The sequence below is a fragment of the Pinus tabuliformis genome, chromosome X (genome assembly GCF_031772625.1).
Source record: "Pinus tabuliformis cultivar Carrire ecotype Pingquan chromosome X, CPIR1, whole genome shotgun sequence".
In the NCBI taxonomy this organism is placed as follows: Eukaryota; Viridiplantae; Streptophyta; class Pinopsida; order Pinales; family Pinaceae; genus Pinus; species Pinus tabuliformis.
The window spans coordinates 832,195,697-832,267,785 of NC_142308.1; the positions used below are offsets into that span (position 1 = coordinate 832,195,697).

The window sequence follows — 72,089 nt, forward strand, 5'->3', positions numbered from 1 at the left end:
AGAATCAATCAAGATGATGATGGACAATTACTGAAGATTGTCAAAGAAGAAGATGAGGGTGATGCTGAAATTAATTTATAGCATGTTGATGAAATACTTGAACCTGAGGAAGAAGCTGTAGGTGATGAGCCAAAGAATGTTGCAGAGGGACAGGAAGTTTGGGAGGCAGCAACATCTGTGAAGGTAGCTGAAGCAACATTAATGGTGACAGCTGAGACAAAATGGAGAGCAGCAAAAGAGGCATTGAAGCCTTATGGTTTTTATTCTAACAATTATTTTGTGAGTACAGGTTTTATTGAAGATGCTGCAGAAAATCTATTGGACATAGAAATTGAAGAAATATGGCAGCTGATGATGCAGCAATCCAAATGGAGGAAAATAGAAATAGCAACAAGCAAGATCAATCAGAAGTTGAACCTGATTGACAAGAAGAAAAAAATGAAGACAAGGACAGATTGTGAAAGTGCAGCCAGTGGAGCAAGACAGCATAAGATATGGAGACCTGGAGAAATGAAGCAAACATCAGATGATGACTTGTAAAACAAAGTGTGGGAACCAGGAAGACCAAGACCAGCAGACACATGATCAGGAGATCATGAATTTTTTCTACCTTAGGAGTCTGATGCAGGAGCATTCAGCCCAAGGGAAATCATTGTAAATAATAGACATAGGGGGTCAAGAATTTTTAGAATTATTTTCCTAAGTTACAAGTCAGTTTAATATTTAGGCTTTTAAATGTGATTAATTAGATATTCTCAAAATAAATAAATGAGAACATAGGGAGAGCTTTTAGGCATAAAAGCAATGAATATGGACCATTAAGGGACAAGGAGGCTTTCTGTTTTAAAACAGAGAAAAGAGGGAATAAAGCCTCAAGAGGCTTTTGTCATGTATGCATGCATGTAGAAGATTTATGCTTTTGTGAGAGGATTGATCGGACCTTCAAGGATCCGATTCAATATATATTTATGTAAGCCTATGGGCAGAAGGGAGGCCACGAGTGTTGAGAATTTGGCTTGTGAGAGAGAGGCCCTAGTGTTGAGAATTGGCCCAGGAAGAGAGGCCATCAGAGAGAAAGATCTGACCTGTGAGTGTGTGTATGTATGAGACCGAAGTCTCTCAATGTAAATTCATGCCTTCACATTAATATAAACAGAGTTTCCTGACTATGTCAGAACATGGGTAATGCGTACCTGTGATTGGAGAGAAAGGAGGACTGACTGAAAGCATTGTTCTTGAAATCTTTTCCATATGTGTATCTACAGTAATGTTTTTTGTTAATTTAGAATATGTTTGCATGTATCGGATCGTTGGTTTATTGTGAGTTGAATGTTAATGGATATCACCTTAATTTTCCCGTATGATGCTTGATTTATGCAGTCAGGGTAGGCTCCCTTTCACTACTGCTTCTGCCGGCCTTTCTGAGTCTTTTTATGAAGCTAGTATATAATTTTGTATGCACAGAGGAATTACAGTATTTTCCTCAAAGTGGAGCGTTGAGGCGGACGTGAAATATTATTGAGATTGGTCCAGACCCATATCAGGTCCGAACCCCATATCGCATCGGAGGAGAGGCTTTGAGACTACCGAAGTGTAAGCTCCGACAGTCCGGAGCCGAAAACCATTATAAAACAGGATATAAAGAACGTCGGGTTCGAAAAGGGCCTTTGGTACGGCAAAAGGGGAGAGCTCCGATATCCGGAGCCGAAATGTTATAGATTGCAACCTAAAAGGTGTCGGGTCCACAAAAGCGTCGTACTACATGCTCCATAAATGAACCCGAAATATTATAGAGAGCAGTTTAATGGGTTGTCAGGTTCACAGACCCATTACATTATAACAGCCGACAGCAACCGCCAATATTCATCGGATCCGAAATTAATATATGGAAGAGATGTAAGGGGCGACGGGTCCATCGCATCGGAAGAAAGGAGGGGAGGCTATTGTTTATAGCGCCGATAAACGGGATCGCCGATATTTATAAAGGCGTGATTATAATCTTTGAAGCCCGCGTATGTTGACTGGAGCGGGATTTACACAGTTTCCCGTGTATTAATATATATGTAAAGGCGGTTTTAAAAAGGGGTGTTTTATGATACATTCCCATTTATTTATATGTCTGGTGCGGGGCTTTAAAAAGCCTAACACTAATGTTAATAAAGTGAATATGAACGCCAATATTTGATGGAGCGGTTATGTGGTGGCTTCTGATAGATATAAAGGTGCCGATAGTTATATTGGGAAAGGATTTTAATGTAAGTCCATGGTTTGGAGGTTTATAGCCTAGAACGCATCCGGTAAGGCTTTGTGGGTCTTAACCCACAGGTTCAAGGTTTGGAATATTTATAAGAAAGAGGATTTTGGCCTATAACCAGAATCTCTATTCATCATGATCACAGAAAGATTTGGTGTTTCTTCAGAGGTAAGTTCTGATTGAATGGAGTTATGTAAATGTCTATCAAGGTGAGAAGTAACTACTTCAAGCTGTAAATTTTCAAGGAATATGGGATCATGAACTATGTGTGCTAATCCAGATTCCGAAAAGGCTACAAATAAATTGGTTTCAAACCACTCATCAAAAGGTTCTTTGTGAAGGTGAATCCACTTCACAGGACAAGATGTGGATCTGTATAGAGGCCAAGAACTAGCTGAACTGTCCTGGCTCTCTTGTCTCCTAAGAATCCTCGGGATCAGATTAGGATTTTCAAACACTGGTGGTGGATTAGGATCAGGATTAGATTTGGTGTAACGAGTCCTTTCTGAAGCCAGGTGTAGTGACCAACCTAGGGTGCTAGATTAGGCTAAATTTATTATCGACCAGGGTAAGTAAACTTCGAGGCATGCGTCTAAAATCTATAGACATAAAGGATTTCTAACTAAGTGTTCATTGTGGTAGGTTACATTACTTCTTTACAGAAGGTTAAGATATGTTCCCTATCACCTTGACACTCAGGTCACGCAACTCATCTAATTGTCCTAAAGACACTGTGTATTACTAGACCGAGATTTTAATCCCCTTACAAGGATGCTGTGCACAAAAGCTCTGTCTAGTTAACACTCAGCATTCATGAAAGAATCAAAAGCATACTACAAATTTAAATACATGTAAATAGAGTTTATGAGGATGCTTTAAAAATATAACGATGGATCAGATCTCTTACAAGATATGGTTCAATGATCTTAACGATAAATCCTTTAAGCTATCACCATAAACATCATTCGTAAAGATTGCTAATTAAATCAACAAAATTATAAGCATAACTCTAATCACTATGCATGCTATTCAATATTCAAAAGCTGCTAATGAAATGAAAATGACAGTATACCCGTCCACGCAGGGCCCGTCCGCGTTTCAATGGTACACTTGAATACGCTCAAGCAACTAAGGTATTAACGCATGAACAATGTTATAATAAAACCGTGACTGTAATCGAGTTCTGGTATTAAGTTCTGAAGATCATACAAAAGCTTTGTTCTTAAAACGATATACAGAGATCACCAACCATGTAATTGTAACTATATCCGTGTTTTAAAAACAACTAATACATGACTTTCATTTGGATTGAATGTACATTCACTATGCAGTTGTTTCTGCTTTTACTATGGAATGATTTTTGGGTCATTTCCATTCTAAATCGATTTCCAAAAAGAAACAAAATGAAAACGGTTTGGGAAACCTATGGCTGTTGCCGCCTTTGTCACCAAAAGCCTGGGGCTTTGACCAGCGTTGACCGCATAACCAGGAGTGTTTGATTTGCTGTAAGATCGATGTTTCTCTATGCTTGTACATTCTAGTTTTCATTCCTATCCCTTGCTTTAGCTTGCCTGTCATGCCACGTGTCAGATGATGAACCATTTACAGGATGTTGTGACTTCCTGTAACCTTTTTATTAAAAATTCCTAATTTCTAACATAAAAACTCATAAATTAACTTTAATGCAAACTAACAACTATAATACTGTTAACTAATCAATTTCAAGGAATATAAGGGATCTATGGAGGAAAAAGGTAGACAAATGATGATGTTTTTAAAAGGAAAATATGGTCATGGAATGGTACCAACATCTCCCCCAGGCTTAATGAATTAGCATGCCCTCATGCTAATCTTGATGTGCTGCCTCTAAAATCTGTCCCTGCCTGCACCTCTGCTGCTTTCAACAATGCATCCATGTTCTTCTTAGCTTGGGCATCTTTCTGACTGTGGAGCTCATGCTTTAAACTCTTGTACTTCTCCTTGAGGGCTTTCTTTTGGTTATACCATTTGGTTGCCCACTTGCAAATGTCAGTTTGTTCAGCCTCGAGTTCCTTGATCTGCTCCCTCAACTTCTCATTTTTCTGTTGAGTCTCATTACTCTATGCTCTTAGCATTTCATTCTCTTTCTTGATGACTTTTTCCAGCATGTTGGCCTCCATCAATTCTTCTTTTAACTTTTCAATTTGCTTTTCTAGCCTCCTCTGTTTCTTAATGGCGGGTGGTGACTCTTTTTCTTCTCTATTGTTGCTCTCAACCTCCATCTCAGCTTCTAGTCCAGGTTGTGAGTGAGCACTACTCTCAATGTCCATCGGTGCAGGTGCATTCGATTCTGGTTGGTCTTCTTGTGGCTGGGTCGTTTGTGCTCTCCTAGATCTTCTTGTATAGGTAGTAAAAATTTTATCTTGCTCCACTTTCTGGGCATCCTCTTTTCTCATTTTCCTCATCCTCACACTTCTAATGGGTGGAAGTACATTGCTTGATTTGTGCACGGGAATCTCTTCATCAATGTCATGCATAAATCCTGAGTGCTCCTTTTGTTCTTACTCATCCTCTTCATCTTTGATTTGGTTGGCAGCCAAGAATTCCTTCCACGTTTTTCCCCTTCTCTATAATTCATACTCAATAAGAATTTTAATTAGCCCGAAATGATATAAGCTCTTGCCCTCGTTACCTTTTTGCTTTTGGATGGTTTTCGACATTTTGGTTAGGCTCTGCAAGAGGAAATATGGTAAGCTAATACTGCACTTCCCTTTCAAATGTAACAGTAGTTTGATGTGGTATAAATAAACGATGTTGTAGCGGCCCTCACAAGTAACAAATTTTTGGATGATATACACCATTTTGTCCCATGGATGCATCAGCCAGCTCCTAGGGACACCTTTCTTCCAGTTAACGGATGAAACCCTCGATCTGGACATGAATTGGGTCCATGACTTTTCTTTGAATTGTTTTGTCTTGAAGTATTTCTCCCCTTCTGGACTAATCCCTAAGGACTGTGCTATGGTGTCTTCTGAGACCCTGAATGAAAACTTACCTATCAAGGCTTTCTCCCCATTGAATGTAAAGGCAAATTGTTTAGTGACTTCCTCATTGCTTCCATTAAACTTCTCCAAGAAGGGTAGCCATTGTTTTTCTTTTAAAATTGCAATGCAGTCATCGTGGTACTGAGAACTGCCAAATGTGCTTGGCTCTACCCTATTAGTCATTTTGACAGAGAAATTTTGCTCTAACCCTCTTCATTTGTTCTTACGAATTTAACAAAGGTATTTTGGTCTGTTACCTTTGTCTTTCGCTACACACTGCTGACCTGGTGGCGCCCTCTGTTCTTCAAAACTAGCTCCTTCAATGACTTAAGCAATGGCCAGATGATTGTCTTGTAATTATGGTGGAGGTCGAAACTTGTAAACCCAAATGACTGTGTTTTCCTTTTGTAGCACTTGCTACTCTCAGCCTTTACTATTGAAATCATAGAAGTCTAATTGCTAATATAGAACAACTGAGAATGAAATGAATTTTTTTTTTTAATAACCAACTCGACCCAATTCATAGCATATTCATATTTTATGACAGAGGAGTAGTTGTACTGGGTCTTATAAATACCATCATGAGAACGCTGGAGGCATGTATGGAGTGCTGGAGTATGATATCAGATAGCTGTTTGCATCATTAGACTTCGTCGGGTGGTTATGTTATAATTTGGCCGATTCAAACATAATGAACAAAACCGTATAATATTTGGCTTTCAAACAGTTCACCACATGTCCCTCGTTCATTGGTACCCGGCCGAATAGGGAGATGTTGGACCGGCAGTAGGGTTTGATTGGCCGATAAAGAGTTAATAACAAAGGCTGGAAGGGTGATATAAGAGGGGATTGAGAAATCGTATGGAGAGTATGGGGATTTTAAAAATCGTATAAATATGGGATAGGCTAGAGTGTTGGGAGATGATAGGGATTAAGAATATGATAAGGGGCGATAGGTATGTAGGTGTTTTTGAAATTGATCGTAGCAGTCATAGTCATCACATTTAACATTAAAAATAATCTAAGAATTTAAATGTTAAAAATAAAGAATACATTACACTTTTATTGGTTGATCAAGCATTGAATTGGCATGCTAGGTAGGACTAGTCTTTCTTGACTAATATTTTTTGTTCATGACAGGTCCCTCTGAGATGAATTTGAATGCAACAGGTCCCTCTGAGATCTGGAAAATGTTTATGCAGCTTCTTTGAAATCTGGAAAAGAATTATATGTGTGCAGGTTCCTTGATCTTTGGTGTTTGATGAAGCCTCGGTGACAAGCAACCTTTGAATCTCTGTTGAAACTTTGTTGAAGCTTTGCTGAAGTAAATTGAGATAACAGTCTCTTAACAGGTCCCTTTTATGTATGTTGAACAGGTCCCACTACTGTTGGTGCTGGTAACATGGTCTTCTGAACAAAACAGGTCCCACTGCATAGTGTTTTTAAATAGGTCCCTCTGATTAGAACAAAGACAAAAACAACTTCTTTATTGAAATCTGGAGTGCTGAAACAAACTCTTTGGAAATTTACAGTGAGGAGATGAGATGATAAATCTTTGAGAATTTACAATGAGGAGATGAGATAAGAAAACAAAATGCTGATGCTTCTCCCCCACTAAAGCGTTGACTTGTCCTCAAGTCATTATTCAATTGATGAATCAAACAGGAAACAAAAAGAAAAGGAATTCTTACCAGCCAAAGAATTGGTTTTCAAGTAAGAATTTTGGGTTAGAGTGTGCCAGAGTCTGGTTTTCACATCTAACCCATTTTAATTATTATTATGTTTCTTTTTTCTTCCTTTTTTTTTAATTTTTTTTTTTTTTTAATTTCTTTTGAATTTCTGAATTGAAATGAAATGAACTAAGGTAGAGATACTACAGCTGAAGGCTGCAATATCTCAACCTCTCTCTGATGAGATACAGTTTGAAGAAAATTTTGCTTGCTGATGGGATTATTGTAAAGTTTCAAGCGATGACCATTGACAGTAAAGGAGTGGCCTTCTCCATCAATAGTAATGAGCTTGACTGATCCATTGTCATAAACTTGAATGATTTCGTATGGACCCATCCAATGTGTGGTAAACTTGGCTTTATGATCTCTGAATTTAGAATCAAAGAGTAAAGCCCAGTCTCCTTCTTTGAACTGCTTCTTCTTGATATGTGCATCATGCCACCGCTTCCTTTATTTTTGCATGAAGATTGTTGTTTCCTCTGCTTGCTGCCTCATTTCATCCAGCTGGTTCAAATGCTAGATTCTCTCTTGTTGTGCTTCATTTAGATCAATTTCCAAATCTGCAGCCATCTTAAAAGTATGTATTTGAAACTCAATAGGAAGCATTACCTCTTTGCCTTACACCAACTGATATGGTGTAAATCTTGTAGTATTCTTCCACGTGATTCTATAAGCCCAGAGTGCATCTTTGAGCTTCTCTTCCCAATTCTTTCTGTTCATTTCCACAGTCTTAGTGATAATTCCTTCCAAAGTTTTATTTGTGGATTCCACCTTGCCATTGGCCTTTGGATGGTAAGGTGTACTTCTTCTGTGCTTGATTTGATATTTTTCTGTGATGTCCTTAACTAACTTTGAAGTAAACTGAGTACCTTGATCAGTCACTATCTCCCTTGGTACTCCATACCTTACAAAGATCTCTTCAAAAAGGAAGTTTACCACTGTTTGTTCAGTTGCTCGAACTAGTGCTTTTTCTTCAGCCCATTTTGTTACATAATCAGTACATACTAAGATGTACTTCTTGCCATTGGAGGTTGGATTAATGGGTCCTATGAAATCTAGAGCCCATTTTTCAAATGGCTCTAGGTGCACTTGGGGCTGAAGTGGCATCTCATCTGTAGCTGTTGGCCTACCCATTCTTTGGTAGCTATCACAACTCTTCACGTACTTTTTGGAATCCTTAAAAATAGGTGGCCAGTAGTATCCAAGACTAAGAATCTTGAATGTTGTTCGCTTAGCTGCAAAATGCCCACCACACGGTTCATCATGGAAAGATTTTAAAATATCAATTATCTCATTATTTCTTACACATTGTCTAATAATCATATCATAACCAGTGTAAAATAAATCGCCATTAATCCATGAGTATTGAGCACTTTGTTTGACTAGCCTCTTCTTTTCGTTTGGAGTAAAGTATGGAGGTGTTCTTCCTGTAGGAAAATAATTGGCCAAGTCAGCATACCAAGGATTCACTATTGAAATTGCAAATAGATTTTCATCTGGAAAAGAATCTTCAACCGGAACAACCTCACCTTGATTTTGCAGTCTAGAAAGAAAATCTACCACCTGATTTTCCTTACCTGGTCTATCTAACACTGTGATGTTAAATTCCTATAACAATAATAACCATCTGGTAACTCTGCCACTAGTTACTGGTTTATTCATTAAATGCATAATGGAAGAATGGTCAGTATGTACAAAAACTTCATAACCAGTTATATAATGTCGGAATTTATTCACAACATATATGATGGCAAGCATTTCTTTTCCTGTGGCTGTGTAGTTTAATTCTACAGGTGTTAGATTTTTGCTAATGAAATAGATGGCATAATGACAAGACTCTTTCTGGCCTAATGAGGCACCTACTGCAGTATCAGATGCATCTGTAAAGATGTGAAATGGTAGGTTCCAGTTAGGTCCTTTTAGGACTGGTGTGGTTGACAACTTCTTCTTGAGTGTTTCAAATGCTTGCTGGCAATTCTCATTCCAGTTGAAAAGTACGTATTTGGCTAGAAGCTTGAACAAAGGTGAAGCTATTTTACTAAAATGTTCAATAAACCTTCTGCAATAGCTTGCATACCCAAGGAAACTTCTTACCTCTTTTTGAGTCTTCGGAATTGGCAAATTGACAATGATCTGGATTTTTGATGGATCAACTTTAATGCCTTGAAAAGAAATATAGTGGCCTAATACTATCCCCTCATTTAACATCATAAAACACTTTTCATTGCTCAGGGACAGATTAACTTCAATACATCTCTTCAAAACTTTTTCAAGGTTTTCTAATGCATGCTCAAATGAATTGCCATACACTGAAAAATCATCCATGTAAACTTCAACACAATCATGAACTAAATCAGCAAAAATAGCTAATACAACTCTCTGAAATGTAGGTGGAGCATTGCAAAGTCCAAATGGAAAAACATTATAAGCATAAGTGCTCCAGGGACAAGTAAAAGTGGTTTTTTCCTGGTCCTCTAAGGCTATCCAGATCTGGTTGTAGCCACTGAAACCATCAAGAAAAGAGAATGATGATTTCCCAGCTAATGTGTCTAGCACTTGGTCAATAAATGGTAGTGGGAAATAATCTTTGAGCATTGCTTTGTTCAATTGTCTGTAATCGACACAAATCCACCACTTACCATTTTTCTTGGGCACTACTACCAGTGGGGATACCCACTGACTGTCAGAGATAGGATAGATAATATTCACTTTCAACAGTTTTTGTAAAATATCCTGGAGCATGGGGTTCATTCGTCTCTGCGGTTGCCTCACTGGTTTGATAGTACTATCGGTATAAATATGGTGAGTGCATATTTTAGGGTGAATCCCGTGCATATCGGTGTAGTCCCAAGCAAATGCTTTCTGGTATTTTCTCAATAATTGAATCAATTTCTCTTGCTGAGATGAGTCTAGGTGAGTGCCAATATTCAGAGTTTTTCCTGGACTAATCTCTATGGTCTTACTCTGTGTGTTTGTGATGGATTGAATGGGAAAAATATTGTGGAATGTTGTTTGCGAAGATTGAATGGTGCATGTTTCCTGAAAATTTTGGGCTAAAAGTTCATTTGCAGCATGATATTGGTCATTTCTCAAATTTTCGGAAATATCAAGTTGAGAAAGGAACAATTCTACCAAATCATCATTATTATGTTCTTGAAAATGATAGATTTGGTTGATGCTAAAAACATATTGTACTTCTTCTTTGTCATTGTATTTATCGTCAAGCCATAAATTGTGTGCTACTGCTGGTGATTGTGCTGATGGGTAAAGAGTGAGTTGTTTTCTTTCAGTTCCTTGTGAAATGATCATATTACCCTATCGACATCCTATGAATGCATCAGCAGTTTCTAACCATGGTCTACCAAGGATGATAGGGTGCCCTCCTAAATTGGATTTTGGTTGAAGAACTAAAAAGTCCACTGGATACTCCCAAGATTCAAGTGAAACAATTATGTCCTCCAAAATCCCTTCAGGAATCACTTTAGACCTATCAGCGAGTTCTAGAACAATTGTGTGTTGCAAATTTGTGAGCTGGAGTGTTTTCATGGTTTCAAGAGTCATGAAATTTATTGCGGCCCCAAGATCTATTAAGGTGTTTGGAATATGTATGTTGTTAATGATTGTGGTGACTCTGGGAATACCGGGATCAACGTACTTTTCCATTGAGATGGTGTTTGTCATAAGGCCAGCTAAATGTCCAATAACATGAATGGTTTGTGGATCAACCCTTTTCCTAGTAGGCTTCTTAAGGCACAGTTCTTTGATTGCTTTAGTATATATGGGAATGTCTTTTATGGCTTGTAGTAGTGGAAGTTTTATGTAGACATTCTTGAGCTCGTCTAAAACATCAAACTGTGGTATAGACATTGGAAGTTTTGTTTGGACCAATCAGTCTGGAAAAGGTGGTGGATGCAATGGTTGCATTTGTTTATTTTTGGTGTCATCGTTTTGTTTTCTTTGATTTGTAGTTTCATTTTCATTTTCTTCTTGTTTATCAGCTGTTGGAGATTCTTTGTGAAGTACCTTACCAGACCTCAAATTGATATTTTGCAAGGGTAATGTGGGATATGTGGTTCCCTCATCTACATAATAGGCTGGTCTCTCTGCTCTGTTATTTGGATTTGGTACAGGTTGAGCAGGGATTTGAGTAGGTCTGAGAGGTTGTGAGTTAGATGGAAGTTGTAATTGTGGTGGATTTATTGGTGGAGGAGCAAGCAATTCTTGTTGAGTGGGTTGAGGTTGATGTGGGTAAACAACTTGCTACTGAGGATATTGCTGATATGATTGAGGATATGGCAAGTATGGCTGATGATATTGTTGATATGGCTGTGAATATGGTTGGTATGATTGAGGATATGAATGATATTGTTGAGAGTATTGTTGAGATGGTCTCCATTGTTGTTGGGGGTAATTTTGGTGCTGCCATGGCATGGGTACATTCCATGAATTCTGAGCATACATCTGATCATGTACAGGAAATTGCAAATTCTAATTTGGGAACATACCTTGAGGTGCTGGTTTTGGCTGCCATGGTCTCTTTGCACCCATGTAATACACATTTTCCATATCTGCATTAGCTACCACATTACAATTATGCAAAACCTTGACTTTAGAGCAATGAAATATATCATGATTTTCAGTACAAAAGGCACAAACTTGAATGTTTTGTAATGGGAAGTCTTTTAAGGCATGTTTCTTCCGGAATTTTGGGCAAAAGATAGCCAACATCTGATCTTCCTCTTCTTGTTTCTTCATAGCTTTTAAAGTGTCAATTTGGGTTCCTAAGGTACTTAACAAATCTGTTTTGAATTCCTCTAACAGGTTCCCTATTTCAGCCCTTGTGACACTTGTTGAAGCAGATTTTGTGGCTTTGGATGATATGGTTCTTTTTCCAATTTTGGCTTTGCTCCTAGAATACTTTTCACATAACTCAACAATTTCTTCAAAAGGTAAAGTAGAAATATCACCTTTTCCCATCAAGTTAAGATCATCTAAGTATTCCTCTCGAATGCCTTTCAAGAATATTGTTCGAATCAAATCAAGAGGCATGGTTCGGTGTTTTGATTTTTATAAATTGTAAACAAACCATTCTAAGTATTCCTCTAAATTTTCATCCTCTTGTTGGTTCACCCTAAAGATATCATCTTTGGAATCTTTCGATCTACAATAAGGTTGGTATTTCTTTAGGAATATTCTTCTCATGTCATCCCAATCAGTTATCGCATGTTCAGCAAGCCCCATGAACCATCTTAATGCTGATGCTTTTAATGTTGCTGGGAAGAGTCTAAGCCTATGGGCATCATCTGTGTAACCATATGTTCGCCATACAATGTCAAACTCAAACAAGAATGAATCTGGGTCTTCTGAAGCCATGCCATAAAAGATTGGTAGCACAGATGGAGGTATGTTTTTCCTTTTTATTTCATCATCTTCTTGTGGTTCTTGAATAGGAAATTTAAAGGTTGACTCTTCCTCGTCTCTTTGACCTTAATTTGGTACTGATCCATCTCCTTCCTTAGCCATTTTGATAGGTTCCTCTATTTCTTGTTCAGTGTCACTTGTTTCAAAGAGAAGATTAAAGAAAGATTGTTGAGTCACTGTGCTACTTTCTCCTTGTATAGAGGATCCAGGGAAGTGTTTCTTCTGTGATTTGTGTGCTAATAGAATTTGCCTCTCGATGAGTGTGAGTCTTTGCCCTGATTTTTGTTTATCCTATAATTCTTGTATGGCAACTTCCTCATCTGGTGTTGTGTGTTCAATGTTTCCTAAAGGGTCTTCTCCTGATGGTAGGTTAGTTTTTGGATGGGGGGTTTTTATGAATCTACCTTTATTATCTCTAGATCTAGGCATAAGTAAACATGACTTCTAAATCTATGTTTTTGCTTGTTTTTGTTTATTAAATTTTTTATATATTTTAATTATTTTTTTCGAAATCCTCTAACTACGCCTCCCCGGCAACAGCGCCAAAATGTAGTGACCAACCTAGGGTGCTAGATTAGGCTAAATTTATTATCGACCAGGGTAAGTAAACTTCGAGGCATGCGTCTAAAATCTATAGACATAAAGGATTCCTAACTAAGTGTTCATTGTGGTAGGTTACAGTACTTCTTTACGGAAGGTTAAGATATGTTCCCTATCACCTTGACACTCAGGTCACTCAACTCATCTAACTATCCTAAAGACACTGTGTATTGCTAGACCGAGATTTTAATCCCCTTACAAGGATGCTGTGCACAAAAGCTCTATCTAGTTAACACTCAGCATTCATGAAAGATCAAAAGCATACTACAAATTTAAATACATGTAAACAGAGTTTATGAGGATGCTTTAAAAATATAACGATGGATCAGATCTCTTACAAGATATGGTTCAATGATCTTAACGATAAATCCTTTAAGCTATCACCATAAACATCATTTGTAAAGATTGCTAATTAAATCAACAAAATTATAAGCATAACTCTAATCACTATGCATGCTATTCAATATTCAAAAGCTGCTAATGAAATGAAAATGAAAATATACCCGTCCACGCAGGGCCCGTCCGCGTTTCAATGGTACACTTGAATACACTCAAGCAACTAAGGTATTAATGCATGAACAATGTTATAATAAAACCGTGATTGTAATCGAGTTCTGGTATTAAGTTCTAAAGATCATACAAAAGCTCTGTTCTTAAAACGATATACAGAGATCACCAACCATGTAACTGTAACTATATCCGTGTTTTAAAAACAACTAATACACGGCTTTCATTTGTATTGAATGTACATTCACTATGCAGCTATTTCCGCTTTTACTATGGAATGATTTTTGGGTCATTTCCATTCTAAACTGATTTCCAAAAAGAAACAAAATGAAACCGGTTTGGGAAACCTATGGCTGTTGCTGCCTTTGTCACCAAAAGGTTGGGGCTTTGACCAGCGTTGACTGCATAATTAGGAGTGTTTGATTTGATGTAGGATCGATGTTTCTCCATGCTTGTACATTCTAGTTTTCGTTCCTATCCCTTGCTTTAGCTTGCCTGTCATGCCACGTGTGAGATGTTGAACCATTTACAGGATGTTTTGACTTCCTGTAACCTTTTTATTAAAAGTTCCTAATTTCTAACATAAAAACTCATAAATTAACTTTAATGCAAACTAACAACTATAATACTGTTAACTAATAAATTTCAAGGAATATAAGGGATCTATGGAGGAAAAAGGTAGACAAATGTTGATGTTTTTAAAAGGAAAATATGGTCATGGAATGGTACCAACACCAGGTTTCTAGGTATATTTTTTTGTTTTTCTTTAAATGGGTTTGATAATACAACTTCAACAGTTTCATTAAGAGGTTTCAGTTATGTGTTTAAACTTTCTTAAAGACTTATTTTAAAAGAAGAACTGATAAAGAATTTGAAACCAAATTCCTAATCTATAAGCTAGACTAGAGATAGACTGAAGCGGCATTTATTTACTTCTGCAATTTCAAAGAAAAAGCATTTCGAAGGCTACCTGGCTAACTTCAGGCTCTGTCTATAGCTTAGAAAATAGAAAATAGTAACAAATAAATTGTTCAAATCCCCAGTGGAGTCGCCACTATGTTCTCACTCAGGTTTTCCCAGAAGTTGTAAGAAGGTGAAAGGAGGCCGAGGTAACCACAAACCAATCTTTTAGATACAGATTCTAGCGAATCTGCATCTAGAGAGGGCTATCTCTTTAATTTTTAGCTTTGTTTTTTAAAGGTATTAGGCTAGTTATGAAGTTTAGGAGTTTTGTTTGAGTTTGGGTGGTTAGATTCGATAGGAAAGGGGTAAGACTGAGTAGTTTAGGCCATTGGGCTAATGGAGTCAAGTAAGATGGCTTAACTGGACTTGGTTTCTCAACAAAATATGGTTTTATAGAGCAAGATGGTCAAACAGAGAACAAACTGAGACTGATAGTCAATGGAATGGTTTCAAAGAGATGAAAAGCAGTTAAGAGTTCTTCAACTATTTGAAAAGGAGATTTGAATGGATTATTACTAAAGAGCAGTTAAGTATTCTTTAAGCAATAATCTAAATGAATGAAATAGAAAATAGGAGCAGTCAAGATTTCACTGTTTATTCTACTTCAGATGAAAACATAAAGAATGATAACTTTGAAGACAAAGTGCAATCAAGCATATTCTGAATTAATCATTTTTATTTATCATTCAGATGTGAACATAGATGATATAAGGAAATAAGGAAAACTTCAAAACACAAAGTGTAAATGACTTAAATTGATCCGATGTTTGATTCAAGAAATCTGTGAAAAGTCTTTAGCTTCAATTCTTCATCCAGCAAGCCATGTGAAAATTTGATCCAATCAGCACTTTATTCCAAAAAACCAATATTACAGCAATGTATATGAATCCACCCACAATACTCCAATTGAGGGGGTATTTATGCAAAAAATCTTTACAAAGATATCTCATAACAGATTGAGATATAAACTAGTGATGACTACTTATTTTTACAGAAAAATAGAGACACTTAGTCTCGAAAATAGGAGAAAAGGGCATTGATGTTGTGCTGTTCCTTTTATTGCTGAGTGTGCTGGAGGCAGGCCCTGGAATTTGGCTTGCTGCTGTCCCTTATGGTAACTTTGTGCTGGCTGCCCTGTTTTACATGATACTCTTTATCTGTTCTGATACACTTCGACCTGTTTGGCCCCTTTTCATCTCTGTTTATCTCATCATGGTAAAAGCTCAAAAATTAACTTTTTACTAAACGTAAATTTACAAAATTTCCAACATATCTTCCCACCATTTTTGCTCTGGCAACCTGTGCTTCTAAAGCTTCCTCAGGGTCTCATCAGTTTCTGTATATCTAAAAAAGTTAGGCTGGAGTTGAAACAGATGTTTTACCTCATGCTCAATATAAAATAAGTTCTCTAAGTTATCATAGAGAACTTGGCCTGTGGGCAGGGCTTTTACTCCTGAAGCACTTGTTGATGAACTAGTTTGATCTACAGCATATTTATTCAATTTATGTACATAATCTACGTGCTTCATTAGTCGGTCATCACCTTTTAAGGGACTTGGCAGCCCTTTCTTCTGCAAAATTGTGTACTTCTCCATGAAAGAATTAATTTCTACCTGCATATCCTGGCACCTTCTTTCCAAATTCTGCATCAAAGTTCTCTTGGTTAGAACTCTTTTGATTTCAAAAATGGTTTCTGTTTAGTCTGTGATTTGAAGTGCTTCCACTTGTTCCCTGGTCTTGGTATTCAGAAAATGTATAAGCCGGTTGGCTTGTTCAGGCATCTGTCCCAAAAAAGCTCTTGTCCTTTGAATATCGATTGTGTTGCTCTCACTAAGTCAATCTGCTCATAAATAACTTGGATGGATGGCCAAACATTACTTAGGGATTGATTGATGTTGGCCCAAAGAATTCCTTTGATCTCTGTCAATGGCTTATCAAGGGTGAGCTCCTTTTCTAATGTTCTCACTTTGTTCTCCAATGTTTTAACCTCCCTTATTTTCTCTGTAGCATTCATTTTTGATTTGTCATAATTTTTCTCTACTTTTGCAAATTGTTCTTTCACTCGTTTCAATTCTGATACTTGGAGCCTCAATTCTTCCATGGCCTTTATCAATTCTTTTGTGCTCATATTAGTACTATCGCCAGGTGATGTTCCTGCTGTTGATGTACCTGTAATTGCCTTTGCTGTAGCTGCTGGGACATTTGGAGCTGATGATGTTTCTAGTGCAGTTGAGACTATGGAGATTACCTTAGGAGGCTGGGAGGTTGACTCCCCCTGCCTTTTCTTCGGTGCTTTTTCCAGTGCTTGCTCTGTATCATTTAATCTTTCATTGAGCTTCATGAGCAGGTCCATCATATCTTCTTCTGATTTCTGTTGTATAACTTCTGCAGTTTGTGGATACCTTGAAGTGGGTAGCTTCAGTTGTTTCCTTAGGGCAGCAATGTCCTCTTCTTTCTTTTTAATTAGTGTCTTTATGCCTTTAGAATCTTTGGGATCATGTCTCAGTTCAATGATGATATCTTCTAATGATTTGATTCTGTTATCCTTGGCCAGAGAGGAGGCTTTTTCCCAATGTAACTTAGTTGTTGTGTTGTCCAAGGAATTTTGCAACTGGTGGGCTAGCATAGCCTTGTCAGTTAGTGTGGAATAAACCATCTCCCCAGTCTGCTTGTGAAGTTCAATTTGGTCCAAAGGATGAATATCTTTGGCTAGGACCTCCAAGTTTGTTATGATGTAGTCTGCTGTTGACTGGGGTTGCTGCACCTTTGGCTTGAAATAACTCATTAACATTTTACCCTCTTTAATGTCATAGACAGACATTAACCTCTGCTGGTTTGAGGGGGCCATTTTCAAGTATTGATTATAAATTTCAATTCTCACGGGATCATTCTTGGATTTTATCTCTGTAAATGTCTTCTTAATGTCGGAGGCCTATTTTCTCTGTGGCTTGGTAGATGATATTTATATACTGTGCTGTCTTTCTAGATTCTCCCCATGTGAGCTAGATGTTCCTCCCACTGTTTGATGGCTAACTGTTCTTTCAGTTCTTAGATTATCTGTAGTCTCTTCAATGATTGCTCCTTCTGAAGGAGGATTCACTCTTTGTCTTTTTGCACCTGGTTGTTCTGTAGGTCCACTGATAGGTGTGTTGGTTCCTCTGTCTCTCTTCTTACCTCTTTCCTCCTTTAGAGGAGTTTGTAGTGTTGGAATTTCTGGTGCTTTAGTTTGGGCTGGAGGAATTTTTACTTGACTATGTTCTATCCCAGGCTGATCTGTCATTGTAGGGTGCTTCGTGGTGTCTACCTCTTTGCCTTTAGAAGTCTCTGTAACTGGTATGTTGACTTCTGGTAGAGGCTGTTGAGAAGTTCCAGCAATGGATGCCCCCTTTTCTGGCCCTTGAGGTAGCTTGAAAAATACCTGCCCAAAAGAATCTAGGACAAGGGTTTTCTCAAGATCTCTCATAGCATTTTCCATCTTTTCCTTTTCACTAATCTCTTCTACTAGGGTCCCTTCTACCCATTCATCCTGATTTGCAAACTGTTCAATTTCTGGGATCCTATGATGTACATAAAATGATAGCCTATTTCATACCCTTCTGTCACTTATGAAACTATTTGGGTCATAAGGCACCCACCAGAAACTCTTTTTTAATTTAAGATGGTCTTCTAGAATCTTTTCAGCTTCTTGCCATGCATCCCTAGAATGGATGACATAAGGGCCTAGCTGGTTCTTTATTCTCAATTGAGCCTTCTTCTTTGCATTACAAAAGTGAACTAAGTATGCATTTATGATCTGTCTGAAATACTTTAGAGAAAATAATCTCATGGGCACATACCTAGGAAACTTGAAAGGGAAAAGTTCACACCCATACATTCTAATTTCAGTGTGACTCTGGTACATGTACCAGTCACCTACCCTGTACTGTTTAGAGAGCTGCAGAATTTTCTTCATGTCACCAGTGATCCTAGGAGGGGGAGCTCTTATCAACAGAGTGGATGCTGGATGTACAAATAAGTCAATGAATTCTTTGTAGGTATAAGGGGTCTCATAGGTATTATGGAATATTGAGCTCCAAAAGATCACAGGCCTTCGATTTCCTTTGAGTCCATTTTTCGGAGGGGGGAAAGAAAATCTGTCTGGCTGATGATATAACAAGAGATGGTAGATAAAAGATGTATATTTGAAAACTCCTTCTCTATCCAAATTCAGGAATTGACTATGAATTTTGTTGGCAATGAAAGTGGCATAGTCATATCTGATAGCAAGGGGCTGTCCTGGAGTAAACATAGACAATAGAACTAGGGTGATCTCATCAACATACTCACTGGTGTTAAATCCCAAGATCAGGGATATCATGTCAACAATGAGTCTGCCAGTGTCAGTGAAAAAGGTCTATAGAAAAGGGTGTGGGTCTTTAGGCTGGTGTTGTGGTAGCATGAAAGTCTGAACAATACAACTTATCCCTAATGTGGGCAATTTGGATGTTTTTTCAAGTAGATAACCCATAGAAAGAGGAGCAAGGGGCTGAGTGGGATGGAACTGTAACATCTCATTGATAGATTTAGCAGTTATGGGAAAAAGGATAGTTTGGGATGGGGAAACAACTGCTCTATTGATAGGGTCATAGTTGGCACAGCATTGATGAATGATATCTGGGAAAACATGGACTGAGGGAAGGAAATACATGGGAAGGTTAGATTCCCATAATCCAAAAATATCAGAGTTATTTAGATAGCTATCCCCGACTTGGCAGAAGGCTTGAAGATGGTTCCTGTCACCAGATAAATCCTCAATTTGAAAATCTTTGTCAGCCACGGGTAAATAATTCAAGTCATTATTAGGTGCATTCATGGGCGCGACATTCAGGGCTACGGGAGCTTCCATATTTGGTTCTTGTGTATTCAAACTGGAATTCAGGCTTCTGTGGGAAAAATGGATTGAACAATCGTTTTGGGGGCTTTTATGGTACTTACAGACTTTTTTTAACTAGAATTTGGATTTTCAGGTAGAATTCTCAGTGAAAAACTGAAATTGCAGGGTTACCGGTAAAATGGATAAATACCTGAATTAAGGAGGAAAATTGTGTAATTGCAGGTTGAATGATGGATGGCAGAGCGCGTTGCTGTGGTCTCTTTAGCCGGGTGGCAGTTGAAAAGCTGGTACAGGTGCTTCAGTCGTTATTTTGCATGGGAGCTTGAACAAAGAAAACTACAGCGAAAATGACATTTCGTCGTTTTTTAACGAAATTTAGGTTGGCAGGTGATTTTGGCATTAATTGGGTAGATGACGTCATCATGATGGGACATCTTATCGTTAACGGAGGGTGGTAAGCGGTTTTCCCCGCACCACTTTTGGGGTTAAGTGGTATCGGGCAGAGGGCGAGCGAGTATGTTGGGAGCGCGAGGCATGGCGGAGGTACGGCGAAAAAACGCTGAGCGATCGCGAGTTAGAACGAGGTGAGAAGGGTGGTCACGATATGATCGTCAGCCATTGGATGAAAAGGCAATGATCGGACGACTGATGGGCATGGGAGATGGCGGGGTTTTATTTATGGCGGGACCGACTAAATTAATGAGTTAATAAATCATATCGGGGTGAATGCGATTGGTCAGGATAGGTTGTTAATTAACCCAGATGGTTAATTAATCCCTTGTGGCAAGTTTGGAATAAAATTATTAATTCTTATTTAACTTATATAATGGTTATATACCATCGGGGCGAGATATGTATTTTTTGGGGTTTTTTTAATTTGTTTACATAATACGGGATTGGGTTAAAAATGCTCGGGATTTATATGATAAGTTAAAGTTAATATGAAAAATAAAATGATAGGCTCTAAGTTCAAATGTTAGGAATTTCACATAGAATCTTAGGCTAAGGATGGAAAGAGGGGTTTTTAAGTGATGCTATGCATTTCCTCAGCAAAATAGGCTTTTTACTTGGGAAAACTTTATAAAATGAGATGAAATGAGATGAAATGAATGATGGATGGATCATTTATGAGTACTTAGGCTTTTAGATCATTGGGCTAAGGGTCCGGTCCCTCCAGAAGTCAGAGAAATTCTCTGAGCCCCTTTGACTTTCAAAGATCTTAATACTTTAGGGGAATTTAGTGAAATCTTTAGGGAAAATGGTGAATGGAAATCAGTTATTTAACCTTGCCTTGTTTGAATTGCATCAAGTGTAATGTATGCCTTGCACTAGTGATAAAAGTAAAGATCAACACATTTAGAAGCTTTTTTCACCATAAGTATCATTCTGCAACACCATCTACCTACCCTACTTACTTTAGCCTAACATTTTTTTCCTTTATTTGGGTGCACTTAGACTGGCAAACCCTTATCAACTTTTCCTTCTTTTACATGGCAAGCCTACCTAATTCTGCACTTATTACATCCAAGGGCTCAGATTAAGCTGTTGAGCTCCTTTTTATTTACTCTACCTATCTACTTATCTGCCAAGATCAAATAGTTTGGTCAGATTTTATTCTCTATTCTACAGCATGAAATTGAAAAATGAATGAGCCAAGTTTAAACAGTTTGACTCTTCATAAATTGTGGCAAAAGTTCAACAAGCTGCACACAATTGCTTATTACAGAAAATGAAATACTAGTGGCATTTGGACTTCCACAATTTCCTGGTCTATTTTGTTTGGGGTTCATTTCTTTCACTTCTTTTTTGACCATTTTATTCTTTTTACCCTTTGATTTTTCTTTTAGGGTATACCCTCTTTACATTTTTTAAATTTTTTGATTTTTTGACAATATGGAAAACCTTTGCAACAAGAAAAGGTATGAACATATTACAAAGCTAATCAAGTCAATCATGAAATATGACACCTATTGGTATAGGAGTATAACAGTTCCAATATTTAAGCTTGAATTTGATATGTTTAAGTTTCTTTTGGAGCAGGAACATTCTAGTGACTTGAATGTTTAGATCCTCTCTCCACCATTTGTCAATATTACTGCTGAATTCAGGGTGAGAGAGCCAGGCATTCTCAAACCTGAAAGGTTTTTTTCCTGGTGTTCCCATAAAAGTGGCTTCCAGCTATACAGGCCAATGATATGAACCTCCAAAGGGAAGAATATAAGCTGTTATGGAAGGGCCTGAGAGAAAGAGGTCCTCTGAGATAATAAATCTATCTAGTCTAGATGCGACTTGTGAATCCCCTCCCCTTTTGTTGTTCCAGGTGAAGGTCCCATTTATTGTTCTAGTTTCCACTAACCCCATGTTCATTATGAAGTTCCGGAAGGCCATGGAGTCTCTGCCTAGCTGTCTAATACCGCCTTTTTTCTTTGTAAGAGATCTTATCATATTGAAATCTCCTACAATGATCCAGGGCATATTAGGGTGTCTTGCTCTTAGTTCCTCAAGGGAGGTGGGAAGCTTGAGCTTGTCTTCTTGATTTTGAGGTCCACAAACATTTGTGATCATGTATATCTCCTTATCACCTAAAGGTTGACAAACCAAGGAAAGATAGTTGCTAGATGCCTCAACATCCAGGATTCCAAATTTTTGTGGATCCCACAGCGTGAGAATCGCCCCCACTGAGATTTTTGCTTTAACCTCTAGATACTCATACTTGATTATCCATTTATTATGAATTTCTCTAATCTTATCCATCGAACATTTTGTCTCCTAAATAAAAACCATGTCTGGTTTTTCTTCTTTTTTTCTAGTACGGAGGTTTCTTTGTTTCCTTCTATTTCCTATGCCTCTAATATTCTAGGTTGTGAGCTTCATTAATAAAGGTTTGTAAAGGACTAACTGGTGAGCTCTTTCATCTTACCTGAGAACAATTTCCCACATTCGTTCAGCAACTCCTGATGTCTTTTTCTTCCTCTTTTCCTGCCTGGGTTCTTTAGAGATTGTGCCTGTGTCTCCTCCATCATTTTGACCTCTCTATGTTCCTGGCTTTCATGATTTCTTTTGACTCCAGTTCCCTTCGATTGTGATCTCCATAGGAAGAGCTGTTGAGCCCTATCATATTCCTCTTTTTGCAGGGAGTCCATTCCTTTGGTTGTCCCTTGTTCCAGAAATTTCTCTACATCAAGATTTTCCCTATCTACAATCTCATACAGTTCATGGTCCTCTGTTCCTGCCCCACTTGGAGTCATCTCAGGGTCCCTATTTATCTCCATAATTATTTCTATTATATCTTCCATGTTGTCATCCCTTTCCTTCTCAGTAATAATGTTCTCCATTTCCTGGTTTGTTTCTTTGTTTCCTCCTTCTTCTTATAGGATCTTAAAGCTATTGTGGCTCGGTTGTCTTTCCTCATTGATCTTCTTTTGAGGCCTCTTTCTGCCTTTCCCTTTGCCCCCAACCTTGGTAAAAGTTTAAAACCCTCAGGATTTTTATCCACAATGGTTTTCACATTTCTCTCAATGTTGTTTGTTGGGCAGTGTCTATATAGATTCCCATGCTCATGGCATTTGCGGCACCTAAATGGGATGTGCTCATAGTCCACCGCATGTAGCCATTCTTCATTCTATACTTCTAAAATTATCGCGTCTGGAAGTGCTCCAGATAAGTCCATTTCCACACATATTAAGGTGAAGGAGGTGTATTTTCCTTTCAGAGTCACATCTGAGATCTTCAAAAAACGGCCCAGTTTGTTACCTATTGTTTTCAACGATTCCAGCAGCCAATAATCCAGAGGAAGGGAGTATAATCTGATCCATACTAGTACCGATGTTAATGTATCGCATTCCAGAACAAAGTTCATTATCCATGGCCGCATGTAGAGGCCTGCAACAACATAGAAATAAGGTCCTCCTTCAAACAATATATCTCTATCCTCTAGGCTTGTGAATACTACTGTGAAGAAGACCTTGGATCCTAGATGAAGGTATATTTCCTCCTTTGGCTTCCAGTGGCTTCCTATCCATACATGCAGCGCCCTCTCCATCGGCCATATTCCCCTTGAATTTGCAGATGACCGCATGTTCCATCATATGGTCCCTATATGCTTGTAGTGCAGGGTCGCTCAAGATGACCCGGGGAATGATATTCGACTTAGGTTTACAGACCCCGGTTGTCCTTATAGAAGTGGATTTTTGACTGCTGTCCCATTTCTCCTTTTCATTACTACCTTCCTACTACTCCCCTTCCTGTTCATGAGGTCTATTTCCTCCCAATATGTTTGTGTTACTTGCCACTGTTGCCTTCTCTAGAGGCTTCTTGAAACACTGCTTTCTCACGTCCTTGCTTTTATCCATAACTACTTGACTGTAGGAGGGCACAACACCCCCCCTGCGCGTCTCGCCATGGTGCCCAACATCAAAACCCTAACCCTAGATCAAGTTGTAGAGCTTCTGCTGCATCCTCCCAAATTGAGTCTAAGTTTCAGTTGAACACTTATTAATTATTAATTATGTTGGTATGTGAATTTATTTATTTTGGAATGCGACATCTAAATATTAATTTAATTATTAATCTTTCTTTCTTCTTTTAAATAAGATGAGTAAAGATTTTCATTATTAAAAATATATGGATTACAAGCTCAAGACTTTTACATGTTCTGATTTTCTTTGTAAATTTGAAATTGAGCACGAAGCCTAAATCCAAACCCTCAAGCGAGCTTCATCACACAAAAATTTCAGTCCCTTTTCAACTAAATTTTTCCCAAAAGGTTCTTGTATTCATACACATTTACAATCCATTATTCACTTTCTGTTTTGATTTAGTTTGAATTCTTATTTTTCTTGGAAAAATACTTCCTCCTTTCTTCCGAACCTAAGTCCAACCCATGTTTTTTGTAGATTTGGATGGACCATTCTTTGACAACTACATGTTGTTGTTATTGGAGTGTTTATAATGTATCTAATCTACCAAATAAGTTGTCTTTCCAACATTATTCATTGTGGTTTCTGAAGGGGATATGTTTTCCATGAGGGTTTGCTACTTTTCCACTTTCTCTGAGTCCAAAGAATCCTCACTGACATGCAGTTTTTCTTTATTAAGTTTTGCTTCCTTTGATGCATTGTCATTGGAAATATTAGTTTCCAGTTTATCTTATGGTTATTTCTTATCCTTAGACTCTTCCTCTTTGTATACCATATCGTGATTTCTCTAAGCTCCTTCCCACGATTTACCCCATCGATATTTTTTCTAATCTTTTTTACTTCGATCCTTGGGGCATTTTTTTATTACATGCTCGATTCCATTGCACACTCTACACTGGAATGAAACATTTTCATAGTTGAGGTTTTGGACCAACATATAATTTGGGGCCATCAAATTGGTCTTAGTGGGAAAAGCCTTTTTGAAGTCCATCTCCACAAAAATTCAAGCATAAGTAGTTTTATAATAATTTCCTATATGTGGGTTGTGGCAATAAAACTTTCCAAGAGCATTCCCAATAGAGGATAGTGAATCGAGATTCCGAAGATGCAATGGTAGGTTTGAAAGCCTTGCCGAAACCGAAGACGTCAAGATCTCTGCCATTAGGATATCAAAGGTGGGAGACCAGGGTTGCATGAAGGGGCCGAAACTACCCCAAAACCACAACCAAAATTTGCAAATGGTCTTCTTGTTCTCAATAATGTTGAAAACAACAATGAAAAAACTCTAAGCCATGGGATAAATATTTTGATCATTCGTTAAATGACATTTCCATGTCTCAAGCATCCATTTAAGAAAATCTATTAGCCGCAGCCAAAATCCATAGAATTTGTAAACTAAACCTTGCACCGAAAAAGACTTCTCATAGATGAAATCTTCTTCATCCGAATGAACATTTCGGGATGAAATTTATTGAACTACCAAGAGTCCATATATACATTTTAGGATGGAACTATATAAATTTGATGAAGAGCTTGCTTGTCCAACAAACCCTTACTACAAAAGAAACTGTCTTCATCCTTGAATCATTAAGATTCACCACTGATCATATTGTTGCAGTGATCTGCAAAGAAATCCACATTATTTAAGTGTAAATTGACCAACATGGAAAACTCTAGATGTCACAAGGATTTTTAGAGCTTCGCCCATCTCCTCAAGTTGTGTAATCCTAATATAATTCTTAATCATTATTAGATGGATAACAAAGATTTAGCATTCACAGAATATTTTAGGATATTCTTAGTGATATACACAAATCAAAGGTTGAGATCTATCTCCAAAGTAGTTATGCTATTTTTGGCATTTTAATTAAACGAGTCAATTAAAAAATATATCATATGAACAAGTGTCATATGAAGTGATTCATCATTTTTTTGGGCTTGTGGTATTGATAAGCCATGATATTGGCCCATGTTATTGTATCAAAGTCTATTTTGTAGAAATTTCACTGTAGATCACCTGATAATGCAATATACTAAAGCAAAATACTTGATCTACTTCTACAAACAAACTTGTGGAAGCTTAATCGATTTTGAGCAAGATCAAATAGAACACATATAACAGATGAAGAAGAAATCAATCACACATGAACACATAAGAATACTTTGGGGAAAGTCTCAGCTAAAAAACCTGCTATTTGTATTATCATACAAGTGGAAATATCTCAGGATTACACAAAGCTTTAGCTCACAAGCTATCCAGCTCTCAGTACTATCCCTCACTACTGCTCATAGACAGAATAGACAACACATATGCCTTCATTCAGTCCTTCAAGCCTCTTGTTTCCTTGTGCAGTTTCTCCTGGGTCCTCCAGTTGCAACCTGTGTGAATCTCACCTCACACACAACACTGACCTCTAAAATAACTGTGCAATCCTGAAGGAGATTATTTCCTTCTGCATGGATGAGTTTCCTATATAGGAAAATTCCTCCAACTGATAGTACACTATCCCTTCCTTTAATCTCAACTCGTACTTTCTCTAAACTGGCATGCATGAGTTATTTATGAGAGAATATTCAGTTATCTGGAGAACACTAGTTGCATGCATGTATGCATTAACTAACTGAACTCACAATTTGTTCCTGCAACTGTTTGGAACTAATTTAACTAAACTTAACTCAGTTAATTGAGCTAACTAATTATAACTCAAATACAACTCATCCTTATCTCCTTAATTATGGGATAACTTCCTCAATCAAAGGGATCACTGTTGCATGTCTTCACAAAGACTTCATGTTTGATTTTATCCAACTAATTAACTCAAGATGAATTAATTAATTATTTTTCAAACAGCTACTGAGACTAAATTCGAATTTTAATTCTCATTTTTAATTCGGGGACTATTTAAAATTGGAATCTATCCTAAAATGCTATTTATAGAAATTCTGTTTTTAGCAATTCTATTTTTTGCTATTTCCAACCGACTTGGAGTATATCCTGAAATGCTATTTATAGCAATTCTAGTTTAGCAATTCTATTTTTATCATTTCTTGTTGCTATTTTCAACACTCCCTCTCAATAAGAAAGACATTCAACTCGAACACGATGCTGAACCTTTGGAATGTTTTTCATGCAACACTTCTCTCAAGTGTTGTTGCTCCAGCAACTTTAGGAACACAAAAATATCCAACCTGAATCAGAATGATGCCTCTGTCATCAAAGTCTCTAACTGCTATTGCCTCGATCGACTGAAAACTCTGCACCTCTATGCTCTTTAGTATCTGGCTACTCTAGCCTCTGTCACTTTGATCTCTGACTGCATCAATCATACTAATTCCTCCTGCTGCATCCATGTTGTTGTTGGTCCTATCTCCCAGCACTGCATCTGCACTGCACCTCCTCTCATCATGTTGCATCGTGTTGCCCACTACTGCACTGCAACTCAGTTACTGAGAAGTAAGTAACTGACCTCCTTGTTGGGCTAGAAATACCCTCTGATGCTGAAGCTTCCTCTGCTGCTCCATCTGCATCTGTCTCTACCCACTTAGCTAGTCCTCCTACTCCTCGTCGGGGCTTCCGTAGTAAGGTCTAATCAAAGAGGCTGGGTACCTCAAGGATCCTGCCCCTATTTTAGCCTTCTTAGGACTATCACTTCACATCACCGCACCTCACACCTGGAGGTATGACTGCTTGTGATCCCTCTGCCCACTTGGCTTGAAATTTCCCCCTACTGGAGGTTTCTACATGAGTGGATGCCTCCACTTGGTCTCCTCTCAACTTCTCCAGTTGTGGCTGCTCCACAACCTCCTGAAGCTACTTCACCAATTGTGGCTCCTCCAAAATTGTCTGAGATTTCTTCTGGCGCTGCATGTTGAGAGGTAATGTACTCTCCCTCTCAACCACCAAGTCTCTAACATTTGCCTTGCTCCTCAAAGCTTTTCATGCATCTTGAACCTCAAGGGCATGTAGATTTTTGACTCGTGAACTAATCTGCTTCACCTGTCTCGTGGTGATGTGTCCAAGGAAAACCTATCGCTTATTGAAGACAACATCGTAGCCTTTGTCCTCCACCATCGCGATCGATACCAAGTTCTTCTTCAGTCTTGGCATATACTTCACATTTGTCAAGGTGATGTGAGCTCCATGCTCCCTCTGAAAAGCAACCGTGTCCACTCCTGAAATACTAAACTTTTCATCATTACCCATCTCTATGCGCATCTCGAGGTCTTTCTCCTCCAAGGTACTAAACAAACTCTTATCGTTGGTCATGTGGAATGAGGCTCCACTGTCAAGAAACCAACCACAACCCATCATCAATGAAACCATGCATGCGATGAGAGTAAAATCAAATTCGAACTGAGAGGCCAATGCCTCACCTTCAGATCCTTCCGAGGATCCCTTCTTGGATTTCTTCAATGGAAAATTAGTTGCATAATGGCCCACCTCATGACAATTAAAGCATCTCACTTTAGATTTGTCTTCTTCTTCCCTCCATGAGAAGAACTCAATTTGGGATGAGAGTCCTTCTCCTTCCCTTTCCTTGCCTTACTCGCTAAGGCAAAATTTTCTTCATCCTCCTTGGATGAAGAACCATCTATGGTGCTTCTCCTCATCTCCTCCTGCATCAGATCCGACCACAGTCATTCCCAATCTGGCAGTTTCCCTCTTCCATTCATTGAGTCCTAGTAGTTATGCCAACTCTTAGGAAGACTGAGGAGAGCAAGACTCACCATATCATCATTGGCTGTCGTGATTCCTATACTTCCAAGCTCATCTCTACAGGTGGCGAGCTTGTTCATATATGTAGAGATCATGTCTCCCTTTTCACACTTGATTTTCTGAAGCTTGTCTTTCAGCGCCAGCTTCCTCTGATCGCTGCTATTCTGATATAGATCCTTCAATGTCTTCCACATTGAAAATAGTGTCTCCTTCCCATGGAGACTCAAGACACTGTGGTCTCGAACACCCTCCAAAAGAATCCTCCTCGCTCTCGCCACACATTTCTTCCATTCCACCAATTCTTGGGCATTAGCTGTTGCTGGCTTGGGGACTTCTTGATCAATGAAGTCCTTCAAACCGTTGTCCTCTAATACTGCTTCCATGCAATCCTTCCAGGCTATATAATTCGAGCTGCCAGCCAAGGCATACTCGTGTCTCAAACCATGGAATGCCATTAGTGAACTTTGAGATGTGATAAGAATCCGATTTCTACAATCAAGAACTTCAAACTTTGAACTTCTCCCTTCTTTGTATATTGTTCTTTGCTTTTATCACCTTTGCTCCGATACCATGTAGAAATTTCACTGTAGATCACCTGATAATGCAGTATACTAAAGCAAAATACTTGATCTACTTCTACAAACAAACTTGTGGAAGCTTAATCGATTTTGAGCAAGATAAAATAGAACACATATAACAGATGAAGAAGAAATCAATCACACATGAACACATAAGAATACTTTGGGGAAAGTCTCAGCTAAAAAACCCGCTATTTGTATTATCATACAAGTGGAAATATCTCAGGATTACATAAAGCTTTAGCTCACAAGCTATCCAGCTCTCAGTACTATCCCTCACTGCTGCTCATAGACAGAGTAGACAACACATATGCCTTCGTTCAGTCCTCCAAGCCTCCTATTTCCTTGCGCAGTTTCTCTTGGGTCCTCCAGCTGCAACCTGTGTGAATCTCACCTCACACACAACACTGAGCTCTAAAATAACTGTGCAATCCTGAAGGAGATTATTTCCTTCTGCATGGATGAGTTTCCTATATAGGAAAATTCCTCCAACTGATAGTACACTATCCCTTCCTTTAATCTCAACTCGGTCTTTCTCTGAACTCGCATGCATGAGTTATTTATGAGAGAATATTTAGTTATCTAGAGAACACTAGTTGCATGCATGTATGCATTAACTGACTGAACTCACAATTTGTTCCTCCAATTGTTTGGAACTAATTTAACTAAACTTAACTCAGTTAATTGAGCTAACTAATTACAACTCAAATACAACTCATCCTTATCTCCTTAATTAAGGGATAACTTCCTCAATCAAAAGGATCACTGTTGCATGTCTTCACAAAGACTTCATGTTTGATTTTCTCCAACTAATTAACTCAAGATGAATTAATTAATTATTTTTCAAACAGCTACTAAGACTAAATTTGAATTTTAATTCTCAATTTTAATTGAAGGACTAATTACAATTGGAATCTATTCTGAAATGCTATTTTTAGCATTTCTTGTTGCTATTTTCAACATATTTACATATTACATCTCTATGGTAAAGTAGGAGTAAATATCCATGGTTAAGAATATCGTTTCATGTTTTTTAAAATGTATATATATGTTTAAGTTGTATATTAATTCATTAATTTACGAGTCATTTAACTATATAACTACATTAATATTAGATGAAAACACAATCTGGTTTGATAAAATTTTATGTTTTCTCTCATGGTTGGGGGGAAACATGAGAGAAACTATCTTATGTTTTCTCTCATTCTTCAAGGTGGGGGTGGCAGAAACATGAGACAAAATGCATATTATGTGTTTTCTCTCATTCTTTAGGGTGGGGGTGGGAAAAACATGAGAGAAAATGCATATTATGTGTGACTTTGTGTCATTTATATTCTTCTAATGAGTTGGGTATCATGGGTGGTTCATAAATGTGAAAAGTGTTGTTTTCTATTTTGGTGACTACATGTCATTATTGAATCAATCCATGGTAGTGACCGTGGGGGGTGCAAGGAACATGAGAGAAAACATATATATTATGTCTTCTCTCATACTTCCCTACACCCTCACTATTATATTTTCTCTCATGTTTCCCCACACTGCCACCCTCATCGCCCACTTCCACCCCTACCCTCCTCATGAGGGCGGGGTTTGGGAGATACAAAAGAGAAAACATAATATGAAGGTGAGGGTGGGGGTGCAAGGAAACATGAGAGAAAATATAATAACATATCACGAGAGAAAACAAGAGGGTGGGGGGGAACATGAGAGAAAACATAATAACATGTGTTTTCTCTAATGTGTCCCCACACCCCCATCTGTCCTCCTCATGAGGGTGAGGAGGGCGTGGGTTAGGGGAAACACGAGAGAGAATACAAGGAGGGTGGGGTGCGAAGGAAACATGACATAAAATACAATATGTTATTGTATTTTTTCTCGTGTTTCCCCCAACTCCCTTATTTTCTCTCATGTTATGTTATTAAGTTTTCTCTCACGTTTCCCCGTGAGGAGGTTGCAGGTGGGGGTAGGAGGAAACATTAGAGAAAACGTATCATGTGGGGGGAAACATGAGAGAAAACACTCATGTCGGGGTGGGCGGATAAATGAGAGAAAACGTATCTCATGTTATGATGTTTTCCCTCACTCCGACCCCATGTGGGGAGATGTTTTCTCGCATATTTACCCACTCCTACCATATTATGTAGATTGAAGGAATTTGAGTGGATTCATTTCAAAAATAATTGTGTTTATTTTGTCTTTTTCATCAATTATAAAAAATGGTCATATCCAACTACTTAAGATTTTTTGAACATGTGATATTGACAAATCATGGTAGTGGTCCATGATATTGCAATAAAATCTATTTACACATTAAAAATCTCTTAGGGTTAATCTCCATCATTAAAAATTTTGTTACATGTTTTCTTAAATGTATATATCTTTAATTTATATATTAATTCTTTTTATAATTATTAATAGTAAAAATAATTTAAAATAAAATTATAATTGAATTATTTTTTATGATATTTTTTTATTTTTAATATTTTGTAGTGTATCCTCAAGTATTTTGAGAGTTATAATAAATTGATACCTATTACATTTCCTAGTCAATTTTTATGATATGATAGATTGATACCGATGAGTGTTTCAAAACCCTCACATTTCTATCCCTATGGTAACGTAATATCTTAAATAAAGTTAAGAATCTTGGATAATGTTAAAAATGCTCCCGTTACCTGAAGTATTCAGGCTTCGACTGTAGGTAGAATTAAGCGAAAGGGTCGGGCCCGTCCCTATAAATACGGAGCTGTATTTGCTCACACTGAACAACGCGGGTTTTGGCTAGGTTTGGACTTTGGAGATGGCTGCCTTCCCAAGTGATGATTATAATGTGAAAATACTCAGCAAGGATGTTGTGGTTAATGCTCATCCAGTGCAAGAGCATCGACTTCCTCTGTCCAATTTGGATCTGATAATTCCTCCTCTTTGGGTGAGCGTATTCTTATGCTATAAGAAGCCCACCCGCAGATCAGTATCCTCCTTCGCAGAGGAGGCTACCCATGATCTGAAAAGTTCGCTATCAGAGGCATTGGCTTATTACTATGTTTTTGCTGGCCAAATGGTATCCAATACCTCTGGGGAGCCGGAACTACTTTGCAACAACCAAGGTGTTGAATTCTTCCACGCTGCTGCGAACATAGGACTTGCCGAGCTAGACTTCTACAATCCTGATAAGGCCGTGGAGGGGAAGCTCGTTCCTGTGCTTTCAAATAACTCCGTGTTTGCTACCCAAGTAAGCTCCCCTGTATTTTTAACTTTTTTCAATGCAATATGCAATTCTGCGTTAGGCCTTTCTACATCTCCCACCTCACACAGTAACGAGAGAAACAATAATTTATTAAACCGTGCAGATGAGTAGAGCAAAGTTTTATTCAAATTTATTTTTGACTCCAGACGTTCTATGGTAAATTATTGATTTTCCATTTTTCCAGGTAACAAAATTGAGTTGCGGAGGTATTGTTATTGGTTACACATTTGATCATAGGATTGCTGATGCATTTTCCACCAATATGTTTTTATTATCGTGGGCAAAGCTTACTCGAAAGGAGTCCATTGAAATGTTGGCACCTAACTTTGATAGATCCATATTACTCCCTCGGCGGCCTCCTCATTATTGCTCTGCAATTGATGAAATGTATACCAGACTCTCTTCTCTGCATTTAGAAAAATCAAAGAAACAAGGTCCTCCTCCTCTAGTTAGCAGGATCTATTACCTGACTGCCAGAGATGTTCAGGTTCTCCAAAATAATGCAAGTCAACAAGGTAAACAGTGTAGCAAACTTGTTGCCTTTTCTGCTTACCTCTGGAAGTTGGTGATCCTTAGTCAGGGTATCGACAATGATAAAACTTGTAGCATAGGTGTGGTTATAGATGGTCGTACCCGTTTAACAAACAGGGGAACGCTATCTAATTACTTTGGAAATGTGTTATCATTACCTTTTGTCGAAGCTCGGGCCTCAGAAATTAAAAACCAACCGCTTAGTTGGAGTGCTATGCTAATTCATAATCTTATATACAGAGCTGCAAATGAAGAACATTTTCAGAGCTTAATTGACTGGGTGGAGATGATCAGACCTGACCCTGGCTTGGCAACCATATATTGCAAAAGGGACATAGCAGAATCTAATGGTCCAAGTATTTTGGTTTCTTCAGGCTTGCATTTCCCTTTGTCCGAGATTGAGTATGGATGGGGAAAACCTTGTTTTGGAAGCTACCATTTTCCGTGGGGTGGAGAAGCCGGTTATGTAATGCCACTACCAAGTCCTTTGGGGGATGGAACCTGGGTGGTATACATGCATCTTCCTCTGAATCAACTAGAGGCCATTGAGTCCCATGTTGATTGCCTTTTTCGTCCTATCACTTCAAATTTCTTGCGAATGTATTGATTTACAAAAACTTTTATTAAAGAATGTATTAATTTACTAAAACTTTTTATTATTATGGGAGTCTTATTATGGGAGTCTTATTATGGGAATCCGTGATGGCAGTTAGTCCTTTGATTAGTCTATTATTATGTGTCTTTTTATTATTATGGGAATCTTCTTATGGGAATCCGTGATGGCAGTTAGTCCTTTGATTAGTCTATTATTATGTGTCTTTTTCACGAGTGATGTTGCTCTATTTGTCCTTTAAAAACTAAAATATCAGGTTTGATAGCGATTTATTGTAAAATTAAAATATCATGTTTGTATGTTTTTGTAGTTGAACATGTGATTTTTTTTTTTTAATTTCAAATTCGTCTTATATATTTTTATGAGTGGTGTTGCTATAAGCTTCTTTTTAAAACGTTTTTTTTAAGGGTGGTGACTTATTATAAAATTAAAATATCATATTTGTATGCTTTCGTAGTTGAATATGTGATTTTTTTTCTATGTCAAATTTGTCTTTTTTTGTAACGGGTCCCGTGATGGCAGTTAGTCCTTTGATTAGTTTACTATTATGTGTCTTTTTCACGAGTGATGTTGTTCTATTTGTCCTTTAAAAACTAAAATATGAGGTTTGATAGCGATTTATTATAAAATTAAAATATCATGTTTGTATCTTTTTTTGTTGGAAATAATACGGAGAGGGGGTGAATCAGTATTATCACATCAATAAAACTTTTTCATTTCCATATTCAAATTCATGTATGCTACTTCCACATCTTCTTATGATTCAGTTAGTTGATCCTTAATGAGTGCATTAGAACATTATCAACCATATTAACAATAAACAGGGGCAGTAAAATAGAACAGATCATCACATATAAGCCACACACATGAACACCATGATATAAGGTGGAAACCTAATGTGGGAGAAAACCACCTGGTGCAAGTCATCTCAATCTTCTTCTTAATAAGAAAATCCTTTTACAATATTTCTATACTGGTGCAGTCTTATACCAGTACACAGGCTTCTATCTGCAGAGAGCTACAACCCCCATAGTTATTGTACTAGCCGATCCATTTACTAGTACGCAGGCTGCTACCTGCTACAATGCTCCAAAGTTTTCAACTGCTACTGGAAGGGAGCTACCACACACTTAGCTCTTGTACTAGCTAAGATACTAGTACGTAGGCGCCGGCATACAATCTTCTCTCCTCCGGGTACCACGTTTCATATATTCTCAGACTGGATACTCCTGAAGCACAACACATAATTTGAAAGGCCATGTTTCATCCAATTTTCATACTGGACCCATAAATATCATTGAAGCACATAATCAATCAATCTTCTGAATTACCCAATCACCAGATCAATACATATACAAGGATAATATGTGTGTCAACAATCAAATCTAGTCCATCAGATCATATAAGGATAAGTCATTATGAACCTGATCCATTCATCCATCAATACTGAAGGTAAACATAATCATTCAATCAATCACTTCTCAGAATGCTGCTATCAGAACATAATACCAGTAACCATACATCACTTCAAAACCCATAACTCTTCAGTAAACAACAGAAGCAACTAAAACATATTTTAAGAAAAGTACGCAACTTCTTCAATAGAAACCTGCGGGTATCCGCTCCTGCACCATCTATTGATCCGCGGGTATCCGCACCTGAATAGGCTTCTGACCTATGAGTGTCCGCAGCTGCGCAGTCTTCTTCTCGGCGGGCATCCGCACCTACGGCTGCGGGTTGCCTGCGTACTTACGCACTGCACCCATCTCTGGCCTGCGATCCTCCGCACCTACACCAATCTCTGACCTGCGAACCTCCGCACCTTTTCCTTGATCTACCTGCGGATCTCCGCGCTTTCTCCTTCACTGGCCTGCGGATCTCCGCACCTGAAACGTGTCGCACCTGCGGTCCTGCGGTTATAGAGTTTTTTAGACTTCAAATATGCCACAGACTATCAGATCTACAGATCTGATCATGCACAAAGGAGATCTCGACCCATCAGTAGATCCACCTTATTTAGATCTAGATCTGCACCATAACCCAATCACCGTATTCCAGATCTAGCACTTTATCAGATATTCAATTAATCAGAAGATGCCTTGCCAAATGATCTCCTTCCTCTTTTATAGCCTTAGGCCTTTCACAATACCACGGTCCAAAACCATAATAACACAATACCACAGACCCAATACTTGAGGTCAACACTTTTGAATGCAATACCACGGACCAAAACCATAGGATCAAAAACTGTCAGACTAATACCATGAGCCAACCATGAAAGTGTGTGAACTTTTCTCTTCATGAAAGGAACTTTTCTCTACATGAAATTGCCTGAACTTTTCTCTATATGAAAGAAACTTTTTTCTGCATGAAAGTGCATGAACTTTTCTCTACATGAAAGAAACTTTTCTCTGCATGAAAGTGCGTGAACTTTTCTTTACATGAAAGAACCTTTTATCTTCATGAAAGTGCGTGAACTTTTCTCTACATGAAAGAAACTTTTCTCTTCATGAAAGTGCGTGAACTTTTTGCACTATAATTTATCATCTGTTGTCACACATCTGATATATTTTCCGTAGATTCATCTAGATATATATAAGTGAGTTGATCTTCTACGAGTTGGTTGCCATCAAGTACAACACATGCATCATAATGCCAACAATCTCCCCCTTTGGACTTGATGGCAACAATACCAAATCACTCTCCCCCTTTGACATCAAGGGCAAAGGGCGGACCAAGATATTCTCTTCCTTTGCTATCCATACTCCCCTGAGTACCTGTTGAAATCTCTGAATGAGCTCCCCCTTTGTATATGCCATGGTGCACCAATCTGTCCATGCTCTTTCTAGAACATGATGAAATCTTTGTTCTGCTGAAATATGCTATTCATGCTCCCCCTGACTGTAAGCAAGGTCTGCAAAAAGATGTTCTACAAGAAGAACATGACTCTATACATCATAAATGACCTTCCTATCACCAAAGACTCATACATGCATCTATCTCCCATCACAATGGTGATATACCAAAATTTTACATATGATAACATAAGAGAATAACATCATTCATCCCAGGCATAGTGGGAAAACCAACATAGGCCGTTACATGACCTGAAGAGATCTCATCAAATGACTACAATAGATAGAGACACACTATTACATCATGAGTCTTTATATCACCTTTACATCGAATGATATACATGACATTTATAACAGAGACCAAACACCTAAATAAGATCATGATAAACATCAGCAACAACACTGTATGATCTGCTCCATAGCATCTGTCAACAGCAACTAGACCAGCAACTTCTATTAGAACATGAAACATCAAGGTATGTCTGTATCAGCTCATCCTTTTGAACAGAATTATGTATATACAAAATCATTCACATTCTATCATATGTGAGAAACACCATAGCCATCCAGATCTGCATGAACCAAGTATCATCAATTGAGAATATCTGCATCAATCAACATATGTACGAGACAACCTATCAACATATAGGTAAGAACTCATCATCATCATGTCTCCAACAATGCAACTTTGAATAATCATCCATGTATCCAGCCAACAATCCTCATCCATATATGTGCCAAGAACAATAAGGATCTTGCATCATAACTGTAATATATGATCTTTATGCATATGACGACAACAGCATATGAGTGACTCATCATCGAGTAAAGAAGATGTGAATTCAAGCTATGTACTTCTCCTTATCCTTATGAAGATCACCATGTAAGCACCATTATAGAATCAACCACAAATCTGATCTAAATATCAACTATGTAACCCCAAGAATCATCTGAACAACTCATAACCATATCATAGCAAGATGAATCATTTATCCATATAAGCATCATCACCAAGGACTATTAACCATAATGCCAACAATGCATTAAAAGCATATGCTCCCCCTAAACCTGTGCCATCTTGGTTACTGTCAGATCTGATCATGCATATCAGCAAGAAGTACCATCATTATCAAGTTAGAAACAAAACACTTCTAACCATCAAGTCATTTCCACACATCATCAAAATATTGTAACCATTATCGAACAGCGCAAATAATAAACCGAATCATAACTGATCCTTTTCCTGAACCTATCCCTACTGCATTTCCTCAAACAACCATATACGCGACTATGCCATAACCAACTTGCGTATATACATGACTTCTCTTTAAGAAACTTGCGTATGAGATTTAGGACACAGAATTTTTACACTTCCAGCTCCCTCTGATTCTGTTATATCTATATGCTGTGCTGTGCCGCCTCTTTCTGACTGTACTTCTTTCTTCTTCCACATCTTCAAGTGTGATGATGATGTTTTCTCCTTTTGGTATGGTGCCCATACTTTGTTCCTGCATTCCTTAGCTATATGTCCAAGCTTGTTACATGTGTAACATCTTACATGTCTCATATTTCTTCTATAGCAATCAACATCGCTGTGACCAAACATATTGCAATCAAAGCAATATCCATTAAAGTACCTTGAATGTGATAATCTTTCTGCATGATGGTCTTGAACCCTTCTTCTTCTACATCTGGCTGCAACATGTCTAAGATTATGACATACATAACATTCAACATTATTCATAGGAGGAGTAAAAGATTTTCTTTGAAGAATTTCTTTCCTTGGTTGATGATGAGATTGACCTTTCATCTCCTTATTGAGAATTTCAGATTTTGCAGTAGAGTCCCTTGTCTTACTTTGTGAACTAGATTCACCTTCAATAGATTCATGAAAACCAAGACTAGTTTTGGTAACAGGAGACCTTTAACTATTAAGAATATCATCCAAGACTTTAGTACTATCTTGAAATCGTAAAAGCTTATCCTTTTCTTCTAATTTACCTTTCAAGATATTTACCTCAACCTGAAGTTGTTCTTCCTTTTCCAGACATTGCTTCTTCAAAATTTCTTCAAATTTTCTTCCTTCTTCCATTTGACGTCTTAGTTCAAGAACTTCATTTTCATGAGCTTGGAGTAGTTCTTTATTCTGCTTCTTCAATTCTTCAAGATCTTCTTTTAGCGAGCGGATCGTGGCTTCAAGACTTTCATAGTAACTAGATCTATCTCTGAGTTTCTTGATGGTTGTGCTTCTTTCATTGACTTCATCTCTTAGTGATGATACTTCATCCTACAACTTTTGATATTTGTTTTTGAATAACTTCCTTACCATGCTTCCTTCCTCTAGTTGAGCTTTTAGTTTGGCAGCTTCTTCTTTGAAGACACATTCCCTTTTGTTCAATAGATCTTGTTGATCTCTAATTTTGTCTGTAAGCTTTTTAAATTCTACCTCTATTTGATATCTTTCTTGCTCACCCATAAAGGAAAATTCAGTTGTTTCGCTATCACTTTCATCTTTTCCAAATGGATAGATAGCTGGAACAACAGAGGATAACAAATTCATACCTGATAGTTCATCTTCATTCTGAAATGATTCTGAATCTGAAGTGCTTCTTCCACATAATCCCCAATCGATTCTCCCACTGTCATAGTTCTTCTGAGATGTATTCTTCTGCTTAGGCGCTTTCTCCTTAAGCTTCTTTCCCATCGTTCCACAGATCTCCTTCAAGCGATCAAGCCACTACAAAAGAACCTGCTCTGATACCAATTGTTGGAAATAATACTGAGAGGGGGGGGGAGTGAATCAGTATTATCACATCAATAAAGATTTTTCATTTCCATATTCAGATTCATGTATGATACTTCCAGAATTTCCTATGATTCAGTTAGTTGATCCTTAATGGGTGCATTAAAACATCATCAACCATATTAACAGTAAACAGGTGTAGTAAAATAGAACAGATCATCACACATAAGCCACACACATGAACACCATGATATAAGGTGGAAACCCAATGTGGGAGAAAACCACCTGCTGCAAGTCATCTCAATCTTCTTCTTCATAAGAAAATCCTTTTACAATATTTCTGTAATGGTGCAGTCTTATACCAATACGTAGGCTTCTACCTGCAGAGAGCTACAACCCCCATAGTTATTGTACTAGCCGATCCATTTACTAGTACGCAGGCTGCTACCTGCTACAATGCTCCAAAGTTTTCGACTGCTACTGGAAGGGAGCTACCACCCCCTTAGCTCTTGTACTAGCTAAGATACTAGTACGTAGGTGCTGACCTACAATCTTCTCTCCTCTGGGTACCACATTTCATGTATTTTCAGACTGGATACTCCTGAAGCACAACACATAATCTGAAAGGCCACGTTTCATCCAATTTTCATACTGGACCCATAAATATCATTGAAGCACATAATCAATCAATCTTCTGAATCACCCAATCACCAGATCAATACATATACAAGGATAATATGTGTGTCAGCAATCAGATCTAGTCCATCAGATCATATAAGGATAAGTCATTATGAACCTGATCCATTCATCCATCAATACTGAAGCTAAACATAATCATTCAATCAATCACTTCTCAGAATGCTGTTATCAGAACATAATACCAGTAACCAGACATCACTTCAAAACCCAGAACTCTTCAGTAAACAACAGAAGCAGCTAAAACATATTTTAAGAAAAGTACGCAGCTTCTTCAATAGAAACCTGCGGGTATCCGCTCCTGCACCATCTATTGATCCGCGGGTATCCGCACCTGAATAGGCTTCTGACCTGCGAGTGTCCGTAGCTGCGCAGTCTTCTTCTCGGCGGGCATCTGCACCTACGGCTACGGGTTTCCTGCGTACTTACGCACTGCACCCATCTCTGGCCTACGATCCTCCGCACCTACACCAATCTCTGACCTGCGAACCTCTGCACCTTTTCCTTGATCTACCTGCGGATCTCCACGCTTTCTCCTTCACTGGCCTGCGGATCTCCGCACCTGAAATGTGTTGCACCTGTGGTCCTGCGGTTATAGATTTTTTCAAACTTCAAATATGCCACAAACTATCAGATCTACAGATCTGATCATGCACAAAGGAGATCTCGACCCATCAGTAGATCCGCCTTATTCAGATTTAGATCTGCACCATAACGCAATCACCGTATTCCAGATCTAGCACTTTATCAGATATTCAATTAATCAGAAGATGCATTGCCAAATTCTCCTTCCTCTTTTATAGCCTTAGGCCTTTCACAATACCATGGTCCAAAACCATAATAACACAATACCACGGACCCAATACTTGGGGTCAACACTTTTGGATGCAATACCACGGACCAAAACCATAGGGTCAAAAACTGTCGGCCTAATACCATGAGCCAACCATGAAAGTGCATGAACTTTTCTCTTCATGAAAGGAATTTTTCTCTACATGAAAGTGCGTGAACTTTTCCCTATATGAAAGAAACTTTTCTCTGCATGAAAGTGTGTGAACTTTTCTCTACATGAAAGAAACTTTTCTCTACATGAAAGTGCGTGAACTTTTCTTTTTATGAAAGAACCTTTTATCTTCATGAAAGTGCATGAACTTTTCTCTACATGAAAGAAACTTTTCTCTTCATGAAAGTGCATGAACTTTTTGCACTATAATTTATCATCTGAGATTTGTCACACATCTGATATCTTTTCCGTAGATTCATCTAGATATATATAAGTGAGTTGATCTTCTACGAGTTGGTTGACATCAAGTACAACAAATGCATCATAATGCCAACATTTTTGTAGTTGAACATGTGATTTTTTTTTTTTTATTTCAAATTCGTCTTATATATTTTTATGAGGGGTGTTGCTATAAGCTTCTTTTAAAAGGTTTTTTTAAGGGTGGTGACTTATTATAAAATTAAAATATCATCTTTGTGTGGTTTTTTGTAGTTGAATATGTGATTTTTTTTCTATGTCAAATTTGTCTTTTTTTGTAACGGGTTATATGTTGAAATTCATAAGGGTTTAATATGAATACTCTTATAAATCTTAGTAGTAGGTGAGTGCTTGTCCTAAAAAAGAGGTCATATACATAAATTGGGTGTCTTGTTTGACTTTAACCTTAAAAAATAATAATTATTATTATTATTATTACTTATTAGATGAAGTTAAATGGTGTATACCAACTATATTTACTAATGTAATTGCGTTAAAAACACAAATTATGCAAATTATCAAACTAGCTCAACTATATAAATTAAATGGTTGCTAAATATTGATGGGCATCATATCAAAATATTTACTTCATGATGTGTCATCTTATGTTGCTAAAATTGAAAAACTCATAAAAACCAACTAAATTATAATTTTATTATTATTATTATACAATTAATTAATATATAAGTTAAACATATATACATTAAGAAAAATGATTTTTCTACAAGCTACACAATAGAATTTTATTTTCTACTAGATAATTACTTCCTAATGATTTTACACACAATATTCTTATGCCACTGATATCATTGAGAAATTATAGATTAGAAAATATCAACAATAAATGCAACAAAAATGATAAAGATCATAAAAAGATAGCCATGCAAAATAGACACAAATTTTTTCACCTAGGAAAAGCAACATGGGAAAAACCTTGCAATCTTTTCTAGAATAAATTTGTCGTTTTTAGCAACGTTTCAAATCCAAATTTTTTCTAGAAATATGTGTCAATATGGCAGTCAAAATATCATTCCTAGATGGTGAAAATTCCAATAAGTCAATGCTAGTCAAACCAACCAAAATAATCAAAAGTCAACATTTATCACATAGTCAACTCTATGGCCATCTCAACCTTGTAAACTTTGGTCATGCAATCAATGGCATGTGGCTAGCTCTGTGGTCACAATTTGCACATGTGGCCCCGCAGTCAAATTGTGGCTTGTCAAATTCTCGCAGGTGCAGTATTCCTACAGTCAAACAACGTGTTGTCAACACTATACAAACCAATCAAATTTAGGTCAAATAAATGTTGTCAACCATCAATCAAACTCATTCAAGGTTGTTCAAACTCTATTTTGGTCTATTTTTGTGCTTGAAAAAGTCATTATTTTTATGATTAAAAATCCCTCCCATCATTATCCTTCAACCCTAACATGGCCTAAATTTATGACATTGAATCCCCATTCCCTTGACAACATGCATAAGGTAAAAGTGCATGCTTAAGGTAAAACTATTATTTTAATGTTTTCTTCCTAAGTTTTTGGCTAGATTAATAGGATATTAAAGATTTATTTTACTCATGAGGAAATATTATCATAATGTATATTGCATCCCTTTTTGGTCAATGCTTGTATTCGAAGCTTTGTCTTATGGAGTCATAAAAGCCTAACGAGATACCTTGAGAAGGTTTGAGTAAGGTCATTCCATGGGAGATTGACTCAACAAGAATCAATATAGACAAGAAGGATCTTCTGAACATGGACACCAGGACTCGAACCTTAGACAAGGAAGGATGTGTTTGGAAAATGACTTCTTATAAAATGATGTAAAAGATCACCCTTTGATCTCTAAGATTAGAGGGTCGATCTTATGAATTAATTAGGGGTTTCTTTTATATATTATGCATCAGTATATTAACTATGAGATATTGTTATGTTATTGTGAGACTTTGCTAATAAGACTTATATCAGTTTCTTATCAGTATTAGATTTTTTTTCTAGGGATTTGGCATGAGAGTGAAACTATGTAATTTTTTCTTCTACTTAATGGAAATTTCATGTTGTTTGCTTATGCATCTAATGGTTTGATTGCAACCTAACAACTCATGTTGTTGGACTAGAAAGTGCGCACCAATCTAGGTTGATAGAAGCTCATGTATCCTATTTCATTTTATTCATTTAAATTTAATTTGTTTCTCTTTATCAACCTGTGACAAGATCTCATTAGTAAAGGTTAGATTAAGCATTTATTTGCTAGGATATTCTGGCACATAGGAAATAATTAAGTATAAAATGGTCTAGTGTATAGTTAGGTAAAGTGTGTTTTTCTAGTATGATCTTTTTGTAACCTACAATCTGACGGTCATGATATGTTCTAGACATGAACTGATCTGACATTCATTCTCTCCTCGGTACTACCAACATTTGATCCGTGGCTTAACACTAGATTGGTCCATGATCTCTATTTAGAGAGCATGAAGGGTAATTTGTTAGGCGATCATTTATGAGAGAAGCTTATGTCAATTTTTTTTATTTTACATTAATAAATTTCCCGAAGTGGCCATGTTGGCTTAGGTCGTGGATTGTTTCCCTCTTTGAGGGTTTTAACCACGTCAAGAATACTGGTGTACTGATCTATGATCTGTTTGTGAACGTTGTCCTTTGGTGTTCTAGCTAAGGAACTTACCCTATAAATTCGTACATGATATCAGAGATATTTGAGGATTTCATCTGTTGGTGATCCAAATCTAAAGCCGATACAACTGTATTTGACTATTGTTTCCTAAATCTACTATTTTTGACTGCTTTCAGGCTGAGAGGACTCATCTATTGTGTTAGGAGCATCTGTTCCAGTCAGAAACCTCTTTCATTTCATGCGAAAAGGTTTCGAGTAGCCCTAGCAACGTCATTTTTAAGATCTAGAGGTATAAAACCTTTATTTGCAGTTCTAGTTATTTATCTCTCTATTTATTTTGGTTTATAGTCATCAATTTTTTTTTAATTACTAGATCTATACCTTTCAATTCTGCGTATGGTCTTTGCCTTATGACTCTGTGCGATCTCGGCAAACCAGAAATAGAAAGAAATAAAATTTCTCATGTGTATGCTCTTTTCTACTACGCCTTAGTGTGATCTCGGAATATCAGAAACTTTGAGGAAAATATATGGTCTTCAGCCAAATCTAATTTTAAGCCATAAGGATGGGATAATTTTGCTTGTTCATTTCGTTTGTGTGGTTTTTTTTTTGTAGGAAAAATGGGGTTTTTGAAGTAAGCATGCACCCCAAAACTTCAGTGAATAAAAAAAGAAAAAAAAACCCCTTCCTCCTTTCCAAAAATTACCAACCTTTTAAACTAGTTCACTTGGCCTAAAGTTACTTTATGAGAATACAAGTCTTGGGTTCAAGTCTTTCTTTTTGTTGAGTTACTTTTTCAAAAAACACATGTAGCTTATGTTTTGAAGTTACTTTATGTAAAAGTGTTCTCACCCATTATAAAAAGTGAGTCACTTATAATTCTGAAGTCACTTTATCTTTTATTTAAGTTACAATTTACTGGATAGTTCATAAAGTACCATTGTAAAAGTGACTCTCACTTATTTATAGAAGTGGGTCACATAAAGTTTTTTTTTTTTATAAATGAACTAATTAGATTAAGTTTGGAAAGTGAAGGAATTTTTTTTAAATATAACATTATCACTCACTTCCCAACATTCACGTGGTTTGTTGGCATCTTCAACAACTTTTCTTCAAAAAACCGTAACTTCTTTATCCGGACGTTGTTTTTAGAGCCATTTTTTTTAATCGGCCTAATTTTTTGACATATTTCAATTGAAACACTTAGTTTCAACATCTATAGATTCAGTTTCTTTTAAAATGGAAAGTCCATGCCTAGTTATTCTTGAAAACACTAACTACTTCCAATGGCTATCCTACATTGTGGATTTAATTAGAAGTAAAGGTCTTTATAGAATAGCCTCATGCCAAAAGTCTAAATCTCAAGATGAAGATAAGCAAGCCAAATGGAAAAATAAGAAATATCAGGCACGTGGGTTGATAGGGATGTCTATTTCTCCATACCTTAGATTCAATATCGTAGAAATTGATATCCCCGATAAACAATGAAACAACTCAATAAAGTTTTTCGAATTAAAAATGAAATTAAAGCCCATCAACTAGAAAATGAGTTGCTTACAATAGATCCCAATAATTTTTCTTCCATTGAATATTTTTTGTCCAAGTTCAAGACCCTTAGACTTCTATTGGAAAGTTTTAGTGTTAAGAAATAAGATGGTAGCCTTATCTATTCTATTCTTACTAAGTTAGGACCATCCTACTTTATGTTTGTTTCCACCTTCCATTCTACTAGAGAAGCCTTTATTTCTCAAGGACAAGACTGCAAGTCCCCTTCTTTTGATTCCTTTTGTGATTCTTTAGTAAGAGAGCATTAAAAACTCTTACATCTTAGTCTTCTTAATATTGGAAACTCTTATAAGAAAACCTTAGCTGGCCAACAGAAATCAAGTTCAAAGAATCCTAAGATGCAGCCTCCTAAAAAGAATGGTCCTAAACCAAACAAGGGTCCTAAGCAATTTCAATATTAGAATGAAAAATCAACTCAAAAAAATGATAAGGAAACTAAAAACAAAGGGAAGAAGAGTGATAGACATTGCAACTTTTGTAATCATGATGGCCACCTAGAATCCAAATGCTTTAAGAAGATGGAAGCCTTGGAAGCAACAATGAAGAAGCATAACATCCATTTGGAGCACTCTTCAACTTCAACTTCATCTTCAGGAATAACACTTTTTGCATGTGGTTTTCAAGCATCTCGTTTTAGCTATGCACCAAATGTATCTTATTCTTCTCATTCTCAGAAGTGGCTTATTGATTCTAGAGTTTCTATCACATGGAAAAAAGCAAAGCCATGTTTTCTTCTTTAAATGATTGTAACCCCAAAATTATATATGTATGCATCTAGACAATGGTCAACTTAATGATGTATTATGTGTTTTTAACTTATCCTGCAACCTTCTATCAATATATCATATAACTCATTCAGGTGAATGTAAAACCGTTCATTTTTCACCTCATGATGTTGTAATTAAGGACCTAAGAAATCCTAGACAGATTTTAGCTATTGGCATGTTGATGATTCTATAAGGTTGTATAAGTTCAACAATGTTGGCTCATCAACTCTTCCCTCAGTATCTGTTTTTCCTAATGATGAATTGAGAAAACTTTGGCATAAGCAATTTGGTCACTTAAACTATCGCTCCCTTCAAAATCTATGTCAAGAAAATATGGGGATAGGCCTTCCTATGGTATCTTGCAGAGATGGTGTTTGTTTCAGATGTGTACTCAAAAAACATCATCGTGATAGTTTTGAAAAACGTGCCTCTTGGCACGTGTCAGCCCCTTTACAGCTTGTGGATAATGATTTATGTGGTCCACTTCCAGTTGTTTCACTTTCTAGCTACAAGTATTTATTAAGTTTCATTGATGATTTCTCCATACGCAGTTAGGTATACTTCTTAAAACTCAAGAATGAAGTCTTTAACATGTTCTTGGCCTGTAAGGCCTTTGTTGAGAAACAATCTAGACATAAAATTCTTAAGCTAAGATCTGATAATAACAAAGAATATGTTAACAAAAAATTCATCAAATTTTGCGTTGAGCATGGAATTCAAGTGCAACATATTGTTCCATATACTCCATAGCAAATAGGTGTAGCAGAAAGGAAGAATCACACCTTAAAGGAAATGGCTAATTGTATGCTTCAATCTAAAGTACTTAGTCTTAATTTTTGGGCGGAAGAAATTAACTGTGAAAATTACATAGTAAATCAGACTCCTACTAAGGTTTTAAAGAATATCACTCCAGAAGAAGCATGGAGCTCAATTAAAGAATATGTAAGTCACTTTCATGTTTTTGGAAGTGAAGCATGGGCCCATATTTAAGATGAGAAACATAAAGCCTTAGAAGCTAAGAGTGAAAAATGTATTTTTGCTGGATATTCTGAAGATGTCAAAGGATATAGACTTCTTCAACTTAAATTCACAAATGTTATGATTAGAAGAGATGTAAAGTTTTCTGAAAATATATTGGCGTCTGAGCCTAGTTCGACAGATGTGCCACCTCTCTCTATCCCTTCTACTTCTAAAGATATTCCTTCTTCATATGTTGACAACGAGGATGAAAATCCACCCCCACCTTCTCTAGATCCTCCTTTAGCTCCTCAACTTCCAAAATGGGTTCGTGGTACTTGGGATGTAGCAAGTGCTCTTGCAGGTGATCCTACAGATTGTACACATTCTCAGTTCGATAGAGCCTCTTCTTTACTAGCTCAAGCTTCAGTGAATTATGATCCTGACACCTTTGTAGAAGCTTCAGGCCATCCAGATTGGGACGCAACTATGAATGAAGAATATCATTCATTATTGGAAAATGATACATGGAACCTTGTTCCTCTTCCAAAGGGACGAAAACTTGTTAGATGAAAATGGGTTTATAGAACCAAGTTTGGGCCAGATGGAAATGTTGATAAACATAAATCTCATCTTGTTGCTAAGGTTTTTCACAAGTTGAAGGGATTGACTATCAAAGTTCCATTCAACTATGCAGAGATCAAGTCCAACATCAGTGCAACAAACACATTGAACTACACATGCACTTCATTAGAAAGTTCATTCATGACCATGTTCTTAAAGTGCAATATTGTTCGACCGATGATGAAGTTGCAGACATCTTTACAAAGGTTCTCACAAAGGCGATATGTACTAAACTTCGATTTATGGTTGGAGTTCAGGAAGTTGCCACTAAGGGGGGATAGGCTCTAATGCCTCCTTCCTTCTCCTATTCTATCATCTTTGTACATCCTTCAATCCTATCCCAAGTTGTTATTATGGGGGGATGTTAGGATATTCCGACACATAGGAAATAGTTAAGTATAACTTGGACTAGTGTATAGTTAGGTAAAGTGTGTTTCTTTAGTGTACCTTTTGTAACTTACAACCTGGGGATCACAATATGTTCTAGGCATGAAGTGATCTGACGGTTCATTCTCTACTCAGTATTACTGACACTTGATCCGTGTCTTAACACCTGATTGGTCCATGATCTCTATTTAAAGAGCATGGAGGTTCATTTGTTAGGTGACCATTTATGAGAGAAGTTTATGTCAATTTTCTTTCTTTTACATTAATAAATTGCCTGGAGTGGCCGCATTGGCTCAGGCTGTGGATTGTTTCCCTCTTTAAGGTTTTTAACCACATCAAGAACAATGGTGTGTTGATATGTGATCTGTTTGTAAGCGGTATCCTTTGGTGTTCTATCTAAGGAACTTACCCTGTAAATTCCTACATTATTGTGGTAGAATATATTTCTTTGTTGTTGGTATTTTTTATTCTTTGTTTGGATAATTAGCAATATTTGGTATCTATATGTATTAAATAGTTCTCATTTGTATGTTAATGAACTATAGTGATTCATACAGAATGAAAAAACACCTTAGTGGGAATTGTAGTATCTTCTGACATTGCTATTCAAAGTTTTCGAAATTGTAGTTTCTTATGAAATTGTTATTTGAAGTTGTGAAAACTGTAATTTCTTAAAACATTAATACATTAGGTTTAGAGTAAGATGAATAGGGCACTCTTCCCTTCCCTTTCTTCTATACTATCCATTTCATTTCAATCTCTTGTTTAAAGATTTTAATGCTACAATTTTCAAGCCTTTTCATAGAGAAATGGTATATTAGTCCAACAACACATTAAATGTCATGAATTAATTTGGTCCTAATATTAGTCAATAGCACAAACACTGGTCTTAAAGCACATTTGAAAGTGTTCTTCCATTTACCTATGCAATATTTATTTATCAACAAGATTGGTTGATCACACAAAGTTTGAAACGTTGCATGTGATCTAGGGTTTGAGACTTTTCTTATGATTTGATGAATTGTTAACATATTGAAGGTTGGAATGATGATTGTGTCTTGATATCCCTTTGTAAAACATAGCAAGATTTATTATATTGTATGAATACCAACTCATATCACGCACAAAGACTTATTATCTACACATAGTGACATACCACAATTTGTTCCACATTCGATGACTTACCATAATGATTGGTTTCCCATATACATCATAGCTTTTTAAATACAACTTGAATTCTATGAAAAATACACGAGTCCACAATGACACATATTGGCATGAGTAGTAGGAAAATGTTTCATATATAAGCTTGAGTCATTCGATCCTTCTACAACTATATAATTTTGTTGTTAGGGTTTTTTTTGTACAATTAAGTTAGGTTATTGAATAGTTAGGTTAGGGAATTTCATTTCAATATTATCTACTAGTGGAACCTATAATTTACTTTAGTCTCTTATATTTCTTGAATAGAATATGTTATGATTGATTGTGTCTCTGCTTAGTAAATTTGTGTGCATAAGGTTCACTTGGGAGTGGTTTTGATTATGTTGCGAAAAGACCTTATTCTCTTAGAGGAACCAATCAATAATAATTGACTTGTGCTAATGAACGCTCAATAACTTTGGTTGGGGGATTCTGAGCTTGACTAAGATCTTTGGAGGCTGCTAGAAACCTCAATAGAGATACCATTGCATAGGGACTGCATCTCCAAGTGTAGTAGTGTTGAGCCTCATAATTTTGTTCATTGCTTACATATTATTTTACAATCACCTCTTGTTGCTCTTTTATTCAAACATTTTCTAGGTATGACACATTGGTACAAGATTTGAGTAGTCTTATAAGTAGTTAGATAGGATCAGAAGAAATTTAAGATATTTTCTCCCTTCTAGGTTTCGATTCACATTACATTATCCCTTTTAGTGAGAGCATGAACACTAGTAAGACCCAGTGAAACATTTCTCTTGGATTATAAGTGGGAAATCAACATAGGATAAGGATATTCTAGAGTCATTTCATTTGGTTCTTTGATTTGTGAACGATTTTATTTTGGTTGATAATCGATTCGTGAAGCCTATAGCATACTTTGGATTAGGTTATTATGTTTTTATGTCTATATTTTGTTACCTGTATTGATTGTGCACATAGTTCACAACATTGAGAATTGGGTTGACACAAGGGAATTTTGATTCCCATTAATTTTTCGCAACATATTTGGCACCATTGTTGGGGAGATGTGAAGGTTAAATGGTAACAATTTAGTCCTCTTTCGGATTTTTTTCTAACTAATGTTTAGATTGGCAAAGGGAATACCATAAGAGATAAAGAAACCTCTATTTTAGAGATATTGAAAGAAATCCTAGCTTGCTACATCCAGTTTAGTGGGCCATCGCAATTGTTAGGCAACTAATTTGTCTTTATTATTATCACTTTTTGATGCCTATTTCATCCATTTCTACCATTCTTTATCACATCATTTATCATAATTTATCATATAATTCCATTTTATAATTATTTATGCTCTTATGGATAAATGCTATTTTTCTCCTTTATTTTTAATAAATTGATGATTATTATGCATGATTTTAGCAATCATGGTTTATTAATGGATTTGTTGTAACATCACTCATGATTTTAACCTCCAAGACCTTTTCCAGATTGCAAATTTGATCTCCAAGTCACAATTAAAAATTCCAACTCAGAAATTCGTTGGAATAAGAAGCGACAGTTTTGTATTGGACGTTTCGGACAAATGAAGGAGAATCTAGAAAATCTGAAACATCGGTTTTGTCTAGAACAGACTGAATTAGTTTTCTAAGGTGATGTTTTCCAAAATTCAGTCTTTATTAAGAGAAATGGAAGGTTATTCGAAGACGATCTTCTCAGATTTGTTGTTGCAGTTGTTTTCCAAATTCTTCCATTTGCAATACCAAATTCGACTTGTTCCTACTGAATGTTGATGTAAATATATTTCAGATATGATCTTGCTAATCAATTAGTTTTGTATAATCCAAATTTGTAATGGAAATCATTTTGTAATCAGCTTTGTTGTAACTTCCCTTTGCTCTTTATGTATTTAAATCAAAACAAAGATCAAAGAGAGGAGGATAAGATGAAGAGAATTAGAAGAGAATTAGAGGATAATTGAGAAGTATAATTGGGAAATAATGAGAGCTAATTAGTAGATAGGAGATGCACAATTCATAGATAGGATGTACGTGAATAGATAAGAGATAAGAGATGAGAGGATGAACAATTGTTGAATTTTAGGCAAAGCTAATAGCTTCATTATGTTGTAATTATTTCTCTCATATGTTTTAATGAAGGAATTTATCCATTGAGTTCTACATCTATTATTTGTAATCTAAACTGAGTTATTTCTCAAGGTAGAACAAAGTCTTGGGCAGTTGGGCCCACTACCTTGGACGAGGTGCTGCCTTGAACATGTAAATTAGTTTACTTATGTGATTGTTTATTTGAATTCCAATTGTCATTCCTTAAAGTAGATTTCCTTTCTTTGAACTAATTTTTTGTTTGTTTCATTTTCCAGATTTTTTTATTTCATCCAATTTCTAGATTTCATTTAATTTGCTGCTCTAGATTAGAATTTGAATTATGTTGAGTGCAATAGATTAAATTTCCAATTCAACAATGTGTTGTTTAATCTAGCAATGATTCAAGTTGTGTGATTAGCATAATTGTTTTTCTTGTCATTTACTTTCTTCTTTTTAATTTTAGTTTTATTATTCAAGTCTTACATTTTGTTTCTTGTTAAATGAGCTTGATAATATAGAGTATAATCATATAGAACCAGTGTTAGTTGTTGGTACTATTATGCATATATTTTGTTGATTGCCTTGAAATAAAAAGATGCTCCTCGGGTTGATAGATAATGTCTAGGAGATTAGTTGTTTTATTCATTTATTAAGCAAATAATTTTACCCAACAACAATCCCTATCTAACGCATGGTAAGAAAAAGGGATAGGAAGTCTAGATTCCTTAAATTTAAAGTTCCAACATATTTTTTGGTAATATTCAAACTCCACCTACTAACCCAGTAGAGAAATATGTAGGCAACCATCAAAGAGAAAATAGTCATGTAGGTGAGGTTATTTCAAAATTTGAAAGGGCTCATTTTGAATGTATTATTGAAAAGGGAAAAGCAAAAGTAGAAAACAATCAAGTTGATCCACCCTTGAAATAGGACATTAGTCTTTTACATATTAAATGATTTCTTAAGACACCTCAGAATGTGGTACTCTCACAAATCGGGACACCCATTTTGGATAATAAACAAGAATTATCTATTGAGGATAACGTCAAATTTTCCCATAACACACTCATTGAGCAAAAATTTTCACCTAAGTTACTTAATTTTAGATTATTTGGTAATATGGCATATGAAAATCTTAGAGAGGATCAGGAGAATAGATTGCTTCTTGGTCTTCCTAGAGTCTTGACCAAACACGAAATACCTCCATGAAAATTATACCTCCATTAGTCCTTCCTAAATTTATGGGTATGACTACAGAAGATTTGGATGCCTCTCTTTTTGAATTTGACATTATGTGCCAAATCTACAAATATATAAATAATTCCCAAAAGTTGAAATTGTTCCCCCCCATCATGAAATACTTTGCTCCAAAATTGTTTATGATGTTAGGAGAGTCCACCATTATGTCTTGTGTTCAGATGAACTCTACCTTTATGAAAATGTACCAACATTATTGTACGACTAGAGATTAAGTACTGTAATAACATCTTTAAAATGCAATAACTATTAGAAGAAATATTAGATTTTGTTGAAAGGTTTTTTTACAACCTTAAAAAAACTAAACTAGGTGCACTAAGTGATGAATATGTTAGGACCATATTTTTGAAAGAATTATTCGATGAATATGTAGATGATATTAACCTCATGGGTTCTAGTGATATATCTCATATAGAATTCCCTAAAATATGTGATTTATGTACGAAATATTCTAAGAGAAGAGCTAAGTTTGGAAAGAGAGTACGAGAGGTCTTCTCAAGGGCAGTTGAATGTGCCTTGGGGGGGCATAACTAGTATTGAATTAGGAAATTTTCTTGAGGATTTTAAAATAGATATCCTTGGGAATCTTTTTTCTCAATTGGATCCATCGATACTTAATAGGAAACAAGAAGATGAAAACACAACATTAGCTATATTTTGTCATTAGTTTAAAAAGAAGGATTCTCCTAAGGATGTTCCACTAAATTATGTACAATTTGTGGTATATGTGAAGATGATCATCATTAGAGGAAATTTTAACCTAAAATTGGTCTCCTAAGGAAAAATAATAAAATAATAGTTAAAATATAAAATAAGAGTTATGAATTTTGGAGGGAAAAGAAGAAAATTGCTTTTTTAATTGTATTTTTGGCTTATATCCTTATAGGTTGACTCAAATTTTAAATGTAGACACTCGTACATTAAAAAAGAAAATACATTAAACGTCCAAGATTTGTATCCACAATACTTGCTTTAAGAGGATGAGAAAGAGAACAAAAGTGGGCATATTTTGTCATTCATTCTACCACTACCACAATGACACTCTTTCCTTTATATTTGGTTAAATTTTGAATAAAATCCATTACAACTTCTTCCCAACGTTGGCATGGTATAGCCATTCGTTGCAGGAAGCTTGGGCTATTTATATTTTCTCTGTTATTTTGTTGGCATATGACACATTTCAAGACAATTTTTTACACATTTGCTTTAAGACCTCCCAAAAAAAAATCTTTCTTGATATTATGGTATGTCTTCAAGAGCCCTGAATTCCCTCCTATAGGATAAGTGTGTATTTCCAATAGGACATTTTGTTTCAGGTTATAATTCTTACATAAGTATAAGTGATCTTGATACCACAACAAATAATTTTTCCATGTAAAATTTTTCTACTCCATCAAGGTCCTCTTGTATTTATTGAATGAAATTGAATATCTTCTCATCTTGATGCAATTCTATCCTTTCTTCTTCCACCAAGTAAGATTATGGAATGAGAATATCACCATCTGTGTTTTCCTCTTTCCTTGATAGTGCATCCAACACAATATTTTGTTTTCTATTTTTATAGATAGTTTCAAAGTTATAACCCAACATATTTTTGGCCCATTATCATTTCTATTTTTATGATAGGCTTTGCCCCAAAAAATACTTTAGGTTATCATGATCTAGTTTTACTTTCAAGGGTCTTCATATTGAGTATGGACACCATTTCTTAATTGCATGTAGTATGGCAAAAAATTGTTTTTCATAAAAGGGTTTGTTTATGTCCTTTCCTTTAAGTTCGCTACTTTCAAAGGCAAGGGGCCTTCCTTCTTGTCTAATTTTTTTTACTATAATGACACTAGTTTCAACCATAGGGTGCCAACAAAGGGTTTACAATAGTCTAACATGTCGCCAACATTTTCAATCCTCTGCAAGGGAATAATATCTCACCCGAGGCTTTCGGAGACTTAGAAGTGATATGTTTGGGTTTTAAAAAGTAATAAGGTTCACTCCATTAATTGAAACACACACTAAAACCATTAAAATTAACAAATCCTTAGAATAAACCTCATGTAAAACTAAATCGATGCATAATAATGAACTTACTGGAAGACTTTAATAATTTTAAAAGTGCTATATAACACAATCACATTCAATTATAAGCACACATATATAGATCCCTGCAATAATGTCCTTTCATGTTATATTTAAAGAAGTTCATTACGTCATATATCCACCAAGAATATGCAAGATATTTTTAGAATTCCCTCCAAAATCTCGCTCCAGACTCGAAATACATTAGAGTTTCAACATATTTTAGGAGTAGAATTTAAGTGATCATTTTGGTAGCATCGCGACCCTTCTTTGATCTCTCTCTTCATAGCTTGCTCTATGGGGCTATATATGGTTTTTTCCTCCTGGATATTTTCCACACTTGCTTGATAAGGTCCAACCTAATCATATTAATAAGATCTATCTGCTTGGTCCACATTTGCTTGATTTCTTCAAACTTAGCATCTCGATCCCTCTTTCATTACCTTGACGAGTTCCAATGTAACTACTCAATTTCCTTACTTGTCACTCTTTCCTTTTCTAATGTTTCTTTGTGGCCAAACTAATCCTCTTATTTTCCACTTGTGCTTCTTATTCCCATAGCTATTTTCTATCAAAATATCTCTTCAAAAAACAACGGACCCAACAAGTCCCAACCATAGTCCACCAACTCACCCTTGAGTCAATAGTTTTCTTGTGCACATGGTGCTTCTTGTCATTGCGCAGTTGATGCTAGTGAGATATGTTCTTGTATATATGCTTCTCCTTTAGAGAAAGGACCCAACTCCATGACAGTCTCTAAAACTTGGCCACTAAAGTTGTTGTAGACATCTATTGCGTCTTTCCATGTGATTAGTAGAGTGGAGACTTTATCACTAAATTTCTTAGTGGTCTCTACATCTATCTTTTTAGGGCATGTATTAAGAAATGTATCCGATTGAACATCTACATCAAAATTAAGTTTTAAAAATTGCATGTATTTGGCATTAGTGTCACACTTCATTTCCCTGATAGTAGTTTTATCTTTGTGGAAATCCTATTTTGATCCATGAATCCATTTGTTTTCATATTCAGCTTGATCAATGCCAAGTCTACATTAGTGAGAAATTCCTCCATCAACTTTTTACTCTACTCTCGTAGCTATTAAAGTAGTCAGTTGTGTTTAGCAAGCAATCCCAACCAATCTTATACTTCGCAGATAATTTCCTGTGAATCCTTTGTCTACTACTGGATTATGACTTGGAGTGCAAATGCTCGCTCTATGCTTTGATGATTTTTTTTATTGAAACTACTCTGTAGGATTGGAAGGTGTATTCCATAATCTCACCGATGGTTCCAAATACGCACAAATCACGCAGCTTCATGAGAGTGGACTTGTGTAGTGGCTAGAAACCTGGCTTATTCTCTACAATAAGTTCACTAGATAAGGCTGAGGTAGTATCCATCTAAACTTTAGGAGGTAGGGCTAGAAATAGAGCAGGGCCTAAGAAATCATTGTCAACCAAAGTTTATTTCTCATGTTTTCCCAATATCTCATCCATGGGCTCAATGTGGTTGTTAGAGAAATCAAAAGGGATTTTGGATTTATTGGAGTGAGGCATGGAAGAAGGTCAATGATTGTAAACAAAGTGAATGGTTTGAAACTTACAGGATTTTAAAGCAAAGGAACTCGATGGAGATGATAGGGTGAAGGACTTGAGAAATTATAAAGATACAAATGAACAATATTGCTTGAATGCCCTATGCTTATATAAAAATTCACTTCTATGAGAACAAGAGTCCATTGCAGATGATATTAAAAATGTAATGCTAACAAAATCAAAGTTGGATTCAATACTTTATGATACCCACCACACAAATCCACAATACATGACACAAAATGACCAAATGATATTTGAGATAACAACTAGATGGAAGGGAAAGGTAATCAACAATTTCAAATGGAAACAAAGTGAACAGAATTGACAGTTACAAGGCAAAGGCTCGACAGTTGAAAATACTCACACTAGATGATAATGATGATGATGATCCACTAAAACACCACCAATGTAATCTACAAGAACTCTAAAAAAGTAAGAGATTAATTGAAAGTTAGATAAATAATTACAAAGAGCTAACATTAGAAACATCAAACTTAAATCTCAAATTGTAATTAAATGATATGACCTTTATAATAAACTTTTATTTACTCATAACTATGAGTATAAGTTTCTTATCTATAAACCATGTAATTGTGAAAAATGCAAGAGTGAGGAATGAATTACTGATCCGTGGTCTTCCAAAGTAAATCATAGCCATGCCTTTCGCACCTTCTTTTTTATTTATTTATTTAAGAGAATGAAGGTATTCCATGCCACATCTAGTATATCATACCGAACTTTAATTTGATAACAATGTGTATGATAGATAATTTCCGTAATTTTAAGAAAATTCTAAATTTCCTTTATTCACAAGTATTCCATGCTAACTTCAATTCGACAACAATGTGAATGATAATTTCCATACTTTTAAGAAAACTCCAAATTTCCTTTAGTCATAAGTATTCCATGCTAACTGAAGGTTGAATTATGTAGGTGGTTTGAAGGAGCGACGGCGAAGCGACTAGGGTTTCGGTCATCTGCAGCGGGTTTCTCTCCATGGATCGGCGCAGAGGGGGGAGCTCCACTCCCTCCTACAAGGAAGCGGTGGCCAACAGGGGTAAGAAGCCTCTGGAGATACGAAAAGGTGATGCAGAGGAAGGAAGAAATAACAGGGAGGAGGAATCAAAAAGTACCAAATCGAAGGAGAAGGATGGCACAAAAAACAAGGAAGAAAATTACAAAAGACAAGGAACAAAAGACAAAAATCAAAAGGGTCAGTGCAAACCCAGAGCTGAAATCACTCCTAGAGTAGTTTTAAATGATCCTGCGTTGCAAGAGAACAGAGATCATATGCGGAATTATGCAATCATATGCAAATTCATGGGGCTATGGCCCACTGAAAAAGCTTTACAAACATGGATAAGATACCACTGGAAACCCAAAGGTAGCATTGATCTACATCTGGGGTCCAAAGGGTCCTTTACTGTGGTGTTCACTAACATTGAAGATAAAGACAGAGTGTTTGAAGCCGGGTCCTACTTCTACGCAGTAGCAGGGCTCTATATGCAGCCATGGATGATGAACTTCGTTCCGGAGCGGGAATATTTTACTTCAGTTCCGATTTGGGTAAGACTCTATTCTCTACCTCTTGACTATTGGCAAACTGAATCCCTTGCAGCAATAGGCAATAAATTAGGTCGGTTTATCAATGCCTCTGAAGCCACGAGGATCTGTGTGGAGTTGGACCTATCCGGAGCTCTTCTGGATGAAGTCATCTTGGAGGTTTTTGATGAGGAATGGGTGCAAACAGTCGGCTAGAAACATATTCCTTTTAGATGCCGCAAATTCCATCAACATGGGCACCTTCTAAGAGACTGCCCCCTCAGTAAAGCAGAGAACAAAAGAAAAATAAATACAATGAAAGATACAGATATCTTCCACAAAGTTGTTCATAAAGGGAAAAGTGGCAAAAAAGGGCCAAAGCAACACCAAGCTGAAGGAGAAAAGGGTAGTCAGAACCAGTTCCAAGTGCTTGAAGAGGATGAAGAAATATCAGTAGAAGATCAAGCAATGAATGAAGATTACGAGAAGAAGGAAAAGGAAAAAGAAAGAGATCAGACACAGGAAGATGAAAAATAGAAGGGGATCGTGCTGAATGAATCAGAGATGAAAATGGATCTAGAAATGACCCAGAGTGAAATGGATATGGAGGAAAATGAACTACAGGAGATTCTTAACAGAGAAAACCTGGATCTAGAAGGGTTCTTGGCTCAGGGAACAACTGGCGGGGTAGATTCACTACCTCAAGAAGAGCTCAATAGAATACAACAATTATTCTTATGGAAAACCCAGGCAAAGAGTTTGGAGGGAGTAAACAACTTTAAAAAATAGAGCAATGACCGGGTGAAAGCAGTAAAAATTACTCTGGGGTTAGCACCGAGAAATCCAGGGAAAAAAAGAGGCAGGAAAAAACAAAACGAGCTACTGATGGAATGTGGAAAGCTTATGGTGGATTTAGGTAAGATGAAAGACCTAACCAGTTACTCCTTTACGAATCTTTAATTATGAAGTTCACAACTTGGAATATTAGAGGTCTTGGTGGCAAAAGAAAACAGAGAATGATGAATAATAGAATGAAACAGGCATCTCTAGATATAATTTTTGTCCAAGAGACAAAATGCTCCATTCAAAAATTAAGGCAAATCCATAGTAAATGGCTCATTCGATTTGAGTTTCTAGAAGTTAAATAAGAAAACATAGCAGGGGGTATCCTCACACTCTGGAATCCCCAAAAAATTGGAATAATTGATGCGGAGGCATCAAGGAATTATTTATCAGTTTTTATACAACCAGTAGGAGACAGGGACACTTATCTAGTCACGAATGTTTATGGCCCTCAAAGGTTAGATGATAAAATCAAGTTCATAGTTTCCTTGTTGGATCTACGAGTCAGACATGCATGAATACCTTGGGTCCTATGAGGAGACTTCAATATGATCAGATCTTTCTCGAAGAAAAAAGGGGGTACAAGAGTTCTAAATAAATATTCCTTAGCCTTCCAAATCTTTTCAAAAAGCATGAAGCTTGTTGATATTGAGACAAACAATGGCCTCTGCACTTGGAACAATAAAAGAGGAGGGGACTCACAGGTAGCCCTCAAGTTAGATAGATTCATGATATCTGAGGATCTCATGCTTATAGACGAGGGAATAATAGTAGGAATTCTTCCCTTTGGAGGTTCAAATCATTGGCTGGTTCAAATGGAAATCAAGGGCATACGCACCCCAAGAAATAGACCTTTCATATTTGAAAATATGTGGCTTTCTCATCCAGAATTCATTAGCAACATTGAAGAGTGGTGGGTAGAGGACTTACAAACTTAAGGATCAATAATGTTCCTGCTTCACAAAATATTAAAGCACATCAAGCTAAAGCTTAAAGCCTGGAATAAGAATGAATTTGGTAATATTTTTGCAAGAAAGAAAGCGGTAGAAATTAAAATAATGGAGCTCAACCAAGCTTTGATCAAGGAAGGCTTTGACAAGGACAAAAATGAACAAGTAGAGAAACATCACCAAGAATGGGAAAAGTTGTGAAATCAAGAGGAAATTCTTTGGAAACAAAAGTCAAGAGTTCAATGGCTAAAAGAAGGAGAGCGAAATACTAGATTTTTCCATAAATCCACTATAGCGAATAGGACTCACAATAGAATCTCTTCGATCAAGGACGCGGATGGGTAGATACATCAATCTCATGAGGAGATAGAGGAAGTGTTAGTTAAGGATTTCCGAGGTATTGCTTAGGAAAACACTTTAGATAGGGTTCCTTTCATCAACGACCTCATTAAGCATATCCCTAAGTTGGTTTCCAGAGAGGATAACTATAATCTCAACAGACATGTAACCGAAAAGGAGGTCAGTGAGGTCCTCAAAGAGATGCAAAATGGTAAGGCTTCAGGTCCAGATGGTTTCAATGTAGATTTCTTCAAAGATTGTTGTAATATTGTCAAAGAGGATATTATAAGGGTAGTGGAAGACTCCAGGCTGAACAGAACCATTTTGAAAGCTCTCAATACCTCCTTTATCTCCCTAATTCCAAAGTAGGATAATGCCCAAAATCGAGAGAGGTATAGACCCATTGCTTTATTCAATGTTGTTTATAAGATAATTTCGAAGGTTGTGGCCAACAGACTCAAACCTTTACTGCCTTCGCTGGTTTCAAGGGAACAATTAGGTTATGTGGAAGGCAGAAAAATTCTAGATAACATCATTCAAGCTCACGAGGTGGTCCACTCGTTAACCAGTGAAAGGAAATCAGGTATGATAATGCAATTTGACATAGCCAAAGCATACGATAAAGTGAATTGGACATATATCAAGAAAGTGCTTGCAGCGTTTGGTTTTGATCATAATTGGATCAGATGGGTCATGGCCCTAGTGACTTCCTCCAGCTTTTCAATTCTAATTAATGGCTCTCCCTCTAATATTTTTCTTCCTTCTAGAGGACTCAGACAAGGAGATTCACTCTCTCATTTTCTCTTCATCCTCATGATGGAAGGGTTGGGGCGGTCCATTAAGCATGCTAGAGCAACCATAAAAATTCAAGGACTCCAACTTTCAGAGAATGGCCAAGTTTTAACTCATCAACAGTTTGTAGATGACACCATGCTACAACGAATTCCCATGGTCAAGGAAGCTCTAGCATACAAACAGATATTGAAAGACTTTGCTTTGGCATCAGGTATGGAAGTGAATCTTTCCAAGTCAAAGATATTTTTCTTTAATACACATATAGCCATCCAAAGAAATGTCTCCAGAATCCTTGGATTTCATAGAGACTCTCTCCCCTCTAAGTATTTGGGAGTTACTCTAAGGGCTAAACCTATGGACAAAATCATATGGGAACTGTTAATTATTAAGATGGAAGATAAGGTCAGGAAATGGGCAAATAGGGCTCTAAATCTGGCAGGTAGACTAGTTCTCACAAAGGCAATGCTCCAAGCTATCTCTGTCTTCATGTTATGTGCTCTCCCAGCTCTAAAAGGAGTTTTATAGCAATTTAGAAACATCCAAAGAGATTTTCTCTAGGGAAAAGAGGAAACAAGGAAAAAATGGGCTTTAGTAGCATGGGATAAGATTTGTAAACCCAAGAACCAACGAGGCCTAGGATTAGATCATATTGAGATTCTAAGTAAGCTTCTAGGGGCTAAACATTGGTGGAGGTGGGTTAAGGATCCTAAGGCTCAATGGGCAAGCATCTGGAAGGAAAAATATGCCAGTGCATGGCTTTCTCATGATCTCATAAGAATGTATGGAAACATAAAGGGCTCTCCCATATGGAACAAGGCCTGGGAGAACAGAGAGGTTGTCCAAAAAAACAGTTTCTGGGAAATCAGAGATGGAGATCTGGCACTTTTCTGGGAGGACAAATGGCAACAAGAACCAACTCTTTTGAGAGAGGAATTTTTGGGCCTCAAATAGGAGACAGACAACCAAGGAAAAGTGAAAGTAAACGACTTTTGGGATCATTCTCTCAATACAAAAAAATGGAGAACATGGAAGAAAATAGAGGGCAGAGAGAACAGGACCCTGAACAGTAGAGCAGAGACCCTTAAGAGGTTGTTGGATCAGAGGATGATTTTGGTTACAGAAGGGCAGGATCAACTAAGATGGGGCATGAACAAAGAGGGCAACTTCAACATTAAGGAAGCAAAAGGTATTCTCCTTGGGCTGGAATCCCAAGCTACTGACAAAGCTTGGCAGAGGCTATGGAGGCAGAAGGGATGGATGAAGATCAAACTCTTTATGTGGCTGGTTCACCATAGGAAAATCTTAACCTGGGATAATATCAGGAAGAGAGGTATGCTGGGACCCTCCAGATGTCAGCTCTGCGAAGTCCAAGAGGAGACCATTGAACATCTTCTCAACAGCTGCATTTTCACCTCCAGGTTATGGGATTTTTTTGCCACCATCTTCAAACAGTCTGATAGAGACAAAGGAAGCATCACTAAAACCCTGAACAAGTGGAGGAATAAATTTTCGGATAATGAAGTTCTTAACTCTACCTGGGCTCTGTTGCCTAGTTTCATCATAGGGAATGTGTGGAAAGAAAGAAACAGAAGAATCTTCAAAGAAGAGAAGAGTTCCTCTCTTCGCTTGTTGGAGCTAATCTCAAAACAACTCAAGGAGATAGTCAACACTAGAGTTAGTGATCTCCACAAGAATCCTCCCTCAGAAGTAGAGTTATCAATTCTCAGGTAGTTAGACATGCAGAGGGTTAGTCCTCAAGGTTTAGACAAGAAGATAAACATGAGGGAACCGGTTAAGGATTACTGGAATCCTCCCTCGGAAGGCTTTTTAAAGTATAACATCGATGGGGCTTCAAAGGGCAACCCGAGCATGGCAGGGTTTGGAGGGGTTCTTGGGGATGAAAACAGAAGCATCATCTCCCTCTTCTATGGTCATCTAGGAAAAGCCACCAACAACATGGCGGAATTAATGGCATTGGAACAAGGATTAGAATTTCTAAAATAGAACAATTGCCAAAATGTAATAATAGAAGTTGATTCAGAGCTAGTCATCAACGTGGCCAGGAGAATCAGTCATGGAACAGGGCCGGAGAAAGTTACAAAAAATTGGAGGATAGTACGGGTTCTCCATAAAATTCAGGGACATCTTCAGGGACTGCGTACTCTTAGATTCATCCATGTGCGACGAAAGGCCAACAAGTTCGTTGATATTCTTGCCAACCAAGGTGTCAGCTGTAAGGATAGCAGAATTTCGATGGATTGGCTCACAATGTCACCGAGCAACCTAAAAGAAATATTCCATAACCAGGAGGAAGAGGACAAAGAAGTGTATAGGAACAAAACTCAGGAAGCTAATTCACAATGATCAGATTTTGGCAAGATTCACTTTCTTGGTCTGACAAGCCCAAGGTGGAAGACTGGTCAGGGCTGGCTTCAGCAACTGTGGGAATCTCTTCCCTTCATTGCCCCAGTGTCGGGCACAAGGTTATCTCGATCAGTAGGGAGGGGGAAAGTAACAAACGATGGCGGGAAACTTTTCACAAGTTTCATTGGCGGGACACAAAACCGCTTCCAAAGTGGTCCAGGTGGGATCGAATTGCTTATATACGGATGGTGGTTCATAATTTTGGGCAACGATTCCATTCAAATCTTGACACGTGGATGAGGGCCAGGTCGGAAAACCACCCTCATCACACACTAAAGCGCGATCACTTCGGCTGAGCGATGTGCAGCTCCGTCGTCTAATGGGATTAAGCCAATCAATGATCGGGTTTGCTCGAGTGGTTTGGTGGGGTCCGGGGGTTATCCATCGGGTTTCTTCTTGGTGCGATATGGATCTCGGAATCCATAAGAAGTTTGGATGGTAGAGATTTAGAGGCAGGATTAGGTGTTTGTTGGCGCGGCTTTTGAGGGGAGAGTTCTCGGAACCTTTGTTCCCCATTGTTTATTTTGTATGTTCTCAAATAGTTTGGAAGTGTTTTTCTTTGGGGGGTTCGAGGGCTTAGTTTCTGCCGAGCTTGCTCCTTGCAAGCCTAAGACCACACAGTTTGGGGGCTTGGTGTAAATTTTGTAAATTATGCTTCTTTTAATGAAATTGAAGGCACGACTCTTTTAAGAAAAAAAAAAAGGTATTCCATGCTAACTTTAATTTGACAACAATGTGTATGATAATTTCTATAATTTAAAGATAATTCCAAATTTCCTTTACATGATGAGAATCTATTTCAAAATTAATACACATAATATTTTTTAACAATAAAATTATTGTGTTGAGAAATGTTTTACGACTCAGTATAAGAAAGATGTGTAAATATAATATAGGACAGTAAATATTTTTACATGTTGTTTCAACATATTGAATTTACATATTTACATGTTGGCTGAATTAAATAATAATAAAATGCTAAAAATAATATATAACCATAAAATATTTAAAATAATAAAATTCAATTTGTTATATTGTAATGTTGTTTTAATTAATAAAATTATGAACAATTTTTAGATAAAATTATATATATAGAGGTGTAGTCTAACTTACACTGGGAATGGTTTTTTTTAAGAGTATTTTTCAGGATAATTTTAATCAAAATCCAATAGAGATTTTTAAAAATTTGAGTTTATGTTCTTTAATATTTAGAATTCTAGTGCCTTAGGGGTTTTTCATGGTGTTGAATTCGTTTGTGCATTCAAAAAAGTATTTCAAACAACAACAAAATTATAATCTTACTTGAGATTGTATTGTTGATTCCAATGAAAAAGTTATTTCGTCTAGAAGTTAGACTATATAACATTGAACACATGAAAGATTTAACGATGGATATTTATGCCCACTTTACGCTAAATATTATTAACTTGTAAGTAGTCTTTCTTACAATACCATGGGCCAATACCACGTACCCAAAAATCATCCTTCATTTCACAATCAAAATGTTTTATTAATATTTTATTCTTATTTAATTTTATAAAAAAAATAATTAAATTTAAAAGCAAACATATTATAATTATTTTTGAGACATATCTAAACTCTCTATCCAATTAAAATATATATTATATAAGTAGCTATAAATTAAGATCTATTTTACAATATAAATTAAAATAATCCATAAAAATGCACAATCTGACAAGATTTTAAGTTATGGATATTCACCTCCCAATTACCATAGATATTATTAACTTGTAAATAAGATTTGTTACAATTAAATTAAATTACATAAAAATACAAATAAAAAAATAGAAGAGGGTATACTTTCAAGTTTCCTTGGCAGTGGAGACAGTGATATCGCAAACAAACGCCAATGAGTACAAAACAGTATAATGAAAATGAATGGTATTCATAAAGTAACCTGTGTAATATGAATTTTAAACCCTTTAACCAAAGAAAATTTAAATTTTCTATTTTTCCGTAGAAAATAAATGAATTGATGTTAGAAGTAAAGAAAAGGATAATGTATTAAAGGTGCTAACTTCAACTTTCATATAGAACAGGGTATACTGTCAAGTTTCCTTGGCAGTGGAGACAGTGATATCGCAAACAAACGCCAATGGGTACAAAACAGTATAATGAATTTCTATTTTTCCGTAGAAAATAAATGAAATGATGTTAGAAGTAAAGAAAAGCATAATGTATTAAAGGTGCTAACTTCAACTTTCATATAGAACAGGGTATACTGTCAAGTTTCCTTGGCAGTGGAGACAGTGATATCGCAAACAAACGCCAATGGGTACAAAACAGTATAATGAAAATGAATGGTATTCATAGAGTAACCTGTGTAAAATGACTTTTAAACTCGAAAGAAAATTTAATTTTTCTATTTTTCCGTAGAAAATAATTGAAATGATGTTAGAAGTAAAGAAAAGCATAATGTATTAAAGGTGCTAACTTCAACTTCAATATAAATTTTAAATTTAATTTTTCTATTTTTCCGTAGAAAATAAATGAAATCATGTTAGAAGTAAAGAAAAGCATAATGTATTAAAGGTGCTAACTTCAACTTCAATATAAATTATTAATGTTAATCTCTTTTGGTTTTCAAATTTATAAAATTTGAGCATTAAACATATGCTTTTAATTCTTAACTTTTCTCAAATTTATTGTTTATTTATTAATGTTCAGATTAAGACATAATAAAGAAATATGAAAATAAATATCGCATATCATAAAACATTTAAAATTTAAAATTTGAATATCGCATATCTCTCATTCTTATTCTTTCAAAATTGTCCTGATGATGGACCCCCTTTGGGGTTTGAAACGTTGGCAGAATGAACTAAGAACTGTGGTTAATCCGGATCATGAATCAAAAAACTCCCACAGAAGTCTAAAATCTAAAATTTAAAATGTGAATTGAATAAGTAACGGAATAGAAGGTTATACTATCCTGCCATCTGGCAATGGCCAGGACTATAGTAATCTATAGTAATCATAGTAATCTATAGTAATCGATTATTTAGTAAGCTTTTACTCATCGATGTGCTATGTCGTCCGCGGACCATATTGTAATTTTTTTCGTGGTCTTATTTAGCCTCTTGTTGAGGTGGAGGGGTGATAATCTTATATTATTTTGGGTTTGTGTTTTTCATATTTCGAAATTGTTTCAAAATGTAGACTAATGCTAGCATTAGTCTAGCAATATTAAATGCTAGCCGAGTTTGGAAATGCCAGGGAAGATAAAGTTTCAATAAGCCATTTCTTAGTCGCTGAAGTTGCCACGTGTTTGTGCGGTGTAGTCTACGGAACGGGGAGCTATCTTCGTATTATCCAGGGGAGCTATCTTCGCATTATCCAGGGTACTGCAAAGCCTTCCTTAACATTATCCAGGGTACTAGAGAGCCTTTCTTCTTAACCAATAACCCAGGTTGCAGGGCAGAAGAGCGTTGTGAAGCAGCACAAATGGGAGAGCTATGAAGCAACACAATAAACTATGTCAACAATTGCTATAAACTACAAACTACAAACAACTTATCCTACCTTGCTATCACCTATAATCTGAACCTATGATTTTGGTAGGAAAATCATGAAACTCACCCACCATCTTCGGGTTGCCAGAGGACGAAAGGGTCTTTCTGATGGGCCAACAGCTCTTTGATATGAATCTTCGGATATCTTCCTCTTTCCAACTTGCCGACAGCTTGGTCTCCATCTTGTTCATGATTGACCAGGCTCTGAGTCAGAAGTTGCTTGGACTTAACACATCTCTGGTCTTCTTCATGTCTGTACCGCGAACCAACTTTATGAATGTACCGTGACCGCGACCCAACTTTATGACTGTACGACGACCCAAAAATCTTGGACTCTGAATTGGAAGTTGCTTCAGAAGTTGCAGCAGAGAACTTGGTGGGCGGTGTGGGATTGGGTTTTGGTGGGCTCCAGTATTGCAGCAGTAATGCTGCAACTCTTGGGACTCCCTTCTTTACTTTTATCAACCCGGTAGTTCGTAACAAACTTGGAAGCGATGGTGCTATATGCACAAGTACTAGCTCTTGCCGCAGCTGTCACTTGGTCAGCTGGCACAACTCCACTAGGGGCTTAAGCCAACTTCTATGAGCTCTTAGAAGAAGCTTTTTAACTGATGGATGAACGCTAATTCAGAGGAAGCTAATCTTCTTGTGGAAAGAAACTAAAAGCCAAAAAGTAATGCAAACCCTAGCAAACCCTAATTTTACCAGCTAGTCCTACTGATGCAAAGGAGAGAATGCAAACTACTAGAAGGAATGCCATTACTTCTATGAAGGTAAAATACATGTGTCTAGACTACCTCTACCTGAAGAAAACATCTTTTTGTATATTTGAATAAGTTATTAGAATTATCATGCATGTGCTTTTGACTGGCTTTTTACTGTGCAGGGGTGGATCAAGGAGGAGGAATGCTTGGAAAAGGTTGGGATGGTTCAGAGAGGGTCTAAGGAGTCCCTAACACCCTTCCAGAGAGTTTCACAAAGTTTGGCTATCAAGAAATCTCATTTGTGAGCTTCTACAGGAAGTTTGCAGGGGTTCTACAGGATGTTCAGAGATTTCTACAGGATGTTTAGAAATTTCTACAGGATGTTTAAAAAGTAGATTTTAGAGGATGGGTGAGTGAGGGAAGATGCATGAATGGCTAGGGAGGTATGATGGGGGCCTGGAGTGACCCAGGGACTGGTGGATGGAGTGGTGAGAGGGTGTAGAAGGCTGATTTGGCTTCAAGACGGCTAAGACAAAGATGGAGCAAGAAGGTAGGGTTACGTGGGCAAAAGGACAGGTGTGAGACAAGGAACCTAGCTAGGAGATGGAACAGCTGGCTTTGAGGAATCTTAGGCAGATGAGAGAGTGGTAGAGATGCCCTGCACGGTGTACATTCAACCGAAACAACAAAATCCTACAAATAATCAAAGTCCTAGCTAATCTAATCTAACTGTCAGTGAGACGAATGAACATCAGCTTTATTTGGAAAGAAAACCATGTACATCAATCATGCAAAGAAACATTTCAGAGATCTGAACCCATAATTAACTTCTGGAAATGGAAACAATACACTAAGGATTGCATGGTCAAGAAAACTAGTGCTTTTGTTGGGGCAGCACTGTTTCTTCAATTCCAGCCCCTGATCCAAAAAGGATGAGGTGAAACTAAGAGTGTTGGTGACCCTTTTCTTGGAGCTTTATCTGTTGTTATCCTACCAATCTATTTTAAACATCTGAAGCAATTCTATTCATAACCAGTGACCTATTTAACCAACACAACTAAATCTGCCCAACAGAAATACGCTTCAAATGCATAAAAGGAAAACAACAATGCATAAAGGAAAGGTAACAGTACAAAGAAGGAAGCCCTAGGCTCTCAGGTTGGGCCCAACCCCGAGAGCTATGGCTCCTATAGGAAACTCAGAGTTGATATAAAATCAGACTGCTTCTCATTATCAAAAAATAGTCATAAGTCAAGAGTTATGCCAAAATGGCTACAAGAGAACAAAGCAAAGCTAGCAGCACTGTAGTGAAAAATATCCAATGGTTTCCAAAAAGTCCCTCACGAAGGCTGAGGCCTTAACATTTATACACCACGAGGGCCCTAGCTGGCCTCCTAAATCTATGGGACTTGGCTGCCCAAACTGTGAGTAGACAGCTCCTTCCAAAATCTGCTTGGTTGCCTTCTAGATCCGGTTTTGGTGGCCTTTGGAGCTTGGAGTTGGGGATGAAGATCCCAAGGAAGGCTATTTAATGCCGTAGACAACCCCCCTACGAATCCTCACCCCAAGCTTGGCTGTCTTCTAGCCCATGATTGCTCGGTTTTGCTCCAACATGTGTCAAAAAAACTTGAAATGAGCACGTGTTAGCCACCTAGGAAGACTGACTACCCTTATTTGTACAAATGACATAAACATACTGAAAAATAATGCGTAAGCTATGAAAAATGAAGGATTGAACAAGGATAATTAGGCGAAATGAGCCCAACAAGTTACCAAATTTGGGGCTCATCATCACCCCCCTGCTAAAAGGGTTGCTCATCCTCTGAGCAACTAGTCCAGCTCCTCGTCTTTCATTGCTTTAATCTCCACCCTCACATCCCAGGCTTTTGAAGTAGTATCCTCCTCACTGTCATGGAATGCAGCCTTCCTTTCCACCTCTTCCCACTGCTTATGCTCTTCTTCTTCTGTGCTTCCCTCTAACAATCCCAAAAGCAAAGGTGGACTTAGCTTGAGGCCGATCCAGCTGGCCTGGAGGTTCTGCATAAACTTCTTGTAGAGAGGCACTCGTGCCAAGGCCTCCCTAATTCTAGTTGGAGTGTGATATTCCCTGATTTTGAGGCTGTGGGACAATGTGTTCCACCTACGGGTGCAAGCATGAACACAATTGTCCCCTCATAATCGCTCTGTATCCTCGAAGTGTGCTATGGCATGAGCCTACTCATCCATGTACTCTAATAAAGTCTGAGAGTTGGTTGCTAGGTGCTGGTGGGCTGATATCAATGCTGTGGGGTCCCCTGGCTCTGCTCTAATCATCAGTGGTTCATGTAGTTCTCGGTTCATGACATTTCTGACCTCTGCCACTCTCTTTTCTTCGTGGTTTAACCATGAGGTCATTGCCATCAGCTGCATATCCCCTATTGCTGTGTTGGGGTCCCATGAGGTTACATTTGGAAGGGCCAAATTATGAAGGTAGAACTCTGATAGCTTGGCCTTGTCTTCTAATGAACTGTTGTTACATAATTCCATGAACTGTTGGGGGTTTTGGATTTGGGAGATACCCCTCTGTGCCAATGTGTTAATTTGGAATTGCAGCCACTAATCTCTTAGGTATAGGCCATAGGATTTGGCCGGCTGCCTACATTGCAGAGCGTCCATTGCCCAACTGGCCATGCAGGCCAGTTGTGCCTCCTTTTCTTGCATCTGCTGTTTTAGAGATTGTATCTCTATGCCTGCCTGCAATTCCCTTTCCTGTAGTTGCCGGTTTAGTTCCTCAAGATCAGCTTGCATTCCTTCTTTTTCTTGAGGTTCTGTTGTGGTGTCCTTGGCTGTTGTGTCCTCTTCTTTCCTCTGTCCTTGTAGCTGTAGCTCTCGTTTGAGCTGCTCATTTTCTTCATGTAGAAATACTCACTGGCAATTTCCCACATGTTTTGCCATAGCTAATTCTCTTCTTGCCTCCTTGAGTTTTTCCTCCAAGGGACCTATATCTGCTACTCCTTTAGACTTGCCTATTCTCATCCATGTGTGGGTCCTCACTCTTTCTTCCTCTAGTGCAAAGAAAAGTGACACTATGAATTTCTGTGGAATGATTTTTCTGGCCTCCAAGAAGTTATAATAAGAGCCCAAGTTGGGCTAGGGGCTAGGTTCCATAATGTGCTCTACCTCTTCTTCCTTTTGTGGTGATTTGGCTGCCTCCCCTTCCATTCTTTCGGTCTCCTTGAGCCTGGCCAATGTTTTCTGTAGAACAGCTTCAGCATCCTGTAGAGAGGCTTTTGAAGCCAATCTTTCCATTCTCTCCCTCCAGGTAGATGTCTTCGGGATCACCCGCTCATAAGTGACTGATGCTTTGGAGGGGGACTTCTCCTTTGGCGAGGTAGGGGTGTCTTCAATGGTAATTGGGTCTTTGGATAGAGGTTGGGGTCTGCCGGTTTTAATTCTTACACTTCTTCTCGCTTTGAAATACAGAGGAGTCTCCCTCTTTCATTTATCCTTTGGCTTGGGAGAGGTACCTAGGATGGCCAGCACGGCTGCTGCCTCCCTAGCTAGAATTTCGGCCGATTTCTCCTTTTGCTTTCCTTTTTCCGGACTTCCTGTAGAAAGTCCTGCAGTGGCTGGTTTCTGGCTTCCTGTAGAAGCCATTTTTAAACTTCCTGTAGAAATAGCCTTTTGGTTTTTTGTAGAAGCAGATGGCACCGTTTTAGCCTGCTTGGCAGAGGGTGCTTATTCCTTTAGCTTGGCTGAGGCTGCCTTAGGGGTGCCCTCACTGGCTTGGACTTTCTCAGTCCTTTCTACCTTGCTCTGTAGTTTTTTGTCCCTGGTTGTTGGTGTAATTTTAGCACCCCCTGTTTTGGCAACTTGGCATTTTCCTTGTGTTCCCTTCTGTTCTTTCTTTGGTGTTTTGCCCGGGCTTTCTTGTCCTTTAACTTTCTTCTCTTCCTGAGTGTGCTCCTTCTCCTCGCTGCTAGAGGAAGTGAGCTCCTCGGCCAAAATTCAGATCTCATCACCCTTAGAAATATTCCGAAAAGTTTCCCAGGAGAGAGGGACGGTGTAAGTGTGGAGTGCATCTTCCACGAGGAGCTTGATAAGCCCATGATGGGCTAGCTGGTCTGGCGTCCCCTCTCTCAATTTGGTGGCACACTCAATCATGGACTGCAGGAGGAAGTAAGGAATTCTCAACTTTTGCTCTCAGGGTAGGTCTATTTGGTGCCTGAGTTCTATGAGCAACCGGAATATACTTCATAATTTGGAGGCTGACTTCACTCCAAAACGACTGAACGCTAGTTCTTCGAACCCCATTCTTGTCCTCTGAAAATTGTTCCTCTGGCAAGAAGAACTCTTTTTTAGCTTTCTGACCCAATTTCCTCTCCTCCTTATCCCAGGGTACCCCCATCAGCAGATCAGTTACTCTGCTAATGAGCTGTGGGGTGAGTCTGAGGGTCAATCCTCTGAAGTTGACAATGGCTAATGTCTATGACTTCGGCTTCAAGGACCTTAGGAATTCTTCTGTAATTTCGTTATCGTGACCTTGAAGCTTGTCACAGAATGACATCCAGTGTGCACGGGAAAACAAGTCCACCACCTCAGGGGTTTCTCGTAATTTCTTGGAGTTCGAAGGCTCTTTTCTAATGAACCCTCCCAGCATGGTAAAAAACCTATTTTTGTTGTTCTGAACTTTCCTGCTCGTGTACAGAAGGAGAGCTTCGGGATTTTTCTACACAGAGCATAGAGCTATGTCTCTGTTATGCACACAGTCATATAAAATTCACAATTTCCCACCGGTGAGCCTTGACAGTGGCT

At 37.2% G+C, this 72,089-nt stretch overlaps 1 protein-coding gene across 1 annotated transcript; it reads left to right on the forward strand.

Moving 5' to 3' along the window:
• The first annotated feature begins 31,860 nt into the window (after positions 1–31,860).
• On the forward strand, positions 31,861–57,923 carry LOC149142337 (coniferyl alcohol acyltransferase-like). Its single transcript, XM_089451455.1, has 4 exons — positions 31,861–32,316; positions 32,516–33,462; positions 57,110–57,249; positions 57,613–57,923. The coding sequence occupies exons 1-4, from the start codon at positions 31,885–31,887 to the stop codon at positions 57,921–57,923; spliced, it is 1,830 nt and encodes a 609-aa protein (XP_089307581.1). The 5' UTR covers positions 31,861–31,884.
• Positions 57,924–72,089: the final 14,166 nt, after the last annotated feature.

Coding starts and splice junctions, on each gene's coding strand:
- LOC149142337 (XM_089451455.1), top strand. CDS start 31,885: ATGGCTGCCTTCCCAAGTGATGATTATAATGTGAAAATACTCAGCAAG. Junction 32,317..32,515: donor ACTCCGTGTTTGCTACCCAA/GTAAGCTCCCCT, acceptor CCATTTTTCCAG/GTAACAAAATTGAGTTGCGG. Junction 33,463..57,109: donor ACTTCAAATTTCTTGCGAAT/GTATTGATTTAC, acceptor GGTGGTTTGAAG/GAGCGACGGCGAAGCGACTA.